The sequence below is a fragment of the Strix uralensis genome, chromosome 11 (assembly GCF_047716275.1).
Source record: "Strix uralensis isolate ZFMK-TIS-50842 chromosome 11, bStrUra1, whole genome shotgun sequence".
Taxonomy (NCBI): Eukaryota; Metazoa; Chordata; class Aves; order Strigiformes; family Strigidae; genus Strix; species Strix uralensis.
Genome location: NC_133982.1, coordinates 10,982,381 through 11,052,635, shown reverse-complemented (window position 1 = coordinate 11,052,635; position 70,255 = coordinate 10,982,381). Strand labels below are relative to the sequence as shown.

At 46.5% G+C, this 70,255-nt stretch overlaps 2 protein-coding genes across 6 annotated transcripts in view; both read left to right on the top strand.

Annotated features, from left to right (window-relative positions):
- Positions 1-2,223, top strand: part of NOX5 (NADPH oxidase 5) — a 10,759-nt gene extending 8,536 nt beyond the window's left edge. Inside the window, exons 11-15 of the mRNA XM_074880405.1 lie at positions 314-438; positions 1,163-1,247; positions 1,427-1,526; positions 1,653-1,819; positions 2,092-2,223. Coding sequence (XP_074736506.1) covers positions 314-438; positions 1,163-1,247; positions 1,427-1,526; positions 1,653-1,819; positions 2,092-2,223 — 609 coding nt within the window. The remainder of the gene's footprint in view (positions 1-313; positions 439-1,162; positions 1,248-1,426; positions 1,527-1,652; positions 1,820-2,091) is intronic.
- A 9,237-nt stretch (positions 2,224-11,460) lies between these two features.
- GLCE (glucuronic acid epimerase) lies at positions 11,461-66,987 on the top strand. Of its 5 annotated transcripts, none has more exons than XM_074880494.1 (5): positions 11,461-11,538; positions 29,481-29,580; positions 55,555-56,117; positions 59,797-60,042; positions 63,101-66,987. In XM_074880494.1, the coding sequence occupies exons 3-5, from the start codon at positions 55,568-55,570 to the stop codon at positions 64,123-64,125; spliced, it is 1,821 nt and encodes a 606-aa protein (XP_074736595.1). In that variant the 5' UTR covers positions 11,461-11,538; positions 29,481-29,580; positions 55,555-55,567; the 3' UTR covers positions 64,126-66,987. The 5 variants fall into 5 exon arrangements, with proteins under 5 accessions (XP_074736595.1, XP_074736593.1, XP_074736594.1 ...); XM_074880493.1 differs by lacking the exon at positions 11,461-11,538 and adding an exon at positions 11,851-11,929; XM_074880495.1 differs by lacking the exon at positions 11,461-11,538 and adding an exon at positions 29,763-29,952 and having other exon boundaries at positions 29,276-29,580.
- The last annotated feature ends 3,268 nt before the right edge of the window (positions 66,988-70,255 follow it).

The following is a 70,255-nucleotide window of genomic DNA, read 5'->3' as shown; positions in this document are numbered from 1 at the left end:
TCCCTGGCCACTCCAGACGTGTCCCCAGTCACCCCACATGTGTGCCTGGTCACTCCATGTGTGTCCCTGGCCACCCCATGTGCACGGAGGGTCCCGATGGGGCTGATGCAAACCCTGCGCTGCCAGAGGCCATCATGCTCCTGCCCACCCCATCCTCCTCTTCCTTTACTCCCACAAAACTCCCACACCAGACCCCACGCTCTGTCTGGGCTCTGCAGCCCACCTTGCGCACAAACCCTGCTCCTCTCCGCAGCCAAAGCATTGAGCACCCTGGGGCTCCTGGATCTCTCCCCGAGTTTCTCATCTCTCCTAGTGCTACATCGATGGCCCCTACGGGACCCCAACACGGCGGATCTTCACCTCGGAGCACGCCGTGCTCATCGGCGCGGGCATTGGCATCACCCCCTTCGCCTCCATTTTGCAGAGCATCATGCACAGGTTGGTGCTGCTGTGGCAGCTCAGGCTGTGGCCATTCCGATGGAGCCCAAAACAAGCCCCGATGTGGCTTTGGGAGGCACAAGATGTGATGTCTGCCGCAGTAGACACGTCCTCAATGCCTCTGCATTGGCTCTTCTCACTTCCAATCCCGGGACTTGCAATGAACGGCCACAGCTGGGTGCTCCCACGGTGTCCCTGGGGGTTTCTGCTCCAAAACACCCAAGAAAGGGAGACACCACCCTGATGGGAAGCACACAGCTATGCTTTCAAAGGGGAGGAGGATCTCGCAAGCCGGGTGGGCTTTGATTTTTAGTTTCCCTTTAGAGGAAGGCGTTGGTGTTTGGGGACACAGGTGTCCAGCTGCCCACTGGCGTGCACACCCCGCTGGCCTCTTGCAGTCAGGTGTGTGGTTCGTTGGGAGGAATTTGGTTGCTCCTCTTGTTTCAGGGCTTGCAACGTGCTGGAGGGGTGCACGTTGCAGGAGGTAGTTTGGCTGCCCCGGAGTGTGCAAGCGCCTTGCAGGCTTTCAGCTGCCTGCTCCCTGCCTGCTCCCCGCCTGCTCCCTGCCTGCTCAGCGGTACCCACCTGCCTGCACTCACTCCCACCCTGGGATGTTTTTCCAGAGCTGGGGGGCGAATGGGTGCTTGGGGTGGTCCTGCAAAGTTCTGCTGGGGTCCGAGGGCTGCGGGCAGAGGGGCAGGCAGGGCTGCGTCTGCCCACGCAGGTACCGCCGGCGAAAGCAGAGCTGCCCCAGCTGCCACTACTCGTGGTGCGAGGACCTGCGGGACGAGGAGATGACGCTCCGGAAGGTGGGAGCAGGCGGAGGGAGGCTGCGGGACCAAGATTTATCCTGGGGATGGGCTGCAGGCTCCTGGGGGGGTGAGGGGGGAGAGACCGCAAGCATCCCTCCCCCTCCGGGAGGTCTGGGGAGGTGGGTGGCTGGATTTGGCCCACAGCTCCAACACCGCGGCCACTGTGGCCTTTCCAGGTTGATTTTATCTGGATAAACCGGGACCAGAAGCACTTTGAGTGGTTCATCAGCCTGTTAACCAAGCTGGAGATGGAGCAGGCTGAGCAGGAGCCGGGAGGTGAGTGGGGGGCACCCCCCTGACCCCCCCATTGCCCCCCAGCAGAGCCTGACTGGACCCGAGCGGGCACGGTGAGGGGCTGGACCACCCCTCCTGCCTGCAGCTGGGCTCTCCTTGAACCCCCAGGGCGGTTTTTGGAGATGCACATGTACATGACGTCGGCCCTCAGCAAGAATGACATGAAGGCCATCGGGCTACAGATGGCCCTGGACCTGCTGGCCACCAAGGAGCAGAGGGACTCGATCACAGGACTGCGGACCAGGACCCAGCCTGGCCGCCCTGACTGGATCAAGGTGAGGGCTTCCCCCCTCCCCCCAAAATCCCACACACAAAGGGAGCTGTGCTCCTCAAACCTGCTCTTTGGGATGGGCCACAACCCATTTCAGAGTGGGAGGATGCGCTGGGATGTCCAGATTCAGGACAGCTACTCCCTCCCATGGGAAAGCGAGCGCTGTGGGGTGCACGGGGAGGCCGAGTTGCGGGCAGGGACCAGAGCAGGCAGGGATCTGGCTGCAGCTGGGGTGGGAGCGGGCTGTGCCCCCCCTCCTCGTCCCCTGTCCCGCAGTTATTCGGGAAGGTGGCGGAGGAGAAGAGAGGGAAAGTCCAGGTCTTCTTCTGCGGCTCACCGGCGCTCGCCAAAGTCATCAGGGTGCACTGCGAGCACTTCGGCTTCCGCTTCTTCAAAGAAAACTTCTAAGCAGCAAGAAAACGCCCTCCCCCCCCTGCCTGCTCCCCCGCCTACCCCCCCCCCCCCCCAACCCCCAGCCCTGGTGCGGGGTGATGGGCTCCGGTGGCTGCATCCTGCTGCACACCCTCAGAGCTGGGGGGCTGTGGGGGGATGCAGAGGGAGGGGAAGGGGCTGAGCTGGGCCATGGGGCTTTGGGGTGGAGGGGACAGGGTCTGGGGGTCCTGGGGCATCTGTGCAGGGGGTTTGAGGGGGAAGAACCAGCATCCCAGAGCACTTTGGGGTGGGGTGGACAGATCCTGAACCACCTTTACAGGGTTTTGGGATGGGGGAACAGGTCCTCCCTCACCTTGCAGGGTTTTGGGGCGGGAGGATGGTTCCTGAACCACTTTGCAGGGTTTTGGGGTGGGGGGCGGGTCCTCCCTCACCTTGAAGGTTTTTGGGGTGATGGGGACGGGTCCTGAACCACCTTGTAGGGCTTTGGGATGGGGGGGACGGGTCCTGAACCACCTTGCAGGGTTTTGAGGGGGGACGGACGACGACGGGCCCTGCACCCGCGGAGCGGTGCCCACAGGAGGGCACTGCAGACTCGGCAACCAGGGCCGTGGCAGCCGCCCGGGGCCAGGGCTGAGCTAGCCTGGCCCCCCCTGACCGGGCCCGCACCCCGGCGGAGCCCCAGCACCTCCAGCTGCTCCTCTTCAGAGGCCCCCGAACCTTTTTCTGCAAATACAAATAATTTGGCAGCACCTCCCCATTCCATCCCAGCTCCGTTTTGCAGCGCAGAAGGACTTTTGGCCTCTTTTTTGCACCAGGAAAATTGATATTTTGGAGGTGGAGAGGGGGCTCAGAACAGCCCCCCTCACCTCGGGATGGCTGGTGGGATGGGGGGTCTCGGGGTGCCCCCGCGCCTGGCTGGGAGCAGCAGTGGCCTGCGGGGACCCATCGCTGTTCAAAAATGCTGGTGTGACGCTGCTTTTTCTGATTTACACGGTCTTTTGTGGCCCACCTGTGCCGTACACGGGTGCTTTTGTGTGTGGGGAAAAAAAAAAAAATAAAAAGGAAAGATTAATGTCGATGGGACACTCGGCTGGTGGGAAAGGTGCCCGTGGGGAAAGCGAAGTCTCAGCGAGACCTGGAGGAGTGGCCCGGTGCCAGCACGACGGCGTGCAACAGGGGTGCTGGGGGACCCACACCCCAGGACCTGCGCCCCGGGAAGGTGCTGAGCACCCAGCCGTGCCGCGGGGCAGGATTGCACCCCTCGGTGTGGTGGGAGCTTGTGGTGGAGGGGAGCATCCAGCACCCTGCACCTCGCGGTCGCTGGGTCATCACGCTGTGCAGGATGGGTGCCAACTGGGGTGGCTACTGGAGGGGCGAGCAGGGCTGGCGTGGCGCTCAGCATGCCCTGGGCTACAGAGTGGTGCTGCCCTGCCCCTTGGCACTCGCCCCGTCCACTGCTTTGCTTCCCTCCTGCTCCCTCCCTCCTCCTTGCTGGGGCCATTTTGGCCAGGATTTGGTGCTCGAACTGTTACTGTAAATTCAGTCTCAGAAGAACCCTCTGAGGCTCAGTCTGAAGTTTTCGAAGGCAGGCGTTCTGCATTGCAGTGCTGGATGCACAGGGGATCACTCCGCCTAACGTGCACACACTAAACCAAAAGTCCATCCTTTATATACCTTAAAGACGTGAATATTCACATATTTTCCAGGAAGTCTCCATCTTTCTGCCTATCTACTACATTTACATCATGCTGGCATTGCAAAACTACACTACGCACACACAGGGGTCTTGGGTGGTCGTTTGGGGAGTTACCCCCCTACTTCTTTTTCTCTTTTCTGGTCACAGTCTTTTGAGGACAATTTCTTCTTCATGGATGTTTCCCAACTCTGTCGTCCGGCCAAGCTGTTCTTTCTTATCCACCTTGGTTGAGCATTTCTCCCAGGTGTATCTATTCTCAAGGTTAGGATATCTTCTCTGTACATTTTAATCACTCAGGCCTTGTTAAATACAAAGTTAAACATTGTGTGGTAAAAGAATTTCTTAATATTCCCTGCTTTGAGACTTCCAGGTATACACAACTGGGTACAACATGACCACGGAAGGTATAATGGGACGCTTCTCTTATCACTAATTGTTATACGCCTCAATTTGCAGCACCAACTGCTTGCAGGCATCAGCTACCGGGCAGCAGAACCCCGCTGCCTTCCCGGGCCCAGCACAGCATCCACCCCCATCCTGGATCATTGCATCCAGTGCTCCTTGTTTTGCCTCTACGTTTGCCCGTGAGCACTTGTTTCCCCCAGAAAAGCCCTGCCCTGGCCATGGGAAGCCTCAGCACCATGGGAGGCCCAGGATGGTGCCCCCTTGTCCCCAGTGCCGGGAGCTGCCACTCTGCTGCCTTCTCTAGGCACGGCCTGAGCGAGGCAGAAACCCCCTGAAACTGGGACATGCACCTTCCTGCTCTTGTTTTTCTTGCAACCCCAGAGAGGCCCTGCCGCAGCCCCTCCTGCATGAGGCAACAGGGCAGATGAGCTGCAGGGGGGTGGGGAGTTCACTGGGGTGATGGCAGGACCCCCTGGGCCGTGGTGTCCATTCACTTCCCCCCTGAGCTGCCGGCACAGGGAGCACCGACCTTCTCACTGAGCCTGAATCAGTGGCTGATGCGGGGCTGTGCAATCGGCTCTGGCGATACGGCGAAATCTGGAGCCGGGGAGGAGAAATCATTTGACGTGGAGCCATGACATAAATTCTATGGCTGAATCTCCTTCAGACAGCGTGATAGATGGGCTGGGTAATGATCCCCTCTGGGTGACGTCCCGGGCTGACGCATGATGGATGGAGAGGCAGCAGCGAACTCTTGGCACCCCATGAACACACAGCACGGGGTGAAGATCCCAAAGTCAAGTGTCACATTTTTCTTAACCCTGGCTAATGTGGGCTTCGTGCCTCCTCGATGAGCGGCGGGATGGAAATGTCGGGCAGCTCGCTGAACTGAGCTCCTCCGGCGGCAGCGGGGGAGAGGGGCTCCCCTTTCCTCCTCATACCACTGCATCCTTCTGGTGATGTGTTCCCCACCTTCCGCCCGCTCTGCAAACCCTCCTCAGCTCTGCGCTCCCCATCGCGGCTCCGTGTCCCTTCCAAGCTTCAGCCAAAGACACCAAACCCCTGCGGGGTATTTGCTAGAGACCCACGCTGTGAAATGGAGCCTGGATGTGACCCCAGACCCATGGGCTGATCCCCTGGGCCGTGGGCCAAGGCACCCGTTTACCAGCAACACCATAATTAAGGGGCTGCTTCAATCAAGGGATGATGTAAGATCCTGCTTGCCACAACCAAGGGGAAATCGGGACAGCTGCAGCCTCCCGGGGCTCGCAGGGAAATAAATACCCGCACTGCCCAGGGACTTGTGGTGTTTTGGGGATCTCTTTCCACCACGCTCCCGTTCCTATGCATACATCTACGCATTCACATTGCCAAAGATGCCAGAAAAAAATTGTGGCAGCGTCACGTGGCCGAGGAAAACACACTCATCTCAATCATAAAGAAGAGTTAATTACATCTCCCTGCTCTCCCTACGTTTCGAAGCAATTATAAACAGAATGAATCATTATGTGTCTGCTGATAATCATTTTCATTCCGCATCCCCGCTGAATTGCAGGGTGCCGATGCGCTCTGATGCTTGCAGCATCTCCAAAAAAAAAAAAAAAAAAACCAAGCAAATTTAGCTCGTTTTGAGCATTGTGGCACCAGGGCATCCAAAAGCAGAGGGATTGGGGGGAAAATCATGCAAAACACCCAAGAAAGGGGGACACCACCCTGATGGGAAGCACGTAGCCGTGCTTTCGAAGGGTAGGAGGGTCTCACAAGCTGGGTGGGCTTTGATTTTTAGTTTCCCTTTAGAGGAAGGCGTTGGTGTTTGGGGACACCGAGGCGTCCGGTGGGGCCACTCTGCAGCTGGCAAGCTGCCCGCCAGCGCACACCCCGCTGGCCTCTTGCAGTTGGGCGTGTGGTTCGTTGGGAGGAATTTGGTTGCTCCTCTTGTTTCAGGGCTTGCAACGTGCCGGAGGGGTGCACGTTGCAGGAGGTAGTTTGGCTGCCCCGGAGTGTGCAAGCGTCTTGCAGGCTTTCAGCTGCCTGCTCCCTGCCTGCGCAGTGGTACCCGCCTGCCTGCACTCACTCCCACCCCGGGATGTTTTCCATCGCTGGTGGGCAGGAGGGCAGGCGGATGCTCAGCAGATGGTGGGGAAACGCTCTCCAAGGGGGGCTGGAGGCAGCATCAAGGTCACTGCTGACATGATGAATACTGAGCTGCTCACGTCCCAGCTATGGCGATGAAAAATTAATGAATTTCTTCCCATTCCATCCGCAGAAGCTCTGTCAGCTGCCATTTTCCCCCACATCTCCGGTTCGTCGGATGTTTCCTTTGGATCCGAGGAATAAATGATCAAAAGATGTGGAAGTTGGGGAGGGGGGATTGCTGCTGCTCATGCGGTTTTGGCGCTGGAGCAGTGGGGTACAGACCGCTTCGGCTCCTTGGCCAAACCAAGCCACGGCAGGGATAGGAAACGGTGCCCAGAGAGGGGCTGCTCCCTCCAAACCTGGGGTTCGCTTTGTTTTGGGGTTGTTTTTCATGTGAAAGCAACAGGAGGCTCTGAATCAGGAGCTGGGGAGGCAGGGGGTGAGGTTGGCTAATGATATACCTCCTGATTAATGCCTTCCCTTGGCTGGCTTCATTATTGTGATTACACTCTGGCTGTAGCATAGCAACAGCTAATTGTTGGTTGGATGCAAAGTGCATAATTCCCTGTATTAAAATTTTATTAAGACATAATTGCATTCATCTCGCAGCAGCGGATGCTTCAGAGATGCTGAGAAGAGGCGGCAGCGCTTGTCGGGGCTCCGCTGCGTTTGCCCCCCGTTGATGGGGTCTCGAGGGGTGGTTGAGCCTCGGGCCACCACGTCTCAGTGTTGGGGTGCCAGGGGTATGCAGGGGGCACCAGGCCAGGGCTGGGCGCTAGGTTTCAGGTTGGAGAGGGCTGGCTCTGGGTGCTGCACAGAACCTCGCGTGCAGAATATTCCCTGACAAACCCTCTGCAGCTAAATTTTCATCCATTGACAAATGAAAATGAGGGTTTGAGAGGGGATGAAAAGCTGCCAGGTACAATACTGCTGGAGGACTGCGAGGGGCAGCTGCCGGTGGCACAGGAAGGGTTTTGCAACCTGTTGTTAAGAAGAAACTAAAATAGGAGCTTAGAGCTGCCAAAAGCCCTCCGCTCCCCCGGCACCGTGTCCCTCCGAAATCCAGACAGAGAGGGAAACCTTAAAGGAACTGTATTTATTAACAGTATGATCACACTTGGCATATTCTATTACTAAGTGGTCCTGGTACATAGATATTATTCACTTAAGTAATCAATCACTGCCAACAAATTACAGGATACAGGGAATGAAATTAGCAAAATGAACTATGGATGTAAAATTCATTTGAAATTCAATTTAGGAGCAACATTAGCTTTCAATTAGTCTGCCCAACTGTTTGAGCATCATTTTGTCTATCAGATTTTTAAATAAATGTAATTAACCTTTGCTGTTAAATTGTTGTTGATTTCATTGATATAATTATTATGCGACTCCTAATATTTTGCTTGGATGATATCTCATTAGCTAGTGGCTTCTAATTAGGGAAAAGAAGGACCGATGGTGAATTCTGGGTCTTTCTGGTCCCTCTACCTGGCGGGGCAGGGAGACACTCCAGAGCCGGGAGTTTGGGTGTGAAATTTTGCACAGGGAGGGGACATTGTCCCCAGCATAACTGGTCCCAAACTGGTGGAGCTGGGGACTGAGGAGCAGGAGGTGCCAGGGACAGGCCATGGGGTGTAGGAGGATGAAGGGAGTCCTGTAAATTAAGGTGGCAGCACCCAGATGTTGGACGCTCCTTGGGCGCAGCTGGAGGGGCTGATACGGGCTCCATCCCAGGTTGTTTGCAGCCGGGCGGGTGCTGTGGTGGGGTTGGAAGGGCACTGGAGCTTTTTTGTGCCCCTTCTGTTGCCGTTTCCATCCCCATCGCCAATGGGATGGGGGGGGTGACAAGCCCAGGGAGCGTTTGTCCCGTGGTAAGCAGAGGATATTTGGGGCTTTGCTTTGCTAATGCCCAGCATGGCTGCTTCAATGCACCGTGTGTGGCCACAGTGGTAAATTCGGAATTAAATTAAGTATTTTTAGGCAGTAAAAACTGTTTTGAAAGTGGGTGATTCCCTGCAGAGAGGAGGGTGGGGGACTGTCCCGTGTCAGGGGGGAGCGAGAGGCCATCAGCGGCCACACTATTCCCTGCTGCCCTCCCGCTCGGCTTTCGAGGGGGGAGATGGATGAGATGGAGTTGTTAATTAAAGAGCAGTAACTCGTTACTCGTTACAACCCCCACTTGCAGAGCTGGGGGTCTCAGCACAGGCAGCAGCTGAGGGGGGCTGGGATGCTCCCCACATCACGGGCAGCCCCCCGTTCAGAACCAACAGCCCTAAGAGTTGTTTCCCCCCCCCGCCCCCCGAAAGAGAAATATCTTTGACAGTCACTTAATTCCCACGAGTTATTTTTAATAGATACAGCTTTCTCCCTTCAGCTACACGGAGTTTTGCGAGGTTATAAATCAAGTTAATATCTGATATATAGGACTAATTCTGCCCCTATTGAAGCCGATGGAAATGTTTCCACTGACGTCAGCGGGAGCAGGATTGATCTCCGTGCTTGGACTATTTGTTCCTGAGGTTTTAAGAATTCATTTCCTCCTTCCATTGCCAGAGACAGATAGCAGCAGTGGAGGTAGAGGAGTCATCTAATAACCACATATTAATACATGAATCATCAGCTTAGAGCCCAGTGCAGGAGGAGGCTGAAAGGAGAATAACTGAGCTTGATATTGGGCTGGTGGAAAGAAAGGATTTCGCAGGCAGGGCACAGCAGCTAATCTGGAACAAGATAATAATTGCAATGTAAATTTTTTTACGCTAGCACGCAAAGCGCATCTTTTAAGCTCTATTTAAATGCATTAGAGTAGACGGGGCCTCTGCTGAAATCCCTTCTCCCGGGCTGGAACAAGAGCACCTGTGATATTTCTTTACAATAAACTTTGAGGACACTATTTGCTTTTGGACAGACTCATAACAGCACTTAAAACAAGCCAGGACAGCTGACGTGCCACGCTGGTGTGGGCAGGCAGGACAGGACCTTGAAGTTTTACCTAGACCCTTATTTTTACTATTGCATTTTAATGAAGGAAACTGCCGATTTTTTTTTTTTTTCATTTAACGATACCTCCTGTACAGCACTGCAAGAACTTCTTACATGAGAGCGGAAAGATGTATTCTGCTCAACCTTTTACATCCGCCAAAGCATGCAAAAGCATTGGTGGGATTTTGATCTCATTTGCAATGGAAATTTCTCGGCGCGGCTGGCTCGGGTCGCACGCTCCCTCTGCGCACAAAGAGGAACAGCGGAAGGCAATAACCTTTCATTATCTTAAAATCTCTTTGCATTTTACCCTATGATTTTGTTTTCACGGTGTGTGACAAATAAGACTAATGAATAACTTAGACAAAGGAGTGGGGTGTGTATGTGTGTTTATTGCCATGGGAACAATCTTTGGGCCAAGCTAAGGGAATAATTCTTTTAAGACTATTCCTGCTTTGCAAAGCCACCAGAATTCCAACGTTTGAGAGGTCCCTGGAGCACACGACCCTCACCAGCTCATGCAACATCACCAAAGGTCAGCATCCAGTTCAGCGCTTCTTATACACCTTCTTGGTTACTTAAGTGCACCCCAGTAAGGCACCGAGTGACACACGCACCCCCTTTCTGCTGCTGCTTCTTTCCCAGACCTCACACACTGGCTGCTCTCCTGTATTTGCACTGGAGAAAACCGAAGGACCGGGCTCTGCAACCGCAGGGCAAAGCGCTGAAGGTGTCGTGGCAATGCCAAGTCCTCGCCTCCAGTAAATACCTTCCTGGGTCTGTTAATGAGTGAGGAAGATAACGCTGTAATTAAGACACTCACTGAGTGTCTTCTGACTCGGTTAATTTAAAATCTGTGGAAGGTCAATCCACCATTTCCAGCTGGAGCTCCTTAAACCTGGATTTTAGCACGGGGAGTTTGCGGGGGTATAAAAGCCCCCGAGGCTGGTGGGTTTGGATCATGTGGGGTGAATCCCCCTGCAACCCACGCACGGAGCGGGCTGGGAGGGTCAATCCAGGGGAAGGAGCAGCGAGGGCAAAGCTGCACAATGCAAACGAAGGTTTTGCAAGAAGCAGCATGCAAGGTTGCACCAACCCCATCTGGGCAGGCTCCAGCCTTCGGATGGCCAAGTACTGCTTGCACGAAGCAAACCAGCTTTACAGAAGCTGCGGGCGAAAGGTAAAAGCTGCTAAAGGGAAATCTGGCGTCTTGTTTTATTTCTGAAGAGATGAGTTGGGTATCGCTGAGAACACAGAGGACATCGGCACACGAGTTAACGTCGGCCAATGTCACGGCAAAGGGTTAAGGAGGGGGTTTCTACACGCTGAATACAAACAGACAAAATTTAGTTCACGTTTCAGGTAATTGACTTCCCTTCGAGAGACAACTAGACAAAAAGAAGTACGAGAAAATCTGCAAAAGGTGAAGTTTGCGGTAGTTTGGGAAGCCGCGGCGCAGCTGCAAACCGACCAGGTGTTATGGGGAGATTTTCCACGCCGAAAGCAGAGCAGGGAGGGGGGAGGCAGGTGCCGCGCCCCAGCAGAGCACAGCTCAGGGGTGTCAGCCCCTCAGCAGGAAACCCACCGCCCTGCCCCAGGAAAACCGTTTGCTACAGGGTTGCTGAAAACCTTCCCGGTTATTTTAATTTAAAAAAACACATCCCTCGCGGGTTATTTTAATTAAAAAAAAAACCTCGCAGATAGTTTTAATTAAAAAAAACCCAAAACCTCGCGGATTATTTTAATTAAAGAAAAACAGCCCAAGCAGAAGCAGCGCCGCTATCGCGCCCGCCCGCCCCTCACCGCGGCCCCGCCCCGCGTGCGCGCGCGGCTAAGGGGGCGTGGCGCCGCGCAGCCAATAGGCAGCGCCCTCCCCACACGGCAGGCCCGCCTCCCACCCCCGCGCACCCCATTGGCCGTCTTCAGGCCCCGCCCACCCCGCCGTTCTCGCGGGAAGTAGGGGCGGGGCCGGGCCACCCGCTCCCCCCTCCCGCTCCCCCCCCCGTCCCCCCCCAGCTCCCGGTGCTGGTGTTCCGCCGAGGCCGCTGAGCGCTGCCGGTTCCCGGGAGGCCCCGCCGCCCGCTCCCCATGTCGGCGGTACCGCGCAGGTAGGGGCGCGCCGGTAGCTGGAGCGGGGTGGGGTGAGGCCGTGGCTGAGGGGGAGCGGCGTGAGGGGCTGCCGGGTGGGGAGGTGGGAGGGGCGGCAGCGGCCCCGGTGTTCCCGGTGCAGCGGCCCCTCCCGCCCGCCGCTCCCCGCCCCGCCGGCGCCGCTGTCACGGCGCGCCGCGCGCCCCGCGCCGCGCGCTCCCATTGGCCAGAGCCTTCGGTGCGCCCCTCCCTCCGCGCTCCCATTGGACAAGACCTTCGGCGCGCCCCGCCCTCTCCGCACTCCCATTGGACAGGGCGGCGGGAGGGCGGGGCGCGGCGCGGCCCCTCCGTGCGCCCCCGCTTCCCCGGCGCTGAGGGTTCTGCCGCCAGCGAGGCCCCGCGCCCCCGCAGGTAGGAACCGGCCCGGCCTCCCGCCGCTCGGTGCCCACCCCTCTGTCCCGCGGGGGGCCCGGCACCCCTCCGCCTCCCCCCGGGAGGCCTCTTGGAGCCCCTCCGGAGGAGCCACGGCCCCGCGCCCCCTCTTCAGCCCCAGGCGGGCCCCCCGCGGCCCCCTCTTCCCTCAGCGAGTCGCCGGTAACGGCAGCCTCGGGGCTCTCTGGGCGGCGGGTTGTGTCACCCGGTGGGCTGGGGAGGGAGCCGGGGGCAGCCGGCCTCACCCCGCGCCCTCCGTGCCTGGACGTGGTCGGCCCAAGTTGGGAGGTTTGGGATTTCTCTGGGTAAGGAAAACGCAGGAATAAGGGCAGTGGTTTGCAGGAATACGCGGAGCAGCCCTTCTGTTTTCCACCCAGTGGGATTCCAGCGCTGTCAGTCCTGCCTGGAAAATCTCCAATTCAAGGTGAACCCAACTCTGGAAGGGGTAATTGCGCTAATTGAGGCCTCCCAGTACTGGTAAAACCGGGTGTGTTTCTTCGAGGGGAGCCAAAGCTGCCTCCTTTGCCTCAGCAGCGTAACGGGGGTGTCACCTGGGGAGATGCGGTGTGGGTTGTGTATCTGGGTAGGCTTGGAGGTTGATAAGGAACCGTGGTTAATCCCGTAGTGCAACTGAGCTTCTGCTGAGCGAGATGGGGGTGAATATTGTCAGAGGTTGGCTCCCGGTGCACCGCTCAGGCAGCTTGTCTGAATAAATATCTAGGGAGATGCTGAAGTGGCCCGGTCGGATGTTGGGTTGTTCCTGCTCTTTTCCTCCTTAAGGTGTTTTTCATGCATTTGTGTCTGTACCTGAGACATCGAGGTGTAACAAAACCAACATGAAGCACTCGTAGTAAGGCTGAGGTGCTTAGTGAGGTGTCCGTAAAGCTAAACTCAACTCAGAATACTTTCTTATTCTTTAATTATTCACTGGGAGCTTAAGGTGCGTCAGACTTTGTCAAACTGACACTGCTTCTGTACCAGCAAACAGCAGGTTTCCTGATGCTTCTGGAATCAGTGAAGTAACAGCCACCTGTAAACTCATTTATGTGGGGGATTGCTGCGTGCTCCAAGAGAGTGCAGTAGTGAGTGTCCCGAGAGGAAATCAGCTTTGTTAGGAAGGCTGCAGCGAAGTGGGTTTGTGCTGGAGGTACGTGAGTACGGGAACAGTCACCTTCCTTAACAGGACTTAATTCAAAGAAGGGGGGCTTATATGTGCGCTTCATCTTGCCTTCTGGAATTCACACCCACTTGAACAGCATGAAGAGGAGAAAACCTGATCAACGTGCTCTGTGGAAGGGGAAAATGAAAATAATATCCATGGTTTTTGTAGGTGCTAGAAGGAGTGCAGGTGAGTATTCAGATAATGAGGACACTACCTTCCAGGATCATATATACTCTGGCTTCCTTCAGAATAATACATGCAGGTCAGCTGCTACAGACCTTGTGCATGAAACTGTGGACGATGTCTCATAATGAAACAGGTTTTGGACAATTTTATTTTAAGGCAAAGTCACGAGAACACAGATGAGCAGGGCTTATGCTGTAGTTGTAGATAGATTTGAGCGTCTGTGGGCTGTTCTGCTTCTGCCCATTTTGAGATGCACAAGAAGGATGCATGATAGTAGTATTATGATGCAAAGTTTTAGCTAATATATTCTGCCTTTAAGCAAAATTTTAATGTTGCAAAGGCAAATGCCTCACAGCTTCCCAGGCAGTGCAGGAGGATCAGTGTACGCACAGGAGTGTGATCTTCCAGTTCTTCCACATGATGCTTGTTGGCTTTGGGGGAGTGCAGCCCAAAAAGTGTGGGCGTTTGGGTTTTTTTTTCATTCTTTTGACTATTAGGAACTTGAGCCTTTTGGCTTGTTCCATTAGACACAGGAGTTGCCAGTAGTTAATAGTTCTCCTAGTTAGAGCTGGCCAAGCAAGAAAGGTTTTTAAGGACGTTACGCGCCTCTAAACTTGGCCAGTTGTAACAAGCCTGAACAATATTTAATATTTGTAGAGGCATCTTGCCCCACTGAAATGTTCTTTGGCATAGTTGTGAAATCTGGATGAAATATTGCACTCTGTTTATTTAAAGACATTGTTTTCACTTCCATGAACTGCTAACCCTTCTGACACAGCTGGTGATCGATGAATATAATTGTGGTCAAAGGTATCTCGGTTATCCAGGTGCTCTTTGTACCTTTTTTTAAAAAGTGAATCCCTTCTTACCAAGATACAGCGTAACTTCTACGACTATTTTGTGCGCCCAGCTTGTGGAATGGCTTTTGCCATTGTGCTCTAATAAGGCAGGAAGACTAAGGAGATACTGGCACGTGTCCCTTCAGGTGGTGCCTTGGGAAGTCCTTTAACTTTTCATGAGGTAATAATGGCACTGTCTGCATTTGGGATGGTAGCTATTTCTTTTTTTTTAATAATCAATAAAAGAATCCTAAAGCACAGCCTGGACGAAGCTGGCCCTTTTGTATCCTGCAGCGTGTTACACAGCTAAAAATTAGTAGGGGCCTGAAATGATTAGTATCTGGCTGGTGGCCCAGAAAGAGGGAAAGCTGGGTCTGGCAGCATTTGACAGTAATTTTCTGTAAGACAAGTGTCCTTAGCTCTTTCATTGTCCAATTGATTCTTTAACAATAGCGCTCCCGTTTGTAATGCTGAGTCTATAGTGCTGCTCCAGCAGGAAAAACAAGAAGTGTGCTAGTCACTGGCTAGTGCACATGCTGCAGAAAAGAAGAGGTCTTGGGTGACTCCTTCAGAGAAATAGGTGAAATGTGTAAAAAAAAAAAAAAAAAAAAAAAAAAAAAACCAAAACAAAAAAACCCAACAAACCCAAAAAATACAAACCCCACCACAAAAGCCCCCCAAAATAATATTTGGCAGGAGTGGCAATGGCTGATTGAGATACCACTGTAACATGAGCAGGTGATACTCAAAACTGCTGCTTTGTGGTCTTTTTGCCTAATGGTCTTTGGTGGTTTTCTTCTTTCTGCCTGTCCAGGCTCTCTACTCCTTCGGTAAGAAAAGGGAAATAAGAAGTTGGATTTCACTGAGGTTACCTTTAAAGTAGCTCTCTTTCCCTGAACGTTTAACTGAGCCATAAGATTAAAAGGCATCTACTTGTGGTGTTTCTTAAACGGATTATTTTAGTATTTGGGTATGTTTTTAATGAACTAGCTTTCATGTCTGAGCCGCAGTCAAAACTTTAAGATCTAATTTCTGCTGGTTTTCAAAGCAAGTTGACTCATCAGTTTAGCCTTGTGCTGCAGACCTAAAATGTCGGAAGATGTTCCCCTTTTACAGTATTGCCATTTTGTGATTTTCATTTTTTTCCCCTAATGATAAAATTCTGATGCTCCTAAATAAAATTTGGGGAATAAACGTTTGTATCTGGGGTCTGTTTGCCCATGTAAATAAGCCTAGTGCAACTTTAGTTTTTCTGTAGTTACGCTGGATTTTCACTTAGCATTTCTAGAACGAAATGTAAATTTGCTTTCCTATCAGCACTCGCTATTTTCTTGACTCCCCGCCCCATGCTCCACGCTTGCAGCTTTTGCTTCTGTTTTTTCACCTCATCTCATCTCTTGGCAGCCTTTTTGCTTCCTGCTCCTTCAAGGTGTCTTGTTGGCGCTGGAACATGGCATGTCCTCTGTGTGTGATGAGCGGGCTGCTGGCTTTTTAATCCCTCCTCGCCGCAGAACTTTGTGCTGTACTTGCTGCCAGAGCCACAGGTGAGCCTCGGCACTTGCTTTTAATCTGGGTGAAGCAGTGTGCAAACCTGCGGCAGGATAGAAAGACTTTGCAAGGATCTAGCTAATATTTAACAAAGTTTACTTGCAGACCACACATAGCTTCTCAGCTGTGTTTTAAATGTTAATATGAATTTGAAATATTGGAGGTGACAGATAAAATGCATGGTAATGAGATCCTTCTAAAGAAAGCTCACTGCTAATTCCAAAGGAAATGAGCTTTTAATTAGTGTCTTATCTTGAGTATGCCACCTTTTCTTTTTTCCTCATTTATATTGCTTGTATTATAGAGTTAAAGATCAGCTGGTGTCCCCTGATATGGGAACCAGTTGGCTGGTGTCACTTTATAAAATCTGATTTACAGACTCTTGATTACATGTAGCTTGTTGATCACAAAATAAATTGGTTTGGCCATGTTTTCAGGAGTTAGAATTTATTGTTGTCTGAAGTCGCGCCTTTGGAAATTAAGATGTTCAGGGAATACCCATGTTGCTGCCGGTGCAGTATCTACCGTACAGATAGAGACTTTGGAGCACTGAATCTCAGCTCTTTCAGGAATGATAGATTCCCTGTTTCATTATTATAAAAACCTTAACGGAATTTTCTGAAGCAGCTGTAAATGCTAAGCAGTAAGGTTAGCCACTCAGGAAAAAAAAAACCCAAACCCCCAAAACCCATTTAGCTTGTGCTTTAAAATGACCTTGGTGAGGTTGAGAACAGTAAGGTTTCTATTTGATTAAGGTTCTTTTCAAATGGGCTTTCCACGGCAATATTAGTTTAAGACTATGTAAAATAGCAGGTGATATTTTTAAATTTCAGCAAGCGTGCATGTAGTTTGGATCCAGACTGAGAGGTGCAGAGATGATTTGGATTGAGGAGCAAAGCCTGCCTAACGAAGCTCGCTCGAGCAAAGGGTCTCCGTGTCTGGCAGGGTCCAATGTTCCTGGATGTTCCCCGGAGAAGGTGCTGGGGAGGCATCATGGTTCAGCACGTGCCCTGCAAATGGGAGTGGTGCTGGCCTGCGTTTGCTAGGGTTTAGGGGTAATGCATAAACCCACAAAAAAGCAAGGTAAGAACAGAGCTGAAGTGACTGAGCATAAAATGAGCTTGACTTGGCGGTAGAGCACTTAACCTTCCTAGTTCCCACCACGTACGGGAAGATCAACACTTGGCTTAGCTTCTGAAGTGGCTTCATTCAAGCTCAGTGTTTTCTGTCCTGCTTCTTGGCATGAAAAGTGAAGTGTATTCCAGAGTATTAGAACTTTTTCTGTGTCCCTTGTAGGGTGCTTGTGAGTTTAGTTTAGGCTGTGTGTTTCAGTGAGAAGCCTTCTGAACAGGCAAGTTTGCTAGTGTCCCCAGGCTGGTCTAGCACGGGAAATGGGGCTGTTGGTGTGTGTCTTTTCCTCTTTTTAATTGCATTAAGGTATGCAGGAAATTCCAGAAAGCTTTGAAACAAAAGCAACTGATCAGGAGCTCTTCAAGCCATTGAGGCCGTGGGGCTTCCCTTGGAGGTGAAAACTTGGGATATTTATTTGTACTTCTCAATCTTGGAGATACCAGAGGTTGATCTCACCTTCAGTAAGTGTGTCTGGTGCTTGACAAGGCAGTTTTGTTCCTTTTAAAATTTGGTCTCCATGTTGAAAGTGGAATGAGTTCCCTGTTTTTTTCCTGGGTGGGGTTGTCCTGAAGAAGTATTTTTGCTGTTTTCCTTCTCTTACAGAAAAAAGGAAGTCTAAATCTGAACAGAACGAGCTTATTTTACCATTTATTATATTTAACGATATTTGAATTTCCCATAGGAATCTTCTCAATACCAAAAGATACCAATTAATTCCTGCAAAAAACGCTTGAAGAAATAAAAAATTGTTTCTATCAGTCAGTCGAAATGGGTGAATGTCAACCACGCTTCGTTAACAGCCTGTTAGCTCGGCTACAAGGCTGCAAAGGCAGCTGTGGCAAGGAAATCAGCTTTAAAAATCACACCCTACAGTGCAGTTCTTGTTGCTTACAGTGGGATACATTCCCACAAAGTGCCTGAAGCTTTTGGATCTGTGGGCTACCTAACCTGGACGGCTGGTATCTCCTTTTCATTTTGGAATACTTGTGGTATTTGCCACATTTTTAGATAGAATTGAGTTGTTTAAATGGACCTGAAGGCTATCCAGTCAGGTAACCTTCACACAATATTGAATTTTACTTTTTTTTTTTTAATTCATATTTTCCCTGAAAAGCTGTTGGATTGCCTTCTGTAGTTTGATATTACAGGAGATGGCTACGTACTGTTTTGACTGAATCGGAGATAATGGAAGGCTGCTGGCTTAATTTTCTTTGTAATGATTTGTTTTAAGCAGCATTTGAAGAGATACAAGGATTAATTCTTAAATTGCTTATTGAGCTGACTGTTTAAGAGCATGGTTTGCAATTGCAACCAGTTGTCATAAGCGAGCAGAGCAGAGGTAGTGAGCTGACCTGGATGGGTTTAGTTGCTGAGTGTCTCAAGACTTTAGAGAGACAAGATGTCATATCTCTGCAGAAGCCTCTGTCAAATCAGTGTACTCTGAAAAACAGGATTCTGGCTTGTGGTTGGAAGTAGAGGGGCGTTTGAAAATACTTTTTTTTGGGTCTGTGCCTGTTTGATTTACACTTCTGCTTTTTGATAAGCAGAAATTCTCTTCTTTAGGATATATTGTTAAAAATGTTGACTTTGATTTTGGGAAAACAGAGCTATGACTTCATGACCTATTTATTCATCAAGCTCTCCTGTTAAAAAGGTACCTGAATACAAAGTTGGGTACAGAAGGCTGCTGGTTATGTTGTCTTAGCTGATTTTGTTAAATTCTTTTTAAAAAAAAATAAAATTGTGTTAACTGTACTGTGTATCTCAAGGACTAATCGGCTCTTGCCATCCCTGCTGTTTAATGTAGGCTTTCTTAAAAACCCTAAGAAGCTTTCCTCTCCTAGCAGGGCTTTCAGATGTCTCTCTTCCTAATGATAAATGTCAACAAATGGAATCAGAGCATCTTCTGCTGCAGTAAGGGAGAAGTAATTTTCTCAATGTGGGGTTTTTTTGTTTGGTGTTTTTTTTTTTTTTATATACTGTTTCTCCAGGTAGCTGAGAAACCAAAACAGATCACATACTTCATACTGCAGAGAAGGCAAGCGCTTTGGTGATGCATCTGGTTGTACTCAAACCGTCTGGTTGTACTCCAGAAGAAAATACACGCGCAGGCAGGGCTGGCTGTGCGCACCCGGCAGCCTCCTGTCCCCGCGGGTGCGTGGCCAGGGTTTGCTTTGGTGCTGCTGGCTCTCCCAACCACAGAAACAAACTGCTGGAAATAACTTTCCCATGGCTTGCGAGGTTTTCTACTCGTTGATAATAAAAATGTAATGAACAACATGAACAGCACTAGGGTTGCTCTACAGATGAGGAAAATGAAGGATGAGGCATCTGTGGAAGAGCAGGGAAGATGCTGAGTATAATTGCAGTTGTGATTTATTTTTTTTTAGTCTCTTCTTAGAGTTGTGCACCTCAAAACCTGTACAATGTGAAACAAAGTGGGTTTTTCCCTTGCCCACATGACAAATTTGCACTGGAGCTGCCATACAGAAGGTGAATTTAGATAAAATCTCTATTACGTGCCCGTCCCACAACCGAGGTGTCGGAGATCTGCATGCTTTGTACGATGACAGCCACCTTCTTCCACATGTTAGTGGGTTTTGCTCTGTTTTTCATGCACTGAGTATTCTTCCAGAAAAATCTGAATTTCCCAGGAAGTTAAACTGTCAGAAAAGCTACTTGCTTTTGGGTAGGTGGGAGGAACAGCTTCATCCTGCTCAGCCATATGTTAGCAGTAATTAAAGCCAGCAGGGTTTTAGGATTAGAAAAGGGTAAGAATTTGATCACCTCCACAGCCCAGACAGCCCAGGACCCCCAGCACTCAGTGTGTGGTGTTACAGATGTCCCGTTGCCCTTTAGCTTGCAAAAATGCTTCTTGAGGCCTGTGGCCTTGCCAGCATGGGGCTATTTCTGACCCTGAGCACCCTGTGACCTGGGTGCTCCCTGCAACCCGCTCTTGGGCTCACCTTCCAGCCGCTCTGCTTGGAAGCCTCATGGGTGCATTGCAACCAAGGGATGTGTTCTTTATCTTTTTTTTTTTTTAAGCTATTTTCAGTGCATCCCTCAGCAGACAACAAGCTTTCTGCAAATCCCTGCTCTGTAGCCGAAGCTTTGAGTACCTCTGGTGCGTAAGAGCGTGCCGCCGATGCGGGGGTCAGCCGGGCTGTCGCGCTTTTTTTGAGGAAACTTGACGGAGGTAACCAGAGCTTCCCGCTGGGAGGCTTGGCAACCCCCCTGCAGCAGCATTTTGAAGGCGGCTGAGCACACTCACGGCCCACGTTGGGCAGCATCTTGCTGTGAAATCTCAGCTTGATGCGCAGTACCGTCGCGCTTCCAGCGGCACGGGGGTAATTCGTAGCTTGGATGCTTGCGCGCGGTGAATCCTAGGTGGCCAAGCAAAGTAGGTCAGTTATTTTTAAGTGTTATGATTAATTTATAAATGCCATTATTGTGTAGATTTTTAAGTGTTATGATAAATTTATAAACGCCATTATTTCATAGAGGTAAGGTAGGTCTAAATACTCGGTCTTGTGCGATGGATGGCTGTTTGCAGCGGAAAACTGGTGCTCCACAGTAAACAAATGCTTTTGCAAGGGAGAACTAGAAGTGAGTGGAAAGGATTATTTTTAAGCTTTAAGCTTTGCACGTCTGGAGATTTTTCTTTAACATGAAATGGTTTTAGAACAGGAAAATCCTTCGTGGTATGTAATGCTTCCAAAACCCTTGGCAGATGGGTAACTTTGTTTCCAAACATCAAATGTTTTAGCTGTTTAATGCCTGTTTTTAAGCATGAACAGCACTCTCGGAGAATGTTCATATTAAGCCTGACGGGAATTAGACTTTTAAAAGAACTGTTTCTGTTATGTTATCACGAAAACTGAAGAATTATGAAAAACTTAATGCAACAGTTGGACTCCTTTGCATAATATACAAAATAATGTCACACTGGGAAAAAAGAGGGGAGGTACACTCAAGCCTTGGCGTTTAACCCTCTGCAGTTACTGAAAGGTGTATATTTGCTTACCTCGGGTAGGGAAGTCACCTTCTATACACACAAACACACTTTTGCTGTGCAGTATCAAAACCTTTGACCGCTCATTGGTAGGAGTAGGATCAGCACTTTGCTGAGAGGTGAGAATGGACAGATGGGAGGAAAGGTGTGCTTTTGGATTTAATGTCTGCCAGATGCTTTCCTCAATAGTCACGGGTCTTATTTCCACAAGATGTTCCAATAGAGGGCTTTTTTGTCACTGAATGTGTAGTATATTACTGCTCTGGACAGGAGGTTATGCATCCCTGTTGGTATAACGTGGAGAAAGTTGGTTACAGTACACATCTAGTCCTTAAACTCATATTTGATCTTTAAACTACATTTAGAAGTAAATATTTGGTGCCTTATATCTTACAGAAGTATTACATATATAAAAGGTGAATTTGTTCTTAAACTTTAAGCCGAATGGGTCACAGAGCTGAGAATGACAGTAAATACCAGCAGTGAATGTTATGCTTCAGACAAAGGATTTTGCACAGTTCTGAGTTTTCTTAGAAAGGCAAGTCTTGGCATCGGCGTTCAGTAACAGTATTCTTGGTATTTGTGGACTGTAAAATTTATAGAGTAATAGATATGCAAATGACCTGCCACAACACTGCAGGCTCTATGGTAATGCATAATTGTGACACGTTTTTTAGCTATTTGCAGAAATTGGCTTTCTTGCAGGAGTGAGATTTATCAGGTTCTCACCTTTTTAAAGATATAATTCTCAAGTCTCTTACCTAAATACATTTATTATTTTTTTTTATTGTGTCTTGGGAAAATGAAAGCTTACAGATCACTTGCAGAACCACCACATTTTGATGGCTGTTTTTCATGTTCAGAAGACTTAAGGTGATGCTGCATTTCACTGACACTAAATTGCCTCATCTCCTGACATGTATGTTTATAAAAAGGGCACAGTACCAGGAGGTCAAAAGTTGCTCTGTTCAGTGCCTGGAAAGCCCTGGACACTCAGGTTTACTCTCTCAGCGCTTGCTGGGGGTATAGTGCTGGCAAGGTGCATGTTCTTGTGATGGTGGAGAAGCACACAGGGTTTTGGTTTTGCAGACTCTTGTCAGTGACACATTCTGATTTGGCCTTAAACCCACCTGTGTGATTCTAAAAACCTGTCTTACCTATGAGTTTAACCTACATAAATGAAAAAAATACATCTATGAATCTGCCCCTTTTTCCATACTGTTGTATTTTCCCTGACATGGGTTATATAGGGTGCAATTCTCAACTCACATATTCTATACTGTTATTGCATTTGCGTGGGGCTCTATGCTGTAACTGCCTATAGGCTTAATCCTTGCTGTGACAACTATTTTAAAATGACCATCTGTAATACTCTGTGGTAAAATATTTCTTGCTCCAGAAGGACCATTGACCAATAAAACTTCCTTTTTCTTCACTAAATGACTACAACTGGAACTGGTCCTACCAGTTTCCGTCCTCACATTCCGTTTCCATTTGAGCAAATGGAGGTTATCTTGCTGAGATATGACTTATGATGCACTGCGTTTTAATACTCATGGGATTGTTAACAAGTTCCCTGCCTACTTGACAGTGAATTTCAAATTTTGCTGCTCTAAAGTTGTCCACTTCTCCACAAAGATTTAAGCTTTCTTTGTGAAATGTTGCGGCGTAAAAAATACCTAACAAGACACTTGGCTTGACTTGTGACACTGCTTTCTCATTATTTTAACAGCTGGCATGGCTGACAGTACTGCACATTTCTCCTTAAACAGTTTCCCAAAGTGAAAGGACTCCTTGGGGATTGGAGCGGAGTTTCTTATTTTCTGGTCTTTGCTGTCAAAGCAAACCCGCCCGTGTCCAGTGTGTGGGATTGCAGAGACCCTTCAAAACAGGAGTTGGCAGCAGAGGTGTTTTGCTGTGGCTGGAAGAGTCTGAAATTAGACTTGGATCAAACATGTTGCATTTGCAACTGCTTGAGGACTAAAGGCAAAACTCATCTCTCCCGGGCCATGGAGATGTTGACAGAGCCGTCCCCACGCAGGGTGGGTTTCATAGAATCACAGAATAGCAGGTTGGAAGGGGCCTCAAGGATCAGCTGGTCCAACCTTTCTGGCAAAAGCCTGGCCTAGACAAGCTGGCCCAGCCCCCCTGTCCAGCTGAATCTTAAAAGTGTTCAGTTTTGGGGAATCCACTGCTAGGGAGATTATTCCGGTGGCTGATTGTTCTCAGTGTGGAACATTTTCCTCTTGTGTCCACTGGGAATGTCCCCAGGAGTAACTTGTACCATCACCCCTCGTCTTTTCCATAGGACTCCTTATAAAAGGGAATCTCCATCTCCTTTGTAGCCACCCTTTAAATACTGGAACATGGTGATAAGTTCTCCCCGGAGCCTTCTTTTCTCAAGGCTGAACAAACCCAATCTCTCAGCCTTTCCTCACGTGCCTGCCCAGTCCCCTGATCACCTTTGTGGCCCTTCTCTGGGCCCTCTCCAGCCTGGCCACATCTTTTTTGCATAGCGGGGACCAAAACTGAACACAGGATTCCAGGTGTGGCCTGATGAGCGCTGAGCAGAGTGGGATGATGACTCCTTTATCTCTGCTAGTGATGCACCCCGTGGGCTTGCTGTGCTGCTGCAACACACTCGTACTGAGCTTGGTGCTCACCAGCACCCCTGTCCCCTGAGCTGCTCCCCGGCTGGGTAGATCCCTGCCTGGACTGCACTCCTGGGTGATGTTTTCCCAAGTTCAGGACCTTCCACTTGTCCTTGTTGAACTTCAGAAGGTTCTTATTAGCCCCCTCTGCCAGCCCAGTCAGGGCTTCTCGAGTGTCCACGTCCCCACTTGCTTTGGTATCATCAACAAACTTCCTCCGGGTGCACTGATCCCACCATCCAGATCACTGACAAAGCTGTTAAACAGCGCTGGGCCCAATATTGATCCCGAGGGGACCCCACTTGCCACAGGTTGGCGGTTTGAAAAGCAGCTTTTTGCCAGCCCCTCCCACCCCGGGTGCGGCCTGGCAGCCAGCCTGTCCTCTCCTGGCATCCGAGTGCCCTCTGCTGGCACTCGCTCCCTTCCTGCCAGGGGTGGACGTGCTTTAGAAGAATTATTATTCCCGTATTCTGCACTGCGAGCTTAACATTTGTCTAGCTGGGGAGCAGCGGCCTGCGCAGAGCCCCTGGCACCCCCTTTTCCTGCTGGCTGGGGCTGCCCGGGGGAGCCTCGCGAGGCCGATGAGGATGGAAAACGAGACGCCAGTAAAACCGACGCAGCTGCAAGAGCGAAGCTCGTAAAGCTGCCGCGGTTCAGCGGAGGTTTCCCCTGCACCGGGAGCTGCAGGAGCTCCTGCTCCCCTTCAGTGATGAGAGGCAAGGCAGGGCCTTTCAGAACTGCCTCCAAAATAATTTAGTTTGAGCATATTTTTGGTAATCCTGTTTTCTGTAGCTCAACAGAACCTCCACCTTGTAGGACAAGATCAATCTTAAATGGACACTTTTTTTTTTTGGTACTCTAAATAACCATTTTGCAGTGTGTTGCAGTTGGAAAAAACCAGCCGTGTTGGGACTGAACACTGGAATGGCAGCAGTTGGGAGGGACGGTTTTACTGCCTTGCTGGCTCAAATTGAGGGACTTGGTGTAACAGCCAGTGCCTGGGTTAGTTGGGTTTAACACCGTAGGTGTGAGTCAGGCTGGTTCCTCTTTCTATGAGACCAAAAATTCCCTTCTCACCAGGAACAGAGTTGAGTAAAGCTGAACACTGGTGTTTAAATGGGCAAAAATCAGAATGGAACCCAAATCAGCTTCTGAAATGAATATTGATTTTTTAAAAAAATATTTTTTAGGGGGAATGGTACAGTATTAGTGCAGCTTTGTTGTGTGTGGGTTCAGACAATTACAAATCCCACGTCTGCTTTGAATGTTTCATGAATATTAATGCCGTCCTCCTACTGAGCAGTTAATTGGGTGCTATCACTTTAACCACCTTATTTAAATTGAAAAGCACTCTTAATAAATGACAAATGTCGGTGTGAAACTTGGTGTGTTCAGCGCACTGAAAGCAGGCTGCTGTGCCTGTGTCTCTTCTCTGCCCTCTCCTAGCAGGCTGATACATAACCTTAAAGTCCGGAGTCTTTGCTGGCCTTTGGCATCTTAGCTGAGACCTCAGGTTGCAGCTTCCTTATTGCTGCTCTGACTGTCCATACCACTGTCCTGTGCAGCTGGGAGGTGACAGAAACCCCAGGTTATGGAAAAAACATCCATCTCTGTCTCGAAGGATGGGCACGACGCGTTTAGAGGAGCTGCATTGATATTGTATGAGAGTAGAAATTTCAGATTTTGGGGGTTTATGGCCAGGTCAGATGTAACTTGAACCTCTCAGATTCCTGACTCAGATGGGAAAATGCTAAAACGCAGAGCAGAGATGGAATTGTGGGTCCTGCCTGTGCCTGTAGACGTGGCTCTGTCAGAAATGTGCAACAGCTGGAAGCGGAGTAGAGATTTTTTTTTTCTCCTGATAATCTTGGGTTTTAGAAACAACAAATTCTGTTTTATAGATCACCAAAGTAAAATATGAGATCTTACTGTTCTGTTTAATAGGAAAGAGATAAAATCCTCCTATCTGGGCATGAGGAGAAGATCTTATTTTTGTGGATTCATGAGAGCAGTATGATTGGACCATCTCTTTGGGCTGTATCCTGACAGCCTTAGGACAAAATCCTCTTGCTTCTCCTATTGCAAGTCCTTCCTGGTGAGGCTGAGTACCTGTCCGCTCTCTAGCTTTCATTAGCCTGTCCCCCCTGTTAGCTTTGCCTAGTCGAAACTTTCACTATTAAAGATGGAAGAGTCTTGTTTTTTTATGTGAGATTGCCTCCAGGGAACACCTTAAAACTTTGTACAAAGCTGGAGTTACGCTGTTGTCCAGCCTTACCCTGCTACTGGAAAGGCTGTACCCCCTAAGGCAAGCTGTGGGCAGTTACAAGTAGGTCTTTTTTCTTTTTTCTTTTTTTTAATTAAGAAAAAAAAAGTAAATAAAAGCATAGCAAGTCCTTGCTGTGTTAATTGTGGTTTAGGGTACTGCATTCCCGCAGTGTTTTATAAAGCGTTAGCTCATATCTAGAAACACGATTTCATCTTCAGTCAGGAGTTTGGAATTGATTGTGTAAAATCTGTGTGCTTGGCTATTTGTTTTGTCATTTTGAAACCAGCACATGCCTATCGCTGGAACGCCGTATTTAGACACAGCAGGTTATTAACACATTATCTGATAACACTGCTGTGGTTGTGCTGAAATTGCAGGTTGCAGGCAAAGGCTTCTAATCGCTCAGTACACGTATTAATGACTTACCAAACCGTGCTGCAATCACTATAATTTCAGAAATATAACAAAAGGAATCCAAAGCTTTGTTTCAGCGCTGAAGCTGAGTTTGGAGAAGTGAAGCTGAGTGGAGCAAGGCTTAAAATGAAGCAGATGGCTTGGACCAGAGAGCAAAAACTTGCATGGTTAGAAATCTTTCATTTTTCGCATGTATTCGTAAAAGCTCTTGGAAAATGTGCAACTGTGTGTATGTGAATTCAACCTGCAAGTCAACTGATTTTCTGCCGAGGTGCCTCCTGAAGAAGCCAGCATGTTGGGCTGCTGCTTCCAATGTGGCTTTGGGCTCCTCTGAACAGAAAACAGCCGCTCTCCATCCCTCGGGGCAGCGTTAAGTGTCACTTGCACCTTCTCCTGCTGAGTTTCTGTCCTCTCAATCTCCACCTACCGCAGTCCTTGTGGAGCTGGCTGAGTGTCTGACTGCGTCAGGATCTCCATCCCTCTCCTGAAGGTACCCGCAGGGATTTCTTCGCTGTTGGAGCGATGCCCTCGTCTAGCCCCCGGTGCAAGCTGTTGGCATGAGCTGCCTCTCGCCTTGCGACAGAAACGGGGGCAACGCACCTGCTTGGCTGCTTCGTGCTCAGCCTTCAGGCAATCTCCTGGGTTTATTTCCAGGCTCTGCAGCTGTTCTTTCTGCAAGCCAGGAGCAGGCAGGAACATAACTTGGCCAGATTGACTCTCCTGACTGTGTCCAAGCTGTTGCAGGGATGCTCCTTGTTTATTCTCTGCTGACCTGTTGTAACAAACCTGCGCGGTCCTGCCCAGCTGGGGACAGCAGGGAGCAAAGGGATCTTTGCCCAGCACTGGTCTCTGCATCAGTGTTGAACAGGACCGCAACAGTTTCTGGAATTTTACCAGTATTTTAGAGAGGAATTCTTCTCGATAAATAGAGAGGCAGGGATATTTCTGCTGCCCACGCTGGAAAACAAAAAGAATGTGCAAATCTAAAGTGTCAATGGGTCTTGTGCCTTCTAAAGTCAAACATCTCAAACACGCTGGTTACTTTTAAAACTTGGTAGTGAGACACAAAAGATGTGTATGGGCAGAAGCCTCTAGATGGGTTTGATTTGGGCAAGAACTGAATTTCTGTAGTGCTGGCTGTTTTTTCTCATGTTAGGGCTGCAAGGCTGGTTGAAAATTGTGCCAAGGCACAGCCCTGTTGAAGGAAATTTTAGGCACCTTCAGTGGTAGTTAGAGAGAAGGAAGCTGCAGTCTATGAAAAAGAGGCAATTCACTCCCAGGTAGAAATATTGACAAAAAATAATGGAGGTTTTAAAAATCCTGAGTGTCCTTAGGAAGTAACTGCAGGGAATCCTAAACTGTCATCTTCTCGGCATGGGACACTTAGCACGTGTGTTGGCACCATCCTTTGTGCATGGAGGACTGTCTTGGATGAAAATATCAGTTTTCTTCTGTTAAAAACTTGTATTTCTTCTCTGGGAGTGTTCCCATATGACCAGAGCGCTAAATGGGGGAGTTCTTGCCTTCCCTCTTGAAGGCGGTAGGGTGAACTCTTAAATAATAAAAATAAATCTCCTGGGGAGCCAAGCGAAGGGCTTTCTGGTCGATGTTATGTGAACATACTGCACAGTCTTTAAAAATACATGTTGTGTGTAGAGTGGTTCTCGTCTTCTGCAACCTGGCTGTAAGGAAAATACATGTGGTGCTTTGGTGGTTGGATTTTGGCTTTGTTTGCTTCAGTTTATAAATAAGTGCCAAGAAAATGAGTATTTTGTTGTGAAGATGTTTTCAAGGCCACGTATTTATTTTTTTTTAAAGAGAATCGTGGAAGACAAGCTGACAATTTAATGGTGCATGATGCACTAATAAAAATGTCTCTGTGGTTGCGTTTAATCCTTTAAAGGAGAGAAAAGAAACACAGTAGTTATCAGCATTCAAAAGGCAAGACGCAGGCTTAAACGTATGCAAAGCCTTGGAGAGAGACTGAAGAAATGTACTGACTATGTTGCAGAAAGCTTCTGACAGGCACATCACATCTTTGAAAGTAAGATTTGAATTATTAGAGCTGCCTTTGTTTATTAAATTGAGCCTCCAGCAAGAGGATTATAGGAAGAAATACCGTGCAGGCTCAAGTTGCGTTGGCATAAATTTTAATGGGCGATAAAATTTACTTTATTGAGCTAATTCAGTAAGAAAATTCAAATAGATTTTTAAATGGTCCAGGTGTGTATTGGATACCTAAAGAAATAGACTTGAAGTGCATGAATAAGCCTCCTTTTATGGAATCCAGTTTGCTTTTAGCAATGGGTAATCCTTTTAAAACAAGACTTCTTCAAGGCAAACTCCAACAGAAGAGTTTTTGTTTAATTTTAAATTGGGAATGCAAGGGAAGGATGCAGAGAGCTAATAAGAGAGTAATTATACACGCTATTGCCAAGTTGAGGAAGGGCAGAGACCATTAAAATGCCATTTTAGGAGTTAATTATATGGTGTTTCAAGTCGATGCTGGTGTCCTGATTTCTGTTTAATCCCCGTGTAGCATGTATTTAGGATGTTGTGTTCATGGCACCTGATTTCTATTTTAAGGAACTTTAGGCCACTGCATTATGAAATACTGTCAAACAAAAATATTCTTCCAGCTTCCACAGGGTTTGTACCTGTTGGATTTGATTAGGAAATATGCAAAAGCAATATAGGAGATGGAAAAACCTTAGCAAATACTCTGGGCCTGGCACACATACCATAAATAAAGCATTGCAGTGGAATTTGGTTAGTTAAATCTCTTCTGAAGCTCATTTAATAATTCCAAGCCTCTGCTACCGTTCAGATGTAGCCAGCTGTAATTTGTTTCAAGGTTAGTCTTTGACTTCTGTTTTATTAGCTTTTCAGTTTATATTCTTCCACTTGCGCAGTTTCTCGAGTCAAACTACATAATGGTTTAGCTAAAACTGGGATCCTTTAGATAGGGGCTTTAAATTGGAATTCTTCAGAAACGTTTAATGAAAGCTCTGCATGAGGCAGATGTCAGGATTTACTCTTCAATTGGGTAGGATTGTGGTGGGGAGAGCAGATTAGGCTCCTTTGCAGTTGATGTGCTGCCTAGAGGAAGTGACATTTATGCTCTTGATCCTTCAGTGATTCTGCATGTCAAGAGCTGAGCCTTGAAATTCGTCAGCAGTGCTGTCTTAAGAGCAGACAGGACTGAATAAGAGGATTTTTACAGATAGAGGGGAAAAAATTCAACTCCGATGGCTGTTGCAGATCCTTAAGTACTTCAATTTTTCCTTTTTTTTTTTTTTTCTCTCCACATCTCCCCTGTAGGAAATCTGAGAGGGAAATCACTTTAAATCACCACCTGATACATTTTTGAAGTTGAAAAATCTGAGATGCATTAGAATTCAGAGACCTCCCTTTGCTTAAGGTAAGAAAGGAGCAGATTCTCCCTGTTCCCTGCCTAATAAATGTCTGTATTCGGTTAACTCTCGGGCTGGAGTTTCTGTAATGTGTTTAAAATGTTTAGCCTGCTGTCGATGCCTAAATGGTTAACATCCATCCAATTTAATAACTCGCAGCTGCAGAAGGCATATGGCTGTGTGTTTACAGGAGGTGTCCTGGCAGTAAGCGGGCGCAGCCTGCCCAGAGGAAGGGAAGCAGGCTGCCTAGCGCGAGGACTCCACCAGCTTGTTTGTGCTGCTCGGGCAGAGATGAGCTGGTTGGTTTTGTTGTACAGCTGAAGGGCTGGTCGTGCCTAAAACCTCATTTTCAGAGGTTTTTATTTTTCCTCGTTTGGACGGTAAGTAAGCTCTGGTCACTTCTGAAGGATGCTGGGTGGGGAGGGGGGGAAATAGGGTGGAGATGTGGAAAAAATCTCACTTTGGAGAGGTAGTACTTGCATGAATTTCATGAAAGGTGAGACTTGGTGAGCTGTAGTTATGTTACCATGGTATCCATAAATTACTCCAGTGTGAGTGCTTGTAAGTATCAATGGTGAATTATTCCCGGTAAGGTGGTGCATGAGAACAGGTCTGCATGCTATTAGCCTAGCTGTTTGTTTTTATGTGAGAAGTATGTTAATTACCTTCTTTTGTATGTTGTATATAATTATCCATGCTGTAAGCATGAGCTGGGCAGCACAGAAGAGGCAGGATTTTTAACCTGTTGTACTTGCAGAGAGGCTTTGGGCTACTATATAAAATACACGTACTAAACTAAAGCTTGGCTTTCCATGACTAATTTTTAAGTGAAGTTTCTCCTCATGTTAAATTTAGTGATTATTTTTTTGTACTTGCACCACAAACTGGTAAAGAAAATGTTTATCTCGCTGTGCACAACCTTAGGAAACCGAATTCAAAAAGAGATGCCAAAACTGGAAGGTAGACAATCTCGTCTGGGGTTTCCAGTGTGCCTCCTGTGTTACAGCTGAAAGATAAAAGCTCTTTTGGAGCTGCTATACCAGACAAGTGATTTCAAAGCATTTCAAAATGATTAAAGGAAACTTTAAACTTCTGCCCAATAATTAATACATGCTGCTCTTCTGTGCTTAATCTGAAATTGGTAAGTTTTATTTTTCAGGCCTTTGCTGCTGAATTTGTTCAGCTTGGGGTGAGTACTTCTGTGAATCTGCCGAGGTTTATTTCAGAACTCGATGTACAAACGTCAAGCCTGCACTGGTGTATGTGATCTGTCATTTCCAATTACTTTGTGCAGCAGGACTGTCTCGGGCACAGAATGTTTGAAATTCTCTCATTACTTTTGAATGAGCAGAAAAGAGCATCTGTGTTAGCAATTAAAACCCCCAGTCAGAAGCAGGAAAAGAATTTTTAACTGGACAAACTCGTTTGGAAATTGAGGTGGTGTTTGCAAAAAAGCATCCATTTTGTGTTACTGCACTGTGCCTTTCTATCCTTTGTGCAGCTGGAGTAAAAAACAAACACGCTGAATCCCTTGTGGTGGGTTTTTTATCAGTTGCTTAAAATGTTCACCCTTCTATCGCTTGCTGTATTCTCCAAGTCTACTCCTGAATTGTTTGACTTGTCAAACTCATCATCCTTCCCAGACTTTTTCAAGCTCAACTGATCGTAGAATATGCTTTTTATTAACATTGAGGCAATAGAATCCAAGAGAATACTCCTGTTTAGTAGGGGAATAAAGTTTTGCTGCCAGGTTTTAAATATATATCCTCTTAAACATGCTTAGCAATCTGCTTATGTGAGCATCATGAGTTTTTATATTTAAAGTGAAGTGATTTTTTTTTTTTCTTTAGGATGAAAGTAGTTGAAGATCTGAATTGTGAGGGACAGATGAAATTAAGCCGCAGAAGCACTGATGGCAATCTACAAAGCTTTAATGTGTTAATGTAGTCTAGGCATTATACATATTTAGAAGCAGTCTAGATTGAATCCTGGAGAAGAAGCAGAGTTATTCATAGACTCCAGTCTTGATCGTGTTTTCCTGTAAGTGATGGATGGTATGAAACAGTGGTTTGAAGGAGATGCTAAAAATTATTTTGCTGCTGTTAGAACTGTATCGGATATTAATTGCCCCCAAGTTCAGTATTGGTTTAAAAAAATACGGAGGAGGGTGGTAGATGAAAGAATGATGTTTGCAGAATTTCCTAGCTTTGTGTAGACCTTTTTTTTACCTTCATGAATTATTCAGATCTTCAAGTTTGGTATATTGCTGTATTTAATATGTTTTAAATGACATTGCATCATTTAATATGGTGAAGGCGAAGATCTGGGTGGACTGATAATTAATCTGCCAGGGGGAACAGCATCAGAGAAGCTGTTGACATAGACTGAACAGTTTATTTTATACAAACAGGGAGCAGTTTAGCATCTGCTAAAAGGGTATTTGGATAGACCAGGACTGAGAAGCTTTCTGGAGCCAGTGTCTCTCTTCTAGTGCATTGCTTTGACTCTGGCTGGAGCCTCTGGATGCCCTGCAATATGAAGTAATAATTTATAGGCTGTCAGTGGGGTTGGAAAAGAATAAAGAATGAATGCTTTGAATTTCTAGATGATGCCTGTAGCATCCAGAAGAAAATAGGTTAGTATTAATTTTATTTGTATGCTTGAATATTGAACAGCTGTTGGACAGAAACTTTAGGAGAATACTTTGTTCCTGGCAGTGTAGGGTGTGGGGCTGTGCAGGTACAACTTCTTAAAGAAACTTTTAGAACATTGGTGAAAACAGAATGTTTTGTCTGTGTGTCACTTGTCTCACTTGCTACTAGAGGTGCCAGGTTACTACCGGCAGGAGCAACCCAGGTTACTACAGGCAGGAGCAACCCGCTGCCTGCACCCTTGTGGTAAATATGCCCGTGGATACCAGGTCATGTCTTTGAGTTTTCCATCAGTCTGTCTTTCATGTAACGTCTCCAGGTGAATATTCCCTTTCCAAAGCAGCAAGGGCCTTCTAGATTATTTTTGGAGGCTGACGCCCTTCTGTGAAGTCTTCTCATCTTTGCTGATGGCCTCAGTTAATGTTTCCAGATCTGGCTGTTAAATTAGCTTTTTCTGTAATAATTCTGTGATGGATTCTTATTCTACTTGTGCTTCAGCTGTAATAATTAGGATGAAGTCTTTATAGGTCGCTTGATCTGTCATATACTTAAATAACCGGGTCTGTGCATCTGTGGCACACCTGCTGAAGTTGAAGATCAGCTGTATCAGACCCCAGTAAAACGCAGGTGGCCTTCAGACTGCAGAGGAGCTTTCAGCTTTTTGGTTTATATTTCTGCTTTGTGTTAATTCAGCCTTCAGCTAACTTTTAACTAGCAGCATCTGAAAAACTGTTGTTTCAGACGGTTGTTCTGAGCTCCTTTCAAACAAGGGGGGTGTTTCAGTCCTGTGACCATCCTGGTGCTTCTGGGATCTGATGCACCATGGCTGAGTGGAAGGAGATCGTCACAGCGAGCCTGCTAATTGCTTCTTGAGTGACCTAGTTCCCTTGCTGGAAACAGATGCATAAGCTTTCCCTTCCTCCTCTGTATTTTATGATCGTGATAGAGTCTAGATTGGCACATCCAGCGCTGCTTCCCCAGCGGGGTGGTTTTTTTGTTTGATTTGTTGGTTGTTTTTTTTTTTTTTTTCTTCTCCAAAGGACCAGCTTCTGTTTGGAAATTTCCACAAGCTCAGTGTATTTTGTGTCGTTTCCCTGCGGAGGTGAGATGGGCTGTGTTTCGGGGGCTGTGCCCAAGCACGCCTTTCTGTAGCTACCCTGGAAATGTCACATCACCATATTTTATTACCTTAATGTGGGAATTTGTTTCTCCAAGCAGATGGCAAAAAGGTGGTTTGGTTAATTTGTACCTACTTGAAATAAGACCCTAAATGTGTGTTAAACCACTCATTTGTTAGGCTAGAGCGTATTACTGGTGGATAAGCAGTGAAGTTGGATTACAAGCTCAAAACCACTGAGAAACCGGGCAGGTATCTGTAACTAAACCAAAACCAGACAAAATGTTAAACTGGCTTACAGGTCTTGGAGCCTGCAAATAATCAGCCTTTACAAAGGAGGGTGTTGGCCATTTGCTCTGAGAAAAACTTGCCTAACAAAGAATTTTTCTGGTAAATTCAGCATTTCTCCTATAAAGTATCTCTCGTGCTGTTTGCTTGCAGACTTGGCTTGTAGGGTAGTATACATCTGATGGTCACTGAGATGACACCGGGCACATGCTAGCCTTTATTTGCCCAGCTGAGCACTGTTACGTGCTGCACCCAGCCTAGTACAAGTCCCGTGTCATCGGAGAAAGATCTGCCATTGCAGTCAAAAACTGGTCTTTCACTGTGTCCTTCACAGAAGGTGAAACTAGTTTTTTTTCTTGGAGAAATGCACCTGACAGGAGGGGTAAAATCACTTAATGATTAACTATTTCTAATTCTGTGAAACTTGCAACAAAATAGTGTTTGTTTTCTGCCCAACATTTTGGGATTTGTAGTGTGCTCTTTTGTAAGCATGTGGTTCTTCTCATGCTTTATCAGGTACCAGGCTCAGCAGAGATGGTTGTTAAATTCTACCACTGTCTTCTCATTGCCCGAGGAGTTAATAATGCCCTGGGTGTCCTGACAGGACTCGCTGCAGCCGCAAATCTTCCTTCATCTTCCCGCTTTGTCAGAGTGTCTCTGAGCATCGCCAAGCGGTATAAATCAAAGTGGAACTGGCCCAGTAGCCAGCTGAAGGCTCGGAAATGTTGCCGTGCCCTCTCCGAGAGTATCTCGGTGTTGCGTAAGCAGTTTCTCAACGGTGAGGGTTATACCTAATGGAACAAAAGGAAGCTGAGCTAACAAGAATAGCAAAAGGGAAAACAAAATATTTTTTGCTTGTGTGTTTCAGCTTTGATAGCCTTGTTCGTAACCCGATGTGCCCAAATCAAGATATTGAGAGTAGCTCGTGCTGCAGCCTCTAGCAGCAGGTCCCGGGCAGCTTCCTTTAGGTGTGAGGACCTCAGTGACTTCAGGTGTTGCTGTTGGGGGAGGTGAGGGGGGATATCCATCCGTCTTCTCTCTGGCAAAGTGCTCCTTAAATTTGACAACAGAAGTAGCACAACTTCCTGATACTGCGAGGAAATACTCTCGACGCAGAGTGTTTCAGTACATTTGTTGCATTGTGAGGTTTCCATTAGTGCCAACTAATTACATGGACCATGCTGCATTTGAGTTGCAATTACATTGACCGATGTACAATAATTAGCTTTAATACATGTTTCCGTGTGTAGGGGAGATTTAATTGCTTGCTGTTTTTTGACAAAGATATCGCTATTTTCCGTAATTGCATTTCCCCTGTCTTCTGGAAGTGACTCTCGAGAACTAGCAACCACTTGAATAGGAAGATACAGCCACTGACAATTTCTTTGAGAGGAAGGTGGCATTAGCATTCTCTCTGGCAGCTTTGCTAATGGCGTTTTGTACATCTTGCTCACAAGTAAATACTTTGTCTTCGCATCCATCTAACACCGTTAACCCTTACAAACGCCTTTCCTGTAACGCCTGCTTGCTCCAGCTAAAATGGAAATGCTTTTGGATCAAACTCATTGCTCTGCAGTAGCTTACATTAACGGAGTTAGTCTGCTTACACATCTTGATGGTCGCAGTTAACAAATTTTATACCGATCCACGTGTTTTCCGTGGCGGAGCGACGGCGCGGCAGCCCGCAGCCCTGGCTGCCTCTGGCCGGACGCTGGGGTGGGCAGACTGCGGTGATGGCTTCTCCTCTGCACCACCAGGAACCCACCCGCTTTGTGTCATGCCCGGCAGCCGGTGGTGTCAGCAATGCAAAGAGCAGAATAACCAGTAGTTTTAGCTTTACGTGCCTTTACTTGGTATCTTCCAGGCACCGTCTTTTCTGAAAATTATCGGCGAGGCTAGGAAAGAAGTCAAAAACGCTCTATTTGCATTATTAGTCAATGCTTATAATGCATAGAATAGAAATGCTTATAATGCGTAAAATAGAAATGCTTGTATATGCATAGAATACTAAATGCTTACGTTTCTGCTTAAAATGTTTACTTTGAAAATTCTTTTTATTTAAATTTTCAGCAAAGCTGCTAGCACAGAAACGCTATGAATCACTTTATCCCGTCTGTATATGCGGTCTCTTGCTGCAATGCATATTGCTGAATGTGTTCTGCATAAACAGTATAATCAGCGAAACTATTGTTAATGCTTAATTGCTAACTGGATCTTTGCATGTTTGCAGAATTTTTTGGCAATGCCACTGCCAGTTGCTCAAAAGAAAAAACTCCCCACAAAGAACCCACTTGTGAGTAAATTATGCTTGCAATGCTCCATTTGTCAGTGGCAGACCTATCATTAATAGTACAAACTTTTAAAAGTAACTAAGATGCAACAATAAAGCCACAACAGATATTAAATACATACTAAATAACTTGTGATAAAATTTCAGATAATGCTTTGAAGTGTATTGCTAATAAACCATTTTTACAGGGGTGTGATGAGTTCCATCTGTAGAGTGATTTAAGTGTCTTCATCGTAATAGTTCTTTTGCCTGTAGCGGTGTTATATCGTCAGGATTAATGATGAGGTACAGTGTCGTTTTCAGTCTCAACACATTTTTCTTGATATATTTTCATTAGATTAATGACCTCATTGTCGGATAGACATAACTTGTCTATAAAGCAATCGTTATGTTTGTATATAGACAGATTGATAAAGCTCTCCTCCCTTCGTGCTTGTTCTCCTTCTTTCTCTATTTCCTGTGTTCATCATCTTGCAAGTTGAAGAGCTGGGAACCGGGATAAACTGGTGCTGTGGACGCTGACTTTCACTGTGGTCACTCTTCTCAAGTACTGAAGTTTTCCTCTCTGCATTCGTTGGAGAGTAAGGTTTTGAGGTCAGCTCGTGCTGTTTCCAAATACCCTCGTCTGAATTTCCTATCTGGGGAACTGAGCTGAGTGTCTGAACTACGAGGATGCTCATAAAGTCTCTAAAAGGGAACCTGCTGAGTGAATTTTCATCAAGTGGAGATTTCCTTAAGCCTGTTGAGTGCTGGAGGCTTCACTCTGAATAGATTTAGCTGAGGTTAAACAGTTTATATTTTCTTATCTTTTTGGTAAAGATATTTTCATTTTGGTAAAAGCTCTTCCTCCAAAGAGGCAAAGCTATTCAAATCTTGAAACACTTAACATTTAACCTCTCTGACTGTTTGCAGAATAGTTAGAGACTTCTGGTCTCTAGAGTATCTTCTGATGACCTGAACATCTATAACTTTTGCTGTTCTGTAATAGCGAATAGTGCTAGTTGTTTTGTGAACCAGCAGGAGTTAACATAAAACATTATCATCAGAGGGTTGAAACAAGATACTAAAATATTCTACTGCCAGTTTAAAACTGGAACTACTCTCTTTTTCTAAAATCTGTGCAGCAAAACCAGATATTTATAATAATGTAAAAATAGGTAGAAGTAGTGCAGTTTGTATTTAGATGAGCGCTTGAACTGCTGCTGCAAAATGTGCTTTTTCTTGCTTTGATAATAAAAGGTCTTCTAGGAAAACTGAATAAAAGTAGTTCAGATCAGGAGGGAATATTTAATTGACTCCTCTTCTTCCCTGTTCCTCTGTCAATGAGTTGCGTGTTTCATGGTTTAGAGCAGACGGTGTGGAGAGGAGGGAGAAGGTTGGTGCTCGTGTAACTGGACTGCTTGGCAGCCTTCCTGTGTCAGTGGATTCTGTTAAGTATTTGTAACTTGTCTTTGCTGTGGAGAATATCTTCTGTGTGTTTTAAGTTTCTGCCCCAGTGTCTTAAGACAACACTTTTTGCCATTGGAAAATGTGTGGGTTTGGGAAAATAAAACAAACAAACATCAGTTTAGTCATAGACACCTCACTGGCTACAAGTCACATTTGGAAGGTCAAGGGCGCAGATCTGGAGTGAAGCGTAGGAGCGTGCTTGGAATTGGGTTTATCTTCAGAATGGTTGTGAAAAGGTTTGGGGTTGGCTTGGGGATTTTTGCTTGCAAATAGAATTTTTGCATGTGCTGATCGTTTTGGAGATACTTCGTACTGAAGGAATTCTGAATGATACTGGCCTTACTTAAATTTTAGGCTGTTCTTAAAGCTTCTTGAAGTTTGCTTTGCTTTTCCCCAAAATAACTAAGTGCTGTCATCCTTCCTGTTTGTTCCTTCTTTGAAATCCTCCTTGCTATTAAGCTCGTGGTAGCGATGCTGCCCACCTTTGCGGGGGAGAGGAGGCATTGGGCTTGTTGATGTTTCACAGCAGTTTATTTAAAATAGGAGAATCAACTCCTACTTCTGCAGAACAGAACTTGCGTTGGAAAAAACAGGTAAACCACAAAACCGAGTTTCTTTTAGCAACAGGAGCGGGTGCACGAAGTGGTGATGATTTAACCTGTTTGGGAAAGAGGAGAATATTTTCCTGCCAGTTCTGACTTGCTGTCCCAATGCATTATACGTGTTTGTACGAATACATATTTGTACATCATTTATTGACATGGGAGAGGTTGGTAGTTTACAGTCCATTAGATTCAGTCTCAGACCAGTGATCAAAGACCACACATCTATTGCAAATCGTTCCCTTTCCCCTGAAGTGCCGGGGGGAGATGGAGGGAATTGTGGCTTCTTTTTGCAGGAAAAGAACTGAATAAGAGAACTGCCTTTACCCTGCTTGTTTCATGTTAATAGCTGTTTTTTCATAAATGGAATTCTGTAAGAGGTAGTAGGTAAATCTTGGGATTCTGAGGGTTTACATTGTGCAGCTTCTGTGAAAATTTCATGAGGGTGTTGAATGCATCTTTGCTGATTTATATGGGGCTACACCAAATATTCGGTGTAAGTATTGAGGTCTAATTTAACTCTCCTGCCTTACTGACAGGGAGTTAGGAGGACTTGGTGTGCAGCTGCTCTGGGCCGGTGCCTGCCTGGATTTCAGCTGGAATACCAGTTCTCTTGGTATGGCCGACACCTCGATTCCCCGCTGGTACGGGGGAACTGCTTGCAGGCTTCAGGCAGGGACTGTCCTACAGGCACGTGGTAAAAATCTGCAATCCAGAAGTGAAATTGTGTTCTTCCTTAAGTCCGGTAGGTTAATTTGTGTAAAATAAGATGCAAGAAGAGAATAGAAGAAAAAAAAAATGTTGGGTTTGGGAGGTAGTGCAGAGAAAAGTCAGGAAGCGAAGATGCTTAGCTGAAGTTGGGCACATCTGCAGTCCATGGTGGTAAAATTGATCTGTTCCCGTAACCATGTCTCCACCAGAATCCCACAGCGTTTTGATTAACTTGCATGGCAAGCTGCAAGCCAATAAAAAGTCTACAATAAATGGAGCTGAAGAGTCAAAGATTAAAAAATGTGTGCTGATTTCCTTGAGGGTTTTTTCTGTTATATGGCTCTTCTTAAAACAAACTGCCTGCTTGGCCTGGGAAAAAGGGCAGAGCATCGCTGAGCGTGATCCTGCTGCCAGTGAAATGGTATTTTGGGCTGAAGGAGACAGTAGTTTTCTCCCCAACTACCCGTCTTTTTATAATATGTGATATTTTAAAAAGCAGAGGAGATCCAGCATCAGGTTACTGATCCTGGGGTGAGCTGCACATGCCAGGTGATAATAGTGTGATAGGCGCAAGGGTTTGGATGGGTGCAAATGTGATCCAAAAGCATCACGTGCAGCTAGGTCTTGAGCTCAGCTAATCTGGGACGTTCAGAAGCGTTTAGGGAGGAGAGTGAGTTAGGAGAATTTATTGACAGCAGCTGCTTGTATACTGAAATAGTTTAAAAATGACATCGTTGCTGTAGGGGCATCACAGCATCCTTGAGCACGAGAGTCTTTACTCGATGGCTGCATGATGTTTAGTCTCTCCTGATAGCACTGAAGGTATTAAGCCCCACAATCCCAGCCCAACAGCAGCTCCAAAAGCTCCTTCTCACATTTTTTAATGTGAAAATCCAACTGGGAGTACTGCTGGAGGGCCTGCAGCTAAAGTTAATCCAATCAAACTAAGAGCCTGTAGAGGAAATAGAAACCATCGTGTAGCCGCAGACCAAAGTCAGTCTGTGCTTGTTAGGATCGAGGTTATTCCACTGCCAGTTATTTCCCTTGAAACACAGGAAGTATCTGTTGTCCATGTCTTTTGTTTAACGATATTGCTAGACACTATGGTTGACTCTGGGGTTTTTTTGCATGAGACTGATCCCAAGCAGAAAGATTATGTTGTCAAGAGCAATAAGTTCGGGTTGCAGCTTTCTATTCTGTGGGCTGCTCGGAGGTTGAAGAAATTTGAGTGCCGCTTCTAAAAGAATAGCGAGTATCCTGTTATAAGATTATTATTTGGTGTGTTGCAACAGGAAGAACAGCTAAAATCTATCTTGAGAAGTGGAGCCAAAGGAGATCGTTAGAGACTCCCTCTGGATTAACGTTGACTGTAAATCTGCATTTGGAGCTGAGCATTGTCTCTTTGTAAATTCTTTTCTTTTCTGACTATGAGAAACTGCAGTCAAGACATCTTCAGTCCCCTAATTATTGAGGTGGAAGCAGGGAGGAGTCTTAGTTACAAGGCTAATGGAGAACAGAGTTCCATAAGGAAGAAGGGTTGTGTATAATCAGGATATTTGTGTAAGTTCACAATTTCTGGGGTGCCAGGACTCGTTATGGTTAGTGCCCAGCGAGCCAGGGTGTGATGGGAGGGACTGTGCAAACTTCATCGAGAAGCTGCTCAATCTTTCATAGCAAACCAAGGATTTTGCATGTGGGCAAAGAGCCGCCTTCTGCAAATAAACTTTATCAAAAGCCTATTCTATCCGAATGGAAATGACGCAAGCCTCATCTCCTGAATCTATTGTGAATCCAAGGAGTTTGGAGCCATTTCATCTGTTTTTTTTTCTAGCCTGTGAGAAGCAGCTCAGTGCAGCTGTGCCTCCAGCTCCCTCCGAGGCTCGAGGTCCGGTGCGTGGGAGGGTGCGTGGCCTCCTGCCCTGGGCACCCCCCGGGAGGGCTGTCCGCACGCTGCTGGGTCCTCGCTCTCTGCACATTGCAGGAACAATCCATCCCCTTGTTGCAACCATCTCCTGAACCCCCTGAGGGCTGTCACTTGGGAGAGCAAAACCCAAACCCACCTCATCCCCACAGAAGCAGAGTGGTCCCTCTCATAATTAGGAGAAGGTGGCAGGAGATAGCAAAATCCGACTCTGTTGTGCTCCCACAAAAATGAGAAATAGGTATGTGACATCCACGAGCTAGCAGGGCAAGTCCTAGGCTTAATGTCCAGAGACAGACCAGCAGAAAAATATTTGACACCTTGGGAACTGCTTGTTCACTTCCACTTCTTATGTTCCAGGATATCCAGTTTAAGTCGAACATTTTTTTGCCTTTTTTATCTTGAAAGGATGATACTCTTTTCTTTTTCAGGATTGAATTACTGTGTCTTGAGGTTGAGCTAGAGAAGGGAGACTTGCTTTGAAAGCGAGAGTTTAATTGATCGTTAGGACTTTTTTGTTAGGTTAAGCCTGAGTTAACCTAAATTCTAAAACACAAACTGAGAAGATTTAGCCACCAGAATGTGTGCAGACCTTTTTTGCCACAGTACAAACTGATACTTTACAGCTTCCACTTTAAGCTGTTAGACAAACTGAATAGAGCCATTATTGTAACATCTATCCTCCATTAACTGTTTCTAAAGGTTGTAAAGCACAGTGAAATAATCTTTTTTTTTTTCTTATTTCAATACAATTATTACCTCTTTACTAGTGAATGACATGAAAAAAGGAGTTTCTGGAGGGGATGCATGCACACACTTCTGTAAGGCTGCCTCTCCTAAGGACAAACCACTTAAACTTGCTGAAGTCCCATTAGACTGGCATGAAATTAAATCAACTGCTCCAGGAAATGACATAAATAGTCAAAAAAACCCCAAACAAACAACCCAAACAGCATTGTCTGATTATAACAACTGGTTTTGATATGCAAACAGGGGAGCAGAGCCTGTGTCTGTAGAGATGTGGAATGATGATGCCTGGCCTTGATGAGGGTTCTGGGAACGTGCCTTTGCAAAGCGGTGCTGTGGATCTGTCCCTGCTGCTGTCCCATGAACCCCCCGTGTGCTGGAGCGGTACCCGGAGCAGGTCAGGGCTCTGGCTCCATCTCCAGAAATGCTGAGCAGAGCACAGGGGTTGCTTCATGTCCTGCAGCCTGTAAGCCACTTCCATACCTATACCCATCCCGTGGTGATTTTTGTCACGAGAGCTGCTAGAGTTTAATTTGCAATGCAGTATAACATCTAGGTACTTAAAAAAAACCAACCAAACAAACAAAACCCCAAACCCATCCTGTTTAGTGGGACAACTTCTGTCTTCTCATTGTGCAGTTGGTTAGTCCAGTCTAAATAACTTGCATTTGTTGAATTTTTCTTTTCCAGACCACTTAGTTTATTAAGCATCCTATTTTCCACCGTTCTTCATGTTTTCCAAGCTTTGCAGATATACAGGATGATAGAGACAATAATCACTGTTAGTGAAAAACATTCAACAGAAGCAGAAAAGTCCCGCAGACGCTGCTCTGTGCCCTTCCACTCGCTGCTTTAGCTGGTGATCTCCAGGAGCGGTCGCTTCCCAGGGCCCTTCTGCACCCACCGGCTGGAGCAGCGGCTCGTGCGCAGCGTCCGTCCCTGCCTTGCCTGTGAAAATGCCTCCATGTTCATCTAGTTTGATGCAACTCGGTGTTGCTGCTCTTGGGCAGATCGTACCCGCCTCTGGGACTTGTTCCTGGTGGGGTGGAGTGGCTGCTTAGGCTTGTTTTGGTTTTAGTTTTAAAAGTGTGGGTTTAAATCGTGGAGGAGATACTCCTGTCTATAAATATTAGAAGAACTGAGATCCTGATGCTTAAAATATTGGGGTAGAACGCTTACAAAATGTGAATTTATTTTCAAGTAGGGATAGGCATAAAAAAGTCACAAAAATGAAGAATTTGGCACTACAGCAGAATTTTAAAGTCTGGTATTTCCTGCTGTCTTTAAGAATGAAGTCTGTTGTTTGCTCCAGCTGGCAAAACTATTTAAACTTAGATGTGGCCTTTCCGAGCAGAGCTGGAGAATAGATAGGCATGTGGTATCCCCCAGCCAGGTCCCTGCATTTGATCTCTGATCCTGCATTGTGGCTCTGGTCCCCCTGAATAAGAAGTCTGAAGATTTTGCAATTCTGTTTCCTTACAAAGAAAAGCTGTTTCGACTGATCAACTTCAAATTAGATTTTGTTTGCTAGAATTTTAAAGCTATAAATCCTGCCAAGCCTGCATTAGGTTCTGTGTTGGGCGTACAAGGCTGTAATAATTGTAGGTACGCATTCCAGTTTTGTTGGAAGCAAAGAACCAAAGAATCTCGGAAATCAGCAGAAAACAGGAGCCATGGACAAAAATACTCCATCTCTCCCCATGCAACAACAGTTCTTTGCACTTTACTGACCTGCGTGTCTTCCTGAAGAGAGAAATCTTCTCTGAAAACATTTTATCTCTTCTCAGCAGTCGTCCTGACCTTTCCTTTCACTGGTAATTCTTTTTGTCTATTGGATGTTTAATAGTAATCGCCTCCTGTACTTAGATAATTCACTGTCATAGCTATACAAAATAATTCAGGGCCAAAGCAGTTTGCTATCAAGTCGCTTTCAGCATGCTTTTATATCGCTTCTAATTTTGTTCTGCCCTCCTTTTTCATCAACTCTTCTAAGGAGCTGAAAAGTAGGATGAAAAAAGGTAAAATAAAAGGATATCTCTATTTTAGGCCTTATTACATGCCTGTATGCATTCATGGGCTGTATTCTAAAAAACAGAATTAAAGTTACTATTGTGCCTGATGTGAAAGCTAGCTCAGCCTTTGTGGTGAACTTCAATAAAAACAGGATTTGTACGTTATCTTGGTCTCCCCAGTACCCAGCGCTGCTGCCTCCGAGTAATCTCTGGCGTGCTGAATATGGAAAAAATCTAGAAACAGAAGGTTTCCAAACACATTTGCCAGGGTTAATGCCAGAGTCTAAACATAAACTCTGCTGGGACAGACTGTTACTTGGAGAATGAAGTGCCAGACTGAGCTTGATTTGAAGGATTAGGGAAGGAAACTCAGCACCTCTCCCCAGAAATAGAAGTCTCGTGGATCGGAAACGCTGCTGCTGGGTGTTCGCTCTTCTGCTTCGACGCTGTTCCCCGTTATCTGCAGCTTCGACGCGTTACCTGGTGCGTATATTTTCGTGTACTGATCCTCAGGCAGCAGCAGTTGAGAAGCAGGGCCGTGCACAGGCACTGCTTTATTTCCGCATCAGCCGGACGCTCCTGGTGCCCGTCGGCGTCAGTTTACACAGCCAGGCCGTGTCTAAGCCAGGCTGTAAAGCCCAGAGGTGGCCGTCGCCGAGGTCTCTGCCTTCTCTATTTCTTGTTCAAACCATCACGTGTGGAAAACTTTATGCTTTATGTTGCTGCTTAGCTTGTGTTTGCCAATATTGAGGTTCACTAATATATTATATGATGTGCTTTGAGGAAAAGTATTTTCAGTGGGATTTTTTTGAAGTGAACACCATGAGAAAATATCTGTGAAAGCAACTGTAATCAAAGCTTCAAAATTTCCCAGCAAAATCCCTTTAACAAAGTGTTTGAGCAGCATTGCTTATTGTCCAGGTTGTTGTCTTTAGAAATAGTTGGTGAAACAGCAGAATTTAGCTGAAAATTCTGCTGTTGAATAACTACCACCAGTTACTGGAGAAGCATCAGTACAGAGCGCCAGGGTTTTGCTAAGCAAGAGAAATGCGGCATTTTTAGCCAGTTCGTCTAACTTAAACCAGATTTTATTTCTCTGCTATAAGCAGTGTTACTTCCTTAACCTCTGCTTTTTGCATAGTGAAAGAAAAAGCCTTCAGAGTAGTATGTAAGAGTATGGTTGTGAATGCTTTACGCCAGTAATGAACTGTAAACATCAGTGAACTAAAACTGGGGGGGGGGTTGGGCTTCCCAGAGGTCTGGGGTTTCAGGGGAGCGCTTAGAAGCAGGGCGCCAGGGAACTGCTAATGCATTGACTGCTCTGACGCTGGCTCTTGCAGCACTGTCGTTTGCAGAATGTGCATCCATCACTTACTGGAAGGTAAGTTATGAGTAACTGCAGAAATTACACGAAGCTCACTAGCAATTGCTAAACGAAAACATGCTCTGGTGAAGAGGGTGGATCGTGTCTGCCAAGTTCATCTGCTTGATAGGAACGGTGTAATTTTTAGGGCAAGGTTTGCAAACTCTCCAAAGTCTTGTGCCCACTCCTTTTAAATGGTGGCACTGTTCAGACTAGAAGGGTTCTTCTATTTTTATTTGAAGGCTGCATGCGAGCAGGCACGCCAAATACTTGCCAGCTGTCCAAGCTGTAATTTGGAGCACACTTTGTATTGAATTCTTGTAGGTGTTGTAATGAGTTGGCAGCAGAAGTGCCTGCATCTCTGTCCGCTCTGTTACTGTCCGTGAAACCCTGTCAGGAAAGAAAACACCCCTCCGTCTTTCCCTCTAAAATGTGTATTGTGTATCAGGCTGCTTAACAGCAGGAAAAAAATGATGATGTTCTAAATAATCGGGATTTTTTAGTGGAAACTCCTAGAGGGAACCTGGTAGGGAAGAAATGAAAAGCACAAAGAGAACTTGGGGCTTTCTGGGCAGCAAGAAGAGTCACCGGGTCTTACGTGGTCGGGGTCACTGAGCTGTGCTGCCTCTGTTGGCACCAGGGTAAAAGATTTGCCTTTGCTGTTCATGTAAAAGGTCTCCTGGAGCATATGCTGAGAGAAAAACAGATAAACACGGCTTTTCAGAACGAAGGAAGCTAGTGCTGCTTTGGCTGCACGATACTTACAGCCATTATTTCCCAATTCATTAGGAAAGCAAAGGAAATGGAGAGCTTAACTGCGAGCTGGCTCGGTGTCATGTCATTTGGTGAAAGAATTTAGCTGCAGAATATAGTTGCTAATGTGTACGTGACTGCATGAGACAACTTTCAAGGATTTCTGAGAAGCCAGTAGAATGTAAAGCGATAGTGAAAAATGTCATTTTGATCCTAGGTTATGCGTTCACTTGCCATTAATTTTCAGGGAAAACACACCCGCTTGCGCAATCAGCAGCAGCGATGCTCTGCACCAGCAGCCAGGCGGAGAGGGGTGCTTTTGAGCTTGCCCTCTCTTCAAAACTGACGGAAACCAAGCTTCAGGCTTTGCGTTTTAGTTCATGCAGTCTATGTTTTCAGCAGAGACTGGTAAGCAGCCAGTAAGGGACCCACAACCAGATCGGGGTAGCCCTGTGTGACGTGCAAAGCTTGTCCTGAAGTGGGCAATAATATCAGGCTGCGTGAAAGAAGACATGGCGCTTTTGTTTTGTTAAAGCTGCTTTGTTTAAGCACAGGGTTGATGTTTTTATTTCCGTTCTGTTGCTATAAGCTATAGATATGCAAAGATATATAACCTCATGATGCATGGCTAGATGCTTTGTCCTGCGTTGCTGTGGTCTGTGCACCTTAAACACTGGGGTTTTTTGTACAATTCCTAAATCCAGCCTGGAATTATGTATCTGTGTCTTGAAAAGCAAGGGTTTTTCTTCTCTAAAAGACCCTTGAAACTTTACTCCAGGTGTGTAGGTTTGATAGCTGTTCACCATGCTGTGAAAAGGGAAGCAGGAGGGGAAAACTATGCTTTTTATTTTTCTGTTACCAACCTAAAGATGTACGAGCGTAACGTTGAGCTGCAGAAAAGGATTTCCAAAGTAGATATGTTCTGACTTTTTAGGGCTAAATAGACCATGAGTTATGTGGCTTATCCTCTCTCCAGCGGTACAATCAAAATTTAAATTACTGCCGCTGTACTGGATCAGTCCGTGCATTGAAGGAATTTGGCCTTACATGCTGGCTGCCAGCAGAAAGCTCAGATCTGAGCTGCCAGGCAGCGCGCGGCTGGGGTGGCAGGGACTGGGCGCTCCTGTCCCCTCTGTCCCCCACAGCACGTACCTTGGGACACTCGCGCCTTCCCTTCAATACCTGTCTGAGCATTATCCAGCTACTCAGAAAGCTACTATGTGACTGTTTAGATGTGTTATCTTCCTTTTTCATGTGATTTGACTATTCTTTGACTGTGGCTTAAATGTAAAATACCTTCCCACCTTTAAGATGAAGGTTAGAATAGTTTAAGCAGCTAGCAGGTACTGTCAGCAAACTTGTCTTGGGATATAAATCAACATATCAGTCCGTTAGAGGTAGTGCTGCCAAAAATATGTGTACACTTTATATGTTAACACATTTTCACAATTATCCTGCCTAACAGAGCTGGTACGTGGGTGTTTGGGGTATGATGTGTTGTGAGGATCACAGCTGTAACTGTAGCTGTTAAATGTTCTGTATCACGCTCATTCCAATAAGCAGTTAAAGTAACTTTCGGACAAAAATAACTTCTGAGCTCAGATGCTTATATTTTGGGAAAGGCAAACACTTGCAGAGAAAACCACAGTGCTGTTCAGGCAGAGCAGGTGCCCGTGCTTCCGTAGCACACGTATGCGAGAGAGCTGCTGCCAGAGCCCAGTGGGGATGGGGTTTTATAGCCATTGCCATTCTCTGTCATCAGTATAAAATGCTTATCTTTTTTAATAAGTCACTAACAAATAGGAGCTGACACGATAATGTAATAGTTGCCAGCGCTGATGATTAAATGTGACCTGTACGGAGACTGCAGGATTGGAGAAGCTGGTAACAGAGATACCGCGGAGGCTGTTTTTTAAGGACAAAAATGGTGTTGTTTCACATCGGTAAAACCATGTGTAAATTAATGTAAATAATTGGCCAAATTATGCTCTGAGGAACCTTTCAGATTGCTTGTACTCACTGCAGCTGAGGATCCAAGTAGTTTGAATGCTGGTTGTCCTCCCCTGCGGTGCCTCTGCTGTACCCTCCTCGGTTGGAGAGGCCAAAGCATCACCCCTGGCTTCCCAGCACCCCAGGGCCCGCCAGCTGCCGCGCGGAGGGAGCTGGGAGCTTCGGGAGAGGGCTGTGAGGAGGGACGTGTGCTTACTCTTAACTTCCTTGATGTGAAGTCTGCTTTCTCTTCAGGACTGTGATCAGATGCCTTGTTAGGAGGAAGTTGCTAATGATCCAGAGGAACAAAACGATCCAATTACTTGTTCTTGCCAGCCAGGCTGCACGGTGGGAAGGAGTAGATGATATGTCTATGTCTACAAAGCAGTGACTGCTGCCTGCAGTTGTCTTATTTAGATGGGTTTTTGTTTGCTCTGAACGATTAACCCCCAGTGAGACCTTTCTGGACGGTCCACTCATCACACCTCACCAAACAGCACTGTCAAGAAAAAGGCGTATGGGGCTTCCCCTGTTTGGTTTGTTGTATTTTTACTTCATGAAGACAAATAGTTAGAAAGATGTGGTTTACATTGTTCTAAGAAGGTAATGATGTGTTGCTGAGCGGAAAAACGGGCAGCTCTAACGCCTGTGCCTGGCAGTGCAATCCGAGCACAGACCTGTGCTGGCGCCTGTAAGTTAAATACAGTTGGCAGGTGCAGTTATTTTTCCCCGTAGGTCCCTGGGTTGCTGGAAAGCAGAACCGACAGTTCAGTTACTGCTTAAAGCTGCTGCACCTCACCCAACTCGCTGGGGGGTTTGCTGGGAGCTCCTCAGCCCCCCACCCGATCCCTGCAGCAGCCCAAGGCGATGGCTGCGTGTGCTGCCCCGCTCACCTCCCAGCAGCGTTCCCTCGGCGGTGGGGTACGCGCTCACAAAGGTGGAGACAACTGAAAAGGGGCTGAATTGGGGTATCCAGGAGAGGCAAGTCACAGCCGTCGCTTGTGCCGTCCACAGTACCACTACAGAAAAAGGGACGGGGGGTGCTGCCAAACCAGCGATGCGGTGGGCTGGGCTTCCCTGCCCCAAGAGAGCGCCCAGCTCCCTGAAATCATATCGCAAGGCTCCTCCTGAGAGGCTTCTTACAGCCCTTAATGCTGCCGTCTTGAGACTTGCTCAGGCATTGCTTTCAAAGCCTAAGTACAAGGCAGACTGATGAAATGGTTTTATGTTTTGCTTCATTTATCTGCATAGTAACAATATAATATTTGATAGCTTGGGAAGAGGCAGTGTAATGCCTCCGTAAGCAGCAGCTAGATTTTGGAGTTATTGTTTGTGCCATTAGTGAGGGGTTTAATAGCTTAATCCCTCTGGAAAGCAAGAAGATTTATTAGACTGTGCAGTAAATGGGCTCAGAATTACAGCAGCAAGTCCCTACTAACTGGTTTTCTTGATATGGCATAGAAGTATGATACACAAGTAACTATATCTTTAAAGTTTTGTAGTGATATTCTATACTAGACTTGCTAGAAAAACAAAGGCACCTTGATAGTCTCTTTGGTGCCTGAGGGCAGTGGCTGGGCCAAGCAGTTGTGCAAAGAAACACGGATAAAGCCATCGTTTGCAGTGCAGGACAAGTGAGGATCCCCCTAACATCTTAGAAAAAAAAATATTTTTTTCTATCTAGTTTAGATTACAATTACTCTTTGGGCTGTACTTGATTTTTTTTTTTTTTTCTTAATACAGGCAGATGAATACTTTTCAAAGTGTGCAGGAGTTGAGAAGAAAGAGCAGTGTTGGCTGTGTAGGACCAGCCATAACCAGATTTGTGTGTTCTGTTGACTACATCAACGTGCCTTCTTAAAGTTGTGCCTCTTACTATGGATTCAGAGAAAAGTCAAGGTTGCAGGGGACGTCTGGAGATCATCTAGCCCCACCTCCTGTTGAAAGCAGGGCTTAGACTAGATTATCCAGGGCCTTGTCGAGCCTTGAAGCAACTTGACCACTTTACTGTAATGAAGTGCGTAAGTTGGTTGGGGTTTTTTTTTTCAATTTTACAATATTTTTTTCCAATTTTAGATCATAAAACATTCCTGATTGCATGACAGTCAGAGGTCTGTGAGTCACTAAAATCCTGCTCCCGTGTAGGGAAATAGTTTGCTCAAACCTGGGTTAACTGTCTCACGTGCAGAGAAACGTCTGTCTGTCCAGAGGGCGGGAGAAGATGGCGATCCCGGGGCGAGGGTGGGCTGCTCTCACTCCCTATGTGTCTCAAGGCAGCAGCTAAACCTGTTTGAAAACCTTGCAAACTGTGTAGCTGCATGGATACCAGCACTGAAAGCGCCCAGTGCTGAAATTAGATGCAAATCTCAGTTTCTAATAAGAAATGATAACATCAGTATCCACAGAAAAGGACTTTGACTTTTTGAATTAACTGTTAGATAGCCACAGACTTTGCTGATGTTTAATAGGAGATGTGTTGATACAAATAAAACTGTACTAGGCTGTAGTTGGGCTGGAAAACTGTAGGATAAGCTGCTGGATACTGCTTCTTCACTTTATATTTTAGATCCTCTCTGTCTAATCATCCACAGATGGAGCACTGGAAGCGGTGAGGATTAGACAGTAAATCTGTGCTAAAGAGCCGGTGGAGGGGCTGGTAATCTAGATTCAGTTGTGGTAGATACAGTCATTTCTGTTTGTACAGTCTTGTGTTTCCTAGCAGTTAAGGAAAAAACAAGCAATCTTGACATTGCGCTATGTATTAAAATACTCACTGAATACAGGCTCTGTGCAAATCAAGTATAAATAAAATATTAGAAGCTAGGCTTGTCTGCTGAAACCAGCTTGCCCAGGTTAGCATTCTGATAAATTGTACGTATTGCCAGAATATTTTTAATGGCTTTCCTCAATGCATAACACCTCCAGGTCCAGTGTTTTGCAGAACAGTGTTAGTTTATATGAGTAGCAGAGAAAAAAATGCATTATGAAGCAGATAATAGGAAGTAAGTCCAAGGAGCCAACATGAGCAGATTGAGGACGCAGGTAAAACATTTGGGAAATGTGGAGCTGTGGGGAAGTGAGACGATTTATAAATATCACATTTTAAGACATAAGTAAGCTTTGGCAAAGGATCTGAAATTTTGATGTCATTACAGTTATCAAAAAGAATTTTCCACAGTTATTGAAAACAATTCCTGAGTTCTTTGTTTTTTCTATTATATAACATTGTAATGACTAGCCTAAATAGTATTTTGCTGTGTGTCAAAAACAGGAAATGGGGAAAAAATTTCTGTCTGAGGCTTGTGTGTAATTGAGTATAACTTTTAGGTCTGGGTATATATTGAAGTTCTGGTCTTGTTGCTTGATTTTGTTAAATTGTTTGGTGTATCTTTTCTTTAAATACTAAGTTTAACATATCTCAGATTAGCAGTCACTGTTCAGGTGGGTTTTTTTTCTCTGTACTAAATAGCTTAGTCTGGCATAGAGGCTTCAAAGTAAATAGGTAGCTTATCACTATTCAGCAGAAATCCCTGATCTTAAGTAAAAATACTGTTTTTCTTCCTACCAAGCAAACACCGAGCTGGTGTGTTAGACTATTTGGAGACCTCTGAGACTCAGCAGGCAACTTACTTTTGATTATTGTTTAACCACAGAGAATTTAAATGCGAATGCTTTAACTTGCTGCCAACCGACCTGTTCTTGGGAAATGCACTTTGTGATGTGGTTTCTTGGTTAACAAGAAGATGGCTAGTATTTTTAACGAGCTTAAAACACTTTGTGCTCTTTGCTCGTGCTCATAGGGTGGTTGCAGAACCATGGAAGCTGGGCTCTTGCTGCACGTGATGCATCCTCCAGGGCTTTTAATGCAAGTTAAACGCGTGTCATCTCTGTTGGTTGGAGAATCATTGATCTGGTTTATTAAAAGCTGATCCATGCAACGTGAGCAAAAAAAAAAAAAAAAAGACAGCCACCAGCAGCTTGTATTGTGTGCTTATCTGAAAGAGCAGTTTGTATCTGTGTCACCCAGGTTAAACGGGCACGATGGTTAAAAATAAATAAAAGCATGTGGTCAGCAGCAGTATTCCTGTCTGCATTCATCCCTCTGTCACTGTCATGCAGTGCCACTGGTAACCTGCGCAGATGGGACCTCTGGGAGCTGTGGGAAAGCTTTAATTCTCGCCTCTAGCCTGGGTAAAATGCATCAGCCCTTACGCCAACTGTTGTGTCTGGTGCCAGCACGTGCCACTTTTTAATAGTCTTTTTTAACTCAATGTCAGTGAGACCTGAGAAACACCTGAAGATGTGTTTTCTCAGAAGGCCTCTGGGCAGCAGGACCGTGTCACTGCTTCGGGCTCCTCCTCACAGCAGAATCTTCCCGTTCCACTGGAAATACGTTCAGGCTGTGGCAAGCCAGACACACGAGGAGGGACCGGAGAGGAACCACCCTCACTGGGCCAACGCTAAATCTCACTTTCTGAAACAAGATTGGGATGGCCAGCCCAAGGGGTGCTGCAGGTTGCTTCCACACCAACTTGAATTTACCACATCACATCGGTCAAGACTAGGAAAGCAGAATTGTTTTTCAGAGTGAATCCTTCTTTTCCCCCATCCCAGGAGGCACAGACGGTGCTGTCCAGCACAGGGGGCTGCGTCTTCCCGCCTAGAAAATACCCCAAGGTTTTCCTGTGCTGGAGAGTATCACTTATAAACACAACTGTGCACAAAAACACCACAGTGTTGCCTGCTGGATTTACAAATGGCCTAAACAGATGGTTGTGTCCAAGAGAGGAGCCTCCCATCTTTGTCCCAGGCTTTGAAGCTGAGCAACGGCGAGTGAAGCACCAGGATGGTTCCCAGGCCGAGTACACAGAAACCTGGCAGTAGTCTGGACTTCAGAGAAATTCTGACTTTTAATATATTCAACACAGTTTTGCAGATCAAAAAACCCTGTCTTGTAAGAGACTTCCTAAGAGAGAGAGAGAGACACATATATTTTTAGAATGCGAATAACTCGGCTTTATGTAAGAACTGAGTACCAGAACTGAATCTGTCATTTGCAGATACACAACTGGGACTGGATTACTAATTCACAGCACGGAATACCAAGATTTGTCCTTTTTCTAGGCATCATTAATAAAGCAGCAGTATCAAGATTTTGTTTTATTTAACCCTGTTGTTCTTTATATTAAAAACAGTGCCTTGGAAGCCTTAACACCTCACTTGGCAAAATAAGTTTTTCTAATCGTACCCCTGTTTTGGGATACATTTGAGACCAGTTATTCACTCTGTAAGAAATGCTATTCATTGCATATTAATTAGAATTTATATAATGATTTGTACATCAGCTATGTAAGCATAAACAGTGTAGAGCTAAACAAGTATTAATTTATAGATTATTTGCGTTGCTGTAGGCCACTGTGGGGGTCGATCCCAGCTGTAAATAACAGCAACGCATCGCTCTGCTGCAGCCGTTTCTGTAGCCCAGTAATTCAGCATAGGAATTAAAGGCATTTTAGCCAGACTTTAGAGAAGTATTTACCCTTTAAAACCTGTAGCTCCAGTATTACTTGGGGGATAAGGATCAACTTTTATGATAAACAGCCTATGCCTTAAAAGTTAGGTAGGAAATATTTTGGTGCAGAGCCTCAGAGAGGTCAGGTATGTCATCCAGCAAAATGAGGAGAAAACACACGTGGATCTTGTGAATGTATTACTTCATAACTTAAAACTACTTTCCCATGTTGTACTCCTTAAATCTTCTAAGTATGGTATGATGAAATCCTTTTCATAAGAGCAGCAAGGGAATAAACCAATTTAACACAGTCTCTTTGTGGGTTTAAATTACCTCCTTTTACTGTTGAAATTCTGAATTCTTTTTTTCTGCAGTTGAATAAAAATCCATCTATCCATTTAACGTGTAATAAGCCTCTTTCTCCTGCACTGATATTTCCAGACTTTTTCAGTGACTAGTGAAACTTAATGCGATGGTTCTCTGAAAACTCCACTTTTTTTCTTTTTGATCCCCCTTCAGTTCATTTATAGTTCATAAAAACTAAACATGTCAACAGTGTTGCCAGGAAGCCGCGGTTGCGGCTGGACACAACCTGCAGCATCTCCTGCTCTTCCCTGGAGCTGCAAGGTGAGCGCAGGAAATGCTTTGCACTGCTCCAAAATCTTTACTGTCCACAGCAGCAGAACCAAAATAAAATAAAATGTGTTTCTAATGGCATAGCCAAGACCTTTTCACAGCTATGGCGCCTGTTTAAAACCACGGAGTAACGGGTGTGGGGTAATAGGGATGTAAAAAGTATGGTGATGGTGTTTCCCCTTCCCTCTCTCCCCATCCCTTGGTAATCTAGATGGCTTAATTAATTTTGAGTTTTATAGGTAGGGGTGAAGTGTGTCAGAGATGTCATTCCATATTTAAAAGTGAATTATCCCTTTGTGTAAAAAGAGCAGAGCGTATTTGTTGAGGTCATCCTGAAAGCATCATCACTAAAAATTATCTGCTGATGCAGAAAATTGGATTTATTCTTCTGTTAGCATTTCCATAAAAATACAATTATATATAAATTTATGTTCTCTAAAAGCTTGTAGTAAACTGGGCTTTCAGAAAATAAGACACTTATCTTTTAAAGTCCAGTTTTAAATGACCAGATGGTGCTTACAGTATGGCAACATAAAACTGGTGAGAGATAATTGATTATTTCCATTTAAAACAGGGGGTGTAAAACTTGAGGTGAAACTCCTTTTAATTGCTGTGTGGTTAACTCTTGCCTCTCAGCAGAATATCAGCAATATCTGCAGCACCTTGTTGAGGTCACCATGGGCCATCCCGGCACCCCCGGCGCTGCATGAGCCCCCCTGCTCTCTGCCGAGCGGCCCCCAGGGCTGTCAGATGGGGCTGCAATTAAGCAACAGCTTTAAAACTCAACTCAGCAGCTCGGATGCTGCGGCTTACTAGGGAGGTGAAATTAAACTTTGGTTTAATAAGGATTTTATGAAGTGTATCTTAAATATTCTTGCGCATTTGAAAAATGCACATGTCATTTGTTTGAAGGACTTCATTCCTCAGCAAAAGCAGGGTCTTCTGAGCAAATGTGCTTGAATCGCTTCAATTTCGGGATTTATTTTCATGCTGCTCAGCCTTGATCCCTGTTGGGGCTGTAACAGTGGCGTTGGAGCATGCTTCATGGAGCAGGAAAAAAATAAAATCCCGAGAGAGACTTTACATAGTTTCTGCCTTCTCCTGGGGGACCAGGACACGTGAGCCCCGGAGTGTGTCCGTGGAGGTCCTGTCCCCGGGGGCAGACCCGACCTTTCCCAGTCCCTCCTTCACTGCTTCTGGAGGCTCCGCTGGCCCCGTCCCCACCCGGGCTTCAGCTGTGAAGTCCTCTGTTACTAGTCTGCTTGCTCCTCCTCATACACACCATCGTTTTAAAAGTGCATTTGAGGTGCAGTAATGTCAAGAATCGATCCAGCCTTGAGCACTGAGTTTCTTCTCAGAGAGCCTGTGCTTTAAAAAACAACAAAAAAAAAAAAGGCCAAAAATAGCCATCCCTTTCTGTGTAGGTATCTCAGTGATTTCAGCTGTGTGAACTGTGACTATCTCTAGGCTTCAGGTTTTGATTATAGGGCTGTTTTGTTGGAAATCCCTTTTTCACGGTGCTGGGTAGGTGGCGGTTATATTCTGCTGAGGATTTGTCTTCCCCTTGTGCGCTGAGGCCGGTGAGAGTGTGTTCGTTGATTCCCGGTGGCTGCCGAGCATCTCATTAACATCATCCGTTTTATTTAGAGGCCGTTTCTTTGCATCCTTTGCATTTGGTGCAACGATCTGTTGTCGCAGCGGGGAGGCGAATCACGACTTGGTATGTTTGATCTTGTTGCTCAGGGAGAGCTGGAAAAAGCCAAATTTTCTTCTAGGTGTCCCCGCCTGTCCCCGTCGCACCAAGCACTGTCATGGTGTGCGTGTGGCGATGCTCCTGCTGAACCAGCCCCTCTGGGGCTCCCAATTAGCAGAACCACCAGCTCCTGCTGTAAGCACCACTTCTTAAAATCCTCTCCCCTCTCTTTTTTTTTTTTTTTGCAGGTATGGTGTGAATATGCGTTGCTTGGCAGCTCGGGTCAACTACAAGACTCTGATCATCATCTGCGCCCTCTTCACGCTGGTGATGGTGCTGCTCTGGAACCGATGCTCCTCTGACAGAGCCGGCCCGTTCCCCCGCAGCCTCGCTGGCCCCGAACGCCGAGGAGCTGCCGCCGCCTCCGAGAGCGACCTGGCCCGGCAGCAGAGCGAGGAGGCATCGCCCCAGGAGCAGCAGAAGGCTCCCCCCATTGCGGGAGGCTTCAACAGCAACAAAGCCCCGGGGCTGAAGTACGAGGAGATTGACTGTTTGATCAATGACGAGCACACCATTAAAGGGAGGAGGGAAGGCAACGAGGTCTTCCTGCCGTTCAGCTGGGTAGAGAAATACTTTGAGGTTTATGGGAAAATTGCTCAGTACGATGGTTATGACAGGTTTGAATTCTCTCATAGCTACTCCAAAGTATACACACAGCGAGCACCTTACCACCCCGACGGGGTCTTCATGTCCTTTGAGGGCTACAACGTAGAGGTTCGAGACAGAGTGAAGTGCATAAGTGGTGTTGAAGGTTTGTGTTATTTTATTTTTAATAGTTGAAATGCTTCTTAAAAGTTGCTGCCATCATTTGAGATGCAAAGTGATCTTAATTTTGTCGTGATAGTGTCGATAAAACCCACTTACTCTGGGAAATCAAGCGCAGTCTCTGCTTTGTACCAGGTTTACCTGCTCCCGTCCTGCATCTCTGGTTTTACTGGTTACAGCAAACTCTGGAGGTGTCGGGACACTTCTCTTACAGCGCTGCTGTCAGGTTTTGGCATTGTCGTTGACGCTTGTCATCTCTGTCGGGGAGCTAAAATTATTTTAAAATATAAAATTAAATTAAAAGGAGCCTGGCCCTGCTGTCTGAGAAGGCTCCTGCTTCCCTGTGGGCACAGATACAGCCCCACACTCTGAGCCAGACGGCACTGCCAGCACCTATGGAACAGCCTGGCCGCTCACAGGCGGCTTAAACATCGGATATTTGTCTTCAGCTTTAACAATACCCCATCTCCTTGTGGTGCTGGAGACACAGCAGTCAAACCCTCCCTGCTGGGCTGCTCCAGAGCAAGCAGGGAGGATTTAAGCTCTTGCGTGGGATTAGCTCTTGCTAAAGCTCGTCCTGCGCATGGGTCCGGGTAAATCGGCGTCGCCGTGCCCAGGGCAGGCAGGACGTCACCTCGCCTCGTCCTGCGAAAGGTGCTTCCACCCGCAGCAGGGTGAGGAGGTTTTGGAGAACTGCTGGAGGGTGGTCAAAAAGCTCTCCAGCCACTGAAGTGTCCCTGGGTAAAATTAATACATGGTAAAACCTTTCCAATTTGCACTTTTGCTAAACCGTGCAATCAGTAATTAGTACGCAAGGTCTTCCAGCGTCTCAGCAAAGATTTGATCGCAGAAAAGTCTTGTCGAGCTTCATATTAAAAAATTAATGACTTTATAAAACTGTTATGGAATGCGACACTGTGACCTCTCATAAATTAAAGACCAACTTTCACTTAAGGAATAAAATACATTAATTTTCATGCAGCTCAGTGATGCTCTGCTGTGTCGATGTGAGCTCTTCCCATGATACGGTCACTGCAGAAAGCTGGCCTGTCTTGCAGTTAATTTGTCTGTAAAGGATTCACATAAACAAATGCATAGGGTATGTCAGTTGGTTTTGGTTTTAAGGTTACTCTCACATTTTTATTATTTGTTTTAAACTCTCATTCTTGTTCCATCTACTGAGGAAGCAAAACAGGGCTCTGAAACTCAGAGCTTTCCCCAGGGTGCAAATGCATCCTGGTAGCTACACATGACTACGTGTGAGCGTTGTCCTGCTCAGGGTTTACACCCACTGTGGGAGGATGAGGAGTTGCCTTTCCTTTCTCTTTGGTACACTTGTTGCTGATTAAATGCAGCTTGTGAATATGAATAATAGCTGTGGGTGCTGCTTTTGTTGTTGGGGGGTGGGCTCGGACCTGGGTCTTGGAGCCCCACCAGTTTTTGTGTGAAACGTGGAAGATGTGCAAGATGCCCCTTGCAGCTGGACTCCGCAGGTCTTGTGAGGTTCTTCAGCAAAAACCTGAAATTCAGTAAGATCTAACTGAGACCCAGGACAGATTCTGCAGCCTCTTGCCTTGCCAGATGTGCATGCTGGGGACACAGGGTGCTGTGCGTAGCTGCTCATGACTTAAGCCTTGAGAGAGCAGCAAGTTTAACGCTCGACAATGTGGTTATTTTTCTATAAACCTTGCTTGTTTTGCAGCGTGTGATTTAGGAGCTGTCACTATGAAACGTGGTGCCAGGGCCTGGGTTTTGTAAAGGTGATAGTCGGAGAAGAGAAATAGTTGTAGTTTGTAGGGAAGGGGTTTTAATATTAAAACATGTTCTCAGACAGCTTTAGGCTCTTGCCTTGCATCATTCCAGCCCTAGAGATTCTCATATTGCTGCATGATGGAAAAAAACCTCGTGTTATATTTTCACCTTCTCCCTTTCTGCAAGGTTAATGTGTTGTTATGTCCTATGACCTGGAGAATTTAATCTTGTCAACTTGTATAAATTTCAAGTAAAGCTCTTATAGCAGATTTCTTTTTTTTCATCTTTCAGTCTCAGTGAATGCACCCTTAACTGAAAATGCTTAGCGTTAATGAACGAGCTGGCTTCCGCGAGTTGAGATAATACGTGGTATTTAAATATCTCCCATGATGGTTTTCTCTTTAGGCAGCAGTAAGCCATCACATCTTCATCGGTAATATTTATTAGTAACACAAAGCATCAAAATATGTATGAAAATGTATCTTTTTATGTTCAGTTTAAGTAATCTTTTCATTATACCAGATTTCAGAAGAAATTGGTTTCTGAGCTTGACGTTGCCAAGGGGGAAAATGGTGCAAATGCCAACTTGTTTGTTTTCATCTTTCTTCTTTTCTGATGCGCATGCAAAGGTTTGCAGTGCTAAATATCCCTGGTTTCCTGCAAGAGGGTCCTAGTGGTCTATTCCCACTTTGGATTCATATTTAGAGGGTGGGAATTTGTCCCAAGTAAAATTCAGGACTTCAGGAGAATCCTGGGTTTATCCCTATCTGAAACCTGTGCTTGCTTGCATCTGGAGGTACGTGTATAAATAAATCTCGTCCACCCAGTTTGTTCTCATTTCCCCCCAACCAGTGATGCAATAGGCAGTTTTTGGCACGAGGGTTTTTCCACCCAAACCCCGAGGCTGCAGCTCCTGGGAGCTGGTGAAGGGCAAGCAGAGGAGAGCCCGGGGTGCGGCAGGTGTTCTCTGCTAACGATCGTAACGGAGGGTGGAAGATTTTTATCCAGCACGGCTACATGACATTGTCTGAGCTCATTCGATGGGTTTTGCATGTGAAATTTAATGCGTCAGGCTACGGAAGATGCACTCCATGGTCTTCCTGCTTTGAATCCTCTAAAGAGCTGGTGCTCCAGGAGGTTCTTCTGATCTGTGCAGACTTTTCAATCTAAAATCATCCTAACCCTAAATTAAGAGTGAGAAGTGTGCTCTCCTGCGAGGCTACCGGCTTTTGGGACAGCGAGTCATGTGTTGAGGGTTAATCCCAGGGGTGGCCGGGCTGGAGCAGTAGCTCTAAGGACAAGGGACAGCTTTGGGTGGAAGAACTGGGGCGTATTCTGCTGGCACTGCATGGAGAGCTTGGCTGGCTTCCCCAGGCATCCCTTCAGGCTGCGCTTGTAATGCTCTTAGGGGAGCCAAGGTAATTGGAGCAGATTTGTAGATGCTGGGTAAATTGCTCTTTTAGCATCAAATAACTCTTCCCAAAATCTAGTAATAATGTATACACTGAATTTGCAAAGATTTATGTGGCCTTAAAGGGATTGTGTTAGATGTAACATCGTTTGGAGATTTAGTGGTCTCTGGGGTAGGGGGAAAAAATCTGTTAGGGCATTTTAAATGTATTATTTTAAAATAAGTATGATGCTTCAGTAAACAATTAGTATGGAAGACCATGATAAGGACTTCTGCCACTCAAATCTGCTTGGTTTTGACTAGTCACAGATCTCCATGTAAATGGGAGCAATTCACTCCTCTAGCAGGATTTTCCTCGAGTCTAGCTAATGTTGGAGCCTAGAAATACCATTTGCTAGAAGTGAAGGAGTGATGGGGTAAGGAGGAGGAATGTGCAGGGCTGAAACCGCTGTTTTTTTGAAAACGTACCAATTAAAATACTCCTTTTCTTCCTCTCCCATAGGTGTGCCGTTGTCCACGCAGTGGGGACCTCAAGGCTATTTCTACCCCATCCAGATCGCACAGTACGGGTTGAGTCACTACAGTAAAAACCTGACGGAGAAACCCCCCCATATCGAGGTGTACGAAACGGCTGAAGAGAAGGACAAAACCAGCAGGTCCGCGGACTGGACGGTGCCCAAAGGCTGCTCTCTGTCCACAGTCTCTGATAAAGCCAAGTTCACGAGTGTCAAACAGTTTGTTGCTCCAGGTGGGTTATCCTAAATGAGTGGCAGCTAGGCCATGTCCATTAGTGGGCACAGATGGTATCGGGGAGCTTGAACTTGCTGGGATTCACAGAATCACAGAACCGTCTCGGTTGGAAAAACCCTTGAGGATCATCCATTCCAACCATGAACCTCACACTGACCGTTCTCAACTCCACCAGATCCCTCAGCGCTGGGTCAACCCGACTCTTAAACCCCTCCAGGGATGGGGACTCCACCCCTGCCCTGGGCAGCCCATTCCAACGCCCAACACCCCCTTCTGCAAAGAAATACTTCCTAAGAGCCAGTCTAACCCTGCCCTAGCGCAGCTTGAGGCCATTCCCTCTTGTCCTGTCGCTTGTTCCTTGGTTCAAGAGACTCATCCCCCCCTCTCTGCACCCTCCTTTCAGGGAGTTGTAGAGGGCGATGAGGTCTCCCCTCAGCCTCCTCTTCTCCAGACTAAACCCCCCCAGTTCCCTCAGCCGCTCCCCATCAGACCTGTGCTCCAGACCCTGCACCAGCTTCGTTGCCCTTCTCTGGACACGTTCAAGTCATTCAATGTCCTTTTTGGAGTGAGGGGCCCAAAACCGAACCCAGGAATCGAGGGGCGGCCTCACCAGTGCCAAGTCCAGGGGTAAGATCCCTTCGCTGTCCCTGCTGGCCACACTATTGCTGATACAAGCCAGGATTCATGTGTTTTCATTTCTCCTGCATGACTTCCTATCCTTAAGACCTCACCTGAGAACGTCGTCTCGTTTCTCTACATCTGAAGATTTTCTTTTCTCCTGTTTTCTCTCCATCACTGTTTTTTTCAACATTATTTTAATGAAAAAATGAGTAGATGTATGCGTGGAGGGCAATGAGAAGCTACAGTCACGTTTCCTGAGCCTTTCAGCTTCTGTCTCAAAATAGAAGCAAAAAAAAAAAAAAGATGGAACCAGTTATGAAGCCTGGGAAATGGCGCTGACGTGTGATAAGCAGATGTTGACAGATGATAGATAAGGTCTATTTTCAGCTGGGAGCAAGCATAGCACGTGCAGCTCTGCGCTTGGACCTGGGATCTCTCTCTTCATTGGGATGCAAGTATTTTTGCAAAATTTGGGAATCTTAGTTCTGGCTAACCCACGTTGCCTTGCCCAAGGCAGCAAGAGGGAGAAGAGGGAGCAGCTGCACAGGTATTTGCAGAGGGCTGGGGAGGATGGTGAAGGTCTGGGGCCGCATACGGGCACTCACCTTCACCTGCAGATGTGCAAGATGCATTTTGTTGCCGTCTCTTCAATTTACTGTGTTCTGTTTTGTACTTAGCAGGGAAATTCATTATTTCATGCAGGAGTTTCCTTTGTGCTAGGACAGGCTCATTAATAAGGACGTAATGTATTTTTCCTCAATCAATACCCATTAGAATTAATGAGTCCATTACTTAAAAAGACAATGAAGTAATTTTCAGTTGGCACCTTAGGCCTGGGTCTCTAGGGAAAAAAATTGTCGAACACTCTTGTGTCTTTGTAGTAGATAAATACCGGGAGGGGAAAGGCTAAAAGATCTGTTATGTATTCTCTCCTCATCCTTTATTGACGGCGGAGTAATCTGCGGGGCTCGAAGGCCGTGGTGTGCATCCACTCGGCTGAGATGGCCTTAAGTAATGGATTTACAGGCGCTTAAAGCTGTGCCAACAACAGGCAGCCTTTAGTTCTCCTTCGCTTCTTAAAACTCTTTTTTTCTCTCCCCTCCTCTACTATAATTCACTTCGTTATCACACAGGCATTTATTTATGAGGAACCATAAAACTTACTTGACAGGAATTGCGAGCGGGGTTTTTTAATTAGATTTTTTCATAGGAACAAAATGTTGTGTAACAAAGCGCTCGGTTTCTTCTCCCGAAGCAGATGCTGATCTCCAAAACTCAAAGGAGTGAAGCTTTTACTTTAAAAGACAGGAAAACATGACATTCAGTCAAAATAATGGTACTGTAAAGTGTACAATGGCACCTTACAGCAGGAGACGTTGCAAAATGCCACAGATCAGTTTGGGAGTTGGGGAATAGCCTCTGCTGGGCAGCAAAAGCTGACCCGAACTCGATGCTTGCACGGAGAAACGTTGATTGAGTATTTCACACACCCAGACACAGCAGAAAGGAAACAAGTGCCTCGCGTGAGAGAATTTTATCCTGTGGAAAGCCCTTTCAGATGACTGTCTTTAAGTGTTTATCATCCCTCCGTGCTTTCAAAGCTACAGGATTTGCACACAGCCTTACAAACTAATTAGCCCTTTGATCTTCTACTATAGGCTTTTTTGAGGAGAAGTTGATTTTACATTTTAAAATCTAGCCTGGATTTTATTATGTGACATTGCCTAGGAGCTTTATTTAAAAATTTTTTTAATTAAACAAGGTTTGCCCATGGAGCAGTTAATAAATACTTTAGCACGTTAGTCTTTCTATATTCTTTTTTTTCCCCTGCTAAACTAATCAGCACACTGGGTTTTGGAACTGTCAGGCTGGGAATGAAAAAAGTGGCAGATTTAAATAGTAATCGCAGGGGGATCCTAAATACCTGCTTCTCGGCACTCCCGGCTTTTTCCTGCTGAAAGCAGAGCTTTGTTCAGAAATGCCACTGCTCGAGCAGCACCACGTTTTCGGTGTCTTTTCTGCCAAGTGCAATTTTTGGTTTGGAACAAAAGGCTGGTTGGTTGGTTGTTGGTTGTGGTGTCTGTTGTGCTCCTCCATCGATCAGGTACCAGAAGCATCTGATAAAGCCATCGATCGAGGCCCTGGCACTTCTGCTCTGCAGCAAAGTGCTGCAGTGCCTTAATGTAAGATGCCAGCGAGTTCTCCCCGGTGCAACGGGAGTCGGCCTTCGCTCACGGATTTACTTTTATGCTTAATTAAATAATATATGATTGTGCACGGAAAGAGCGATTGAATTATTGATGGGCTGCCGTAAGAGCTTTTGGATCCTGCCTGGTAAGAGGGTTTACCTCTGGAAGCTGTGCTCTGTAGCTTGAATGCTTCAGAGAAATGAGTGCTTTACCACTGAACGGAGCTTTTTTTGGTTTGTTTTGCAGAAAATACCGAGGGGGTATCTCTGCAGCTTGGGAACACCCGAGATTTTATTATTTCTTTCGATCTCAAATTCGTAACGAATGGGAGCGTTTCTGTGGTTCTCGAGACAACGGAGAAGAACCAGCTCTTCACCGTGCACTATGTCTCCAACACCCAGCTCATCGCTTTTAAGGACCGAGACATCTACTACGGCATTGGTCCCAGGACTGGCTGGAGCACCCTCACCAGAGACCTGGTCACCGACCTGCGGAAAGGCGTCGGCCTCTCGAACACAAAAGCCGTGAAGCAAACCAAAATCATGCCCAAGAGAGTGGTGAGACTGGTAGCGAAGGGAAGAGGCTTCCTCGATAACGTTACCATCTCAGCCACCGCTCACATGGCAGCTTTTTTTGCTGCCAGCAACTGGCTGGTGAGGAACCAGGATGAGAGAGGGGGCTGGCCCATCATGGTGACGAGGAAATTAGGGGAAGGTTTTAAGTCCTTGGACCCGGGCTGGTACTCAGCCATGGCTCAAGGACAGGCCATCTCAACACTGGTGCGGGCGTACCTGCTGACGAAGGACCACACGTTCCTCAGCTCGGCTCTGCGGGCGACGGCACCCTACAAGCTGCCCTCGGAACAGCGTGGGGTGAAGGCCGTCTTCATGAACCGGCACGACTGGTACGAGGAGTACCCGACCTCGCCCAGCTCCTTCGTGCTCAATGGTTTCATGTACTCCTTAATCGGGCTGTATGACTTAAAAGAAACGGCCGGGGAGAAGCTGGGAAAGGAGGCGCGGGTCCTCTACGAGCGGGGCATGGAGTCCCTGAAGGCCATGCTTCCCCTCTACGACACCGGCTCAGGGACCATCTACGACCTTCGGCACTTCATGCTCGGCACCGCTCCCAACCTGGCCCGCTGGGACTATCACACCACCCACATCAACCAGCTCCAGCTCCTCAGCACCATAGACGAGTCGCCCATCTTCAAAGAGTTTGTCAAGAGGTGGAAGAGCTACCTGCGAGGTGGCCGGGCAAAGCACAACTAGAGCTTCCAACCAAACCCCTTGCTCCTGCCGCCTCGCAGAGGTACGCTTTCAAAGGTCGTATCCTAAATTTTTTTTATGGACTGTTTCAAAGAAGTGATCCTTAAAACTGGTCTCCTGAAATCATTGCATTCCAGCGTGGAAACATTTGGGTCTGATGGGTAGGATTTGGGAACTTCATCTGTCCTTAGTGCTCCGCAGCAAAACTATCCGCACGAAGAAAAACCCCTTTCTGCTCCTGAGTTCGGGGACGTTTTTTTGGGTTTTTTTGTTGTTTTTTTTTTCCTTTTTGTAGGAAAATATTTGCAGAAGCCATACAGGTCTCTAAAGTCCAGCACTTGCCTGAAAAGTTAGTCTGTGGCCTCTTTTAAAATGGAGTTATATGTGTATATGTTGGAACAGCGTAACAGATCATGTGGTGTAACGCCGTAAATGGGTATTTACTTGTAGCCTGGGTAGTGGACAGTGTGTCTTTTTAAAGGTGTTTTGTTTGTTTTTTTTTTTTAAGACAGATTCTTTTTTTGGGATGAAAAATACACTTTTTTTTTCCCCCCAGTTCTCTATACGGAGCTCCTTTAGCTGTATGGTTTCTTTACAGACGCGTGGACGGAAGACACGCAGACAGCGTGCGGGCTTCGCAGTCACGTCACGTAAGCACAACTCGGTGGGGCTCGCACAAAACCTGCAACCACGCCACCCCCTTTTATAAAGCCAAATTTACCATCGCCCGTCAGGTTTGCTGGTGTCGCCTCCTCCCTGGTAACTGGAGTCTGTTATCGTGGAGCCTGATTTTTTTGTACAGTATTTTTTAATTACATCCGAGAGGTTTCACTGTGCTTTGGCAAGTTCATGCTTTGGGAGACTTGTCTTGAATTCCTGAGTGTGACGTGGGGTTAATTTTGAGTAACACGCAGGAAATTCAATTGGAATTAATTAAGGTTTTCCTATGGTGATTTTAATTTTTAACCTGCTCGAGTATATCAAGCATTTTAAAAATTAAAATTACCCCAGAAGGCTTTCCAGCTCCACCTGTGCTTTAATACCAAGTTTCACCTCTGCCTGCTGTCTTACTCATAGTGTAAGGGGTCGTTACATCTCCAGCGCTGGCTTCTTGGGCATGCTTTGTCTTCGTGGCTCTGCCAGGCGAGCAGGGGAACCCGTGCAATAACTGAACACACGCGTGTGAACCCAAATGCTTTCACCAGACTGTTGTAATGCAGAAGAAACCAGGCGGTTTCTTTTTCCTATTTATCCGTCCTTTACACCCACTGTTCCTCCGCCTCCTCGGCCTGTAGCCTCCTGGTTGATCCAGAAGAGTAAACCCAACCGATGGCACCGTTAGATCAGGGGTGTTTTGTTCGGTAGCGTAGCAAACACCGGGTTATCAGCAATGTTGGGGGGTGCTGGTGTTTGCTGGAAGGGTCTTGGGCTCGAAAGCTCCCGGCGGGGGAAGGACGTGTGTCAGCTTTGGGGTTTTTCCACTGATCCTGTTACATGTTGTACATGTAGGTGGGGGTTAAGCTTAAGATGTTCATACTGAGGACAGAATTCATTCAAATCACAAAAAGGCTGGGCACAAGGACAATATACATCTTGATTTTTTTTTTCCTTTATTTTTTGATGCTTTTTCTTGCAGATGTTTGAAACAACTTTTTAATTACTTGATCTTTGCGAACGCATGCTACGATCATATCAATTAATACGAGAAGTGGATGTCACAGGAGAAATTTCAATACCAAAGGTATCAGAGGTGAATTTTTTTTTACGTACATGCGTATACACACACGCGTGCGTGCGCACACCCACGTGCAACCCAGAAAAATATGCTTCCTTTACAAACAACTGGTCCTTACTGCAAACACAGAAACATCTTTCTCCTGCATGCTTCCTCCATCTTTTGCCCATTTTGGATTTGGAGAATCTAGAGAGACTCTTTGGGTCTACTGCTCAAGAAGAGATGGTATCGGTGCCTTACGGAGGCCACAATTTCTTCTTTTTTTTTTTTTCTTAATTCCAGCTGAAAAATTGCAGTGGTGCTGATCTTTCCATGCTTTGTGAGAGTCAGCCTGGCAGCTGTTAGATAGGTGAGCTCAGAAGCGTAGGTTGGCCGTGCCAAGGGAGTCGATCCTGTCAGACCAACCTTATCCTTAACATCTCCGTCGTGTTTTTGTTGGCCTTAGCACACATGTAACTTAAACCAACCACCGTCAGGGGTGGTAGAACCGAAGGGAGCGAGGGTGGGGTTTCTCCTGTTACTCTTTTTTGATTGAGTTGTGCAGAGGAAGAGGATTAGTGGACATCGGTGCCCATAACTTCATTGAATTCACTTTAAGTTGGGGCTTGTTTGTTTGTTTTCAGTCTTCAAACTGACAAAGGTCTTAGGGACTAAGACCTGTTTCATTTTTCCATGGGGTTTACTGTACATAGACTTCATCGGAAGCGTAGTGCGCATGGGTGTATGCAAACCAGTGACACACAAGCACAACTGTCCAAGTGTGGCAGCGCTGTTTCTCTCGGCCATTGTGCAAGACATTCACTGAAAGCTGCTATTTTCATTCACCTTGTAATTGTACTTTATTTTTTCTACATTTTTTTTTTCCTACATGTGGGATAGACACCATGTGTTAAATATGCAATAAATTGTTTACAGGATGCTCTTGTAAAGGGTAGTCCTTTGTAAAGCTGTACAGACTTTGCAGTTTAAGCACAATGTGCACATGTTAGTTTTATATACAGCAAGACATGACTTTTTGCAGTGGGAAAGGTTCTACTATGTTTATATACAAAGTAAATGGATCAACGTTTGTGCTTAATGTAAAGCTGCTTTATAAGACTGTAAAATAAATTTTTTTATCTTAAGACAAACGTGGAGCATTTTCTTTATTCCAGTCCGTACCTTCAGCCCTACGTACGGTTACAGGTGAGCCCTGATGAGCATCATCGTAGTGGTTTTGAGATGTCTCCTTTTAGGGTATTCAGGAAGGGTTTTATTCTAAGTAAGATGGAAAACGTTATTTTTTTTTCAGCAGTTAAAGAGTTTGCTGATTTGAGGTAAGGACCACAGATCTATATTCTCTGTCTGCTCAAGTCAAGTTCACGCAGTATGTTGCTGGTTGAGTTATTTCTGCTAAATGCATCTTGTTTTGAGTGATTTCTGTTAAATAACAATTTTAACTGATCAGTCACTAAAAAATATCCTAACAGAGACGACGGGTGGTCAGCTGAGGTTGCCTGTGATGTGCGAGAAGCACCCCACTCTCTTAAGTCCTGTTTTCAGCTAAAAAGATGCAAGTCCCATCAAAATTCTCCCCCAAAATTGGGACTGAGATCACTCCGTGCCTGAAGTGGTGCTTCCCACCCTGGTGGAAGTGCCGGTAAATCGGAGCTGGTCACTGGGAAGTCGGTGCCTCCTTGGCCATAAACGTGACCTGCACCCAGGATGCCACGTTTGACTTGGTCATAAATAATTTTGCATTCCTGAAACGCCCAGAGCGTGTCTTCCGCAGCCGGGCAGAGCTTCAGGACCGTCTCCCACCTGCTTGGGTGAAAATATTGATTTTTCATTACTTAGCAGTTTGTTAAAAACGTATGAATTGAAAATAGAAGTGGATTTAAATATGTTGTCTTGGTGATGAGTTTGAATGTTTGCTGCTCAGTTTGTGGTGAAAGGAGATACATTAACCATCTGCCTGGAGTGACTGATAACTCCCATGTATGCGTTGCGCTTCCTGAATGTTAAATAGCTGCTTCTATACTTTACTAATCTCTTCCAAAAACAGCAGGAGCTATTTAGATGCCAAGCACTTGGCGTTTCAGCCTATTCAACAAGGTGGAGTTTTGCAACGGCGAAGTGCAAATGTTGAAAGACATCCAGGCGCTCACCGGCTCCAACCTTGAGGACACCAAATATTTTAAGAGCTCATCTTGTGGAATTTGTGTCTCCCAGCAACTTGCTGAGGGGTTGGACTGAAGATGAACAGGCTGGAGCACCAGTAATAACCACTAACGAGCAGAGGGTTCCTGCTCTCAGAATCCCAGAATCATCTGGGTTGGAAAAGCCCTTGAAGATCATCCAGTCCAACCATTAACCTCACACTGACCGTTCTCAACTCCACCAGATCCCTCAGCGCTGGGTCAACCCGACTCTTAAACCCCTCCAGGGATGGGGACTCCACCCCTGCCCTGGGCAGCCCATTCCAACGCCCAACAACCCCTTCTGGAAAGAAATACTTCCTAAGAGCCAGTCTAACCCTGCCCTGGCGCAGCTTGAGGCCATTCCCTCTTGTCCTGTCGCTTGTTCCTTGGTTCAAGAGACTCATCCCCCCCTCTTTGCATGCTCCCTTCAGGTAGTCACGCGTTTCCCATCTTGAAGAAGACGAGCGTGCGGACCTGCCTTGCTCGGGAAGGGGTTTGCACCTGCCAGGACCGACTCTGCTGTTTGCTCACCCATGGCATAGAGGAGTTCCTGCTCCTTCCAAGGCGTCGCCAAGGCTCTTGGTGGACCCTCGTGCTGTTGAGTGCACCAACAGCACTTTATTTCTCAACAGACTTTGGTGGCCATGGACAACTGGGTGCCGGGGGCTCGCTGCTGCTGTCCCTGAGGCGACAGCATCAAATATTTGACGGCGAATTGCAGCGAGGTCACGCTTTTGGTGCCGAGTCTGAGAAGAAACACGAGTGCTGGCCCGGCCTCCAGCACTTGAGGTTCTGCTCTTGCCCCCGGTGTGTGCAGATGCTGGTACCAGGTCATGCTCTTGGTGGGGGTGAAGGTGAGGTGTCTCTCTGTCGGTTTTTTTGGTTGTTTTTCTAGTTTAGTCTAGGTTAATAGTATTTTCTAGTGGGAAAATGCTCCACATACAGCCTCCCTTCTGCACCATCCCGCTGTGGCTCCATCCCTCGCCTCGTGTGCCTCCTGGTACCCCTCTGTCTGCTGCTCTAAAAGAAGTTTTCCCCATTTAGAAGCCCAGGCTGCTTGACTCACTGAGCTTAAGTGCTGCCATTGCCTTAAGGCCCTCCCTTCTGTGTGGATTCATCGTGGTTCCATGGCTTTCTCTCACCCTGAGGAGGAAATAGGAGAGCACGGAGCGGCTTCCCCGCACAGCGGAGGTGGCAGCGGCTTCTTCAACCATACTGGGAGACACAAACGCTGCATGGACACGTTTCTCAGGCCCAGGCACCTGTTTGCAAGCGAGACCTTGGCCCAACCTTTCTGGGTGTGGAAAGAGGCTCTGAGGATGCTCAGGGAGAGGCTTGTGCAGGCGCCGAGCACCGAGCGGCACCTTCAGCCGCTTGTGTGCAGGAAGCATCTAAAAAGACTTAATTCTGCAAAGCCCATGACTGGGAGGGGGAAAAAAAGAAAATCCACATGGCATCACTTGGGTGGGGAATACTAACCCATTAATTTGATGATAAAGAAGCCTTTTTAGTGAAATCCCGTCTTTATCCTAAGTGCTCGCGGGACTTGGCTGGATCTTATTAAACGCTCTGATCTTCCACTGTAGCTTTTTGTTTTCTCTGGGCCTTGTTTGAACAATCAAATGTCAGCAGAAGCAGCTGGCGGTAAATGCCATTTCCCTCTGCCCGGGGCCGGCTGCTGGGCGCTTAACCCGGGGCTGAGCTGCTTAAGAGAGAGAATTAAATATTAATACTGAGTCTTGCTGCCTGTAATGCGCTGGGCCCAGCTGGGGCGGAGCGGCATCCAGCTGCACCTGAAGCTCTGGGGAAGTGAGGAGGAGGAGGGTGTGAGGAAGAACTTTCCGGGTGATTTTCCCCGTGGAGGGTTTGGCTCCTCCTCGGCACCCGCTTCCCTCCCCGCAGCGTCCCAGCTGCCGTACCCCAACGTCCTCTGAACACTTAACAGCACGGTCAGCGCCGGCACCTTCCCCCATCTCGCATGCCCTGTAAGCAGAACGTGTCAGCATCTTCATTTTGTAATTAAAAATATTAATTAAGATGGGTTGGAGCCAGAAATGTGTTGCATGAGCTGGGCTGTGTCAGCAGCCGGGGCTGGCTGCGTGCGGGGGCTAAGAGGGCAGAAGGTCCCACTTGCCCCCCCTTGGGATGGGCCAGGCTGGTGATTTTGGCCAGACTCTGCCTTTTTTTTCCATCCAGGCTTGGCCACCTCAGCGCTCCC

Coding starts and splice junctions, on each gene's coding strand:
- GLCE (XM_074880492.1), top strand. CDS start 11,519: ATGTCGGCGGTACCGCGCAG. Junction 11,539..55,554: donor ATGTCGGCGGTACCGCGCAG/GTAGGGGCGCGC, acceptor TTTTTTTTGCAG/GTATGGTGTGAATATGCGTT. Junction 60,043..63,100: donor CAAACAGTTTGTTGCTCCAG/GTGGGTTATCCT, acceptor TTTGTTTTGCAG/AAAATACCGAGGGGGTATCT.